The 60059-nt window shown below is 41.4% G+C and overlaps 1 protein-coding gene across 7 annotated transcripts; it reads left to right on the top strand.

Annotated features, from left to right (window-relative positions):
* The first annotated feature begins 14183 nt into the window (after positions 1-14183).
* On the top strand, positions 14184-36073 carry syt10 (synaptotagmin X). Of its 7 annotated transcripts, none has more exons than XM_042079366.1 (7): positions 14184-14461; positions 15782-16238; positions 21155-21716; positions 25094-25214; positions 25635-25806; positions 32256-32385; positions 33493-36073. In XM_042079366.1, exons 1-7 carry the CDS (start codon positions 14275-14277, stop codon positions 33562-33564), a joined length of 1701 nt encoding a protein of 566 aa, XP_041935300.1. In that variant the 5' UTR covers positions 14184-14274; the 3' UTR covers positions 33565-36073. The 7 variants fall into 7 exon arrangements, with proteins under 7 accessions (XP_041935300.1, XP_041935299.1, XP_041935303.1 ...); XM_042079365.1 differs by having other exon boundaries at positions 14184-14476; XM_042079369.1 differs by having other exon boundaries at positions 14184-14476; positions 32256-32412.
* Positions 36074-60059: the final 23986 nt, after the last annotated feature.

Raw genomic sequence — 60059 nt, 5'->3', positions numbered from 1 at the left:
AGTCTTAAGACATGTTATCATGTCCAGTCCTTAGGTTCATTATAATGTGCTTCAGAAATTATTTCTTTGGAACCATTACACATAGCTGTTGAATAGTCTTGGTGCAATCTACATGGAGACATATGGTGAGCCACTTGAGTCATCAGCATTTGTTGAGTCCATACATGTAATCCAAGAGATGCAAGGAGGTGGTGTGCATGTGAAGGGACTTATGGTGTAGACGAGCTACCCTTGAGATCAAGATCTTCATCCAGTGATGGCAGGATGAATTGGTGGTTTACCATATCAAAGGCTGCAGGCAAATATAGCATTGATCAGAACAGCATGTTGCGGGCAGTCCACTCCATAGGGAGTTGACAACCTAGAGGAGGCCAGTGTCAATGACCACTTCTAAAACTGGATTGGTTGTGATTATGGACATTTTTCTGTGCCACCAACTCATTATTTTATTTTACTCTGACTGCTTTCTTCACAGTATCTGTAGTCGTGTAGCTCTCAGTGGAGATGGCTTGAGTGGAAGGCATGAAAAGGCTTGTTATGGGCTGAAAATGAAAAAAGGTGCTTAGAAAACTTCAGAAGAGACATTTGGCTGCAACACTCCCAGAAATGGCTTTGGGTCGATAACAACTCAAATATTTTATCAACAGCATAAGATCTGATGGTGTTAAAGTAAACCAAATCAAATTGCCTGTGGAGTGATGAGCGATTCACACATATCGGTCGACGGATGCATCAAGCAACTGACATTTGTCACTGACAATTGACAGTGTTCAACTTGTCAAGCGGCAGTACAGACACCAGGAAAAGTTTAATGTGAATATTCTGTGGGAGACCATTCCATACGCACACAATGGAGAAACCTATCGCCATGGTTAATAGCTATTTCATGCTTTCAGCTTCAAATGTTTATACGTTAAAATTAGATAAAACAGATAAAGTAATATTAGCCAACACAAGCTAAGTAATCATTTGCAATAAAGTGACTTAAGTTTAGGTTTAACAGCAGTCACCAACTCACAGCAATGTGATTGGTTGCTGACCTGCCAATCTTGCTGATTGATGATTGCAGAGAATTCCAGGGTAGGAGCAGGCTTTACTCTTTTTTTGTTTTTAAGAGTGCTGGGACAAACTTAGAAGTAATCAGAAAAGGAGAGAAGTTGTGCTATATGTTATACTTATGCTATTATGGTAAATATACTACTATTACTATGTTATTACTGTATTACAATGGTCATATTACAGAAAACCGGATTGGAAGATTGGTCTTTATGATCTGTAATCTTGCCAGACGGACAACACTTGAATGAATCCACTGATGAACGTTGGAGCTGTGGTAAGCATTTTTAATGTATACACAATCATTTTACTATAATGCCCACTCTGATTTACTGGAATCATCAGAATGATACAAATTACATAGCAGCATGTAGCCTGGCCTCGGCCTGCCTACGTACTTCTGGTCGATTTCTTCTCCCTACAGTACTCCGTCTGGAATAGGTTGATTCACGCTCGTTTACTTCGGCAGTTGGGCAGCTGACCAACCAGCGAACAGAGGACGTCCCTGAGAGCGATTACGTACCCAGGCATGGTGTTTCAATTACTACGTCCCCGCCCCTGAAGCAGATCGCTTGGAATACATCAACGTAGCGAAAAGGACTTATGAAATCTTTGAGCAAATGTAAATAATAGTTTAGCCTATTAACAGGAGTGTCATGAACGAAGTCACAGTGGAGTAGGATGTTATATCGTCAGCTAAACTTAAGTCATAGATTTTTGTCACTTGAAATAGGCTACGAACGTATCCGAGTCAAACTGTAGAAAACGACAACGCATACAAGCTTAAAAGTGGCGCTTTGGACGTACTTATGCATTTATATGAAAGTTTGACTTGGGTACATTCACAAAACACTATATGATGCATTTTGGCGAGAGTTACGCAGATGAAACGTGTGATTGTTTGCTGATAAGATGCACCCATGCTTGTTATGGGCGTGCAGCAGAGAAACTTCTCTGTATGATGAAACGCCGGTTGTTAGTGATTGGTTCAAAGCGGTTCAAAGGAACTCCAATGATTTTAAACCTCAAACTGTGCCCTCCCACCCGGAAATAAACGAACGCCTATGGATCTAGGCAAGTCAGAGAGTCTGGTTTCCAGGCTAGGCAGCATGTAAAAGGACAACTAAATTCAAAATGTGTCAATGGGAAACGATGTATACTTTTGGAATGATAAGCTGTATGTTACATGTACATTTGCAGATGGCCAAACATGTGAGAGAAAGTAAAACCATGACAACGTTTTGGTTGCTTCTCAAGATCTCCAATTGTCTTACAGAACATGTCATTGCAGGTCGTATAAATGAACTCTGAGTGACAGCAGAATGAAAGATTGTTACATTGTACTCACTCCATCACATAATTAACTTACAGCAATGCGATATTTTATTGGGGACAATGCAAAGGTTTCAGATGTAGGCATCTATGCACCTAATGTGAACCTGTCTATGTTAAGCACGAGACTTACTCTAGCTAAGTATATACAAGGATACAAGGATACAAGGATACAAGGAAGTTTATTGTCACATGCATATAGTTACTGGAAGTAAGAAATGCAGTGAAATTATGTCTGGTGTCAGCCTATTTGTGCATTAATGGGGGGGGGGGGGTAAAAAGTGCAGTAGAAGAGGGGTAGAAGAGGGGTTTAGTAGATGTATATGGTATCATACCAAGTACATGCACAACCAATATCCACCCAGCGTTTCTTTAATGTGCATACTATGGAATATCTGTGATGTGCCTCACATTGAAGAGAGAAAGGAAGCCTCTAAATGTGACTTCTATCTTTCAAATTGAGAGAAAGTGGAATAGAACATTATGTCCAATATTCCAATATATGGTTTAATGTTCTGCATTATGTCCAATATTCCAATATGTGGTTTAATGTTCTGCATTTCTCATTAGTAGGTCACTTTGATACTAAAAGTATGATTCTATGTAATGACTGTATGATATCTGTACTGTCCCTGTGTATATCTCTGTGTGACTGTACAGTATTTAGAGATAAGCGGGAATATTATGACTTTGCAGTGTTTCACTGTTCTGCATGGCTGCGTCAGTAGCTATCTGCTCCGGATTGCCAGGCTGTCACTAATCAGGGTCTGATTCAGTGTAGTCCATGTGAGATAGGATGACCAACGCCATCTCCCGTCAGCCTGGAAGGATACTTAAACTAACTATTTCCTTGTCTGGTTAGAGCAGCTGATGGATCTTTAGGTAAAGTCATGCTGTCTCTCCCTTGATGCGCATCATTGTAAATAAACTCTGTTCCTGATTTTTCATACTATTGGTCTGACTGGGTCTCTATTAAATCTATGGTATCAAAATTACCATCAAAATTTACACCTGAGGCATAATGGATTTAAACAGGATCTGTTTTTAAATGAGAACAAGACTTTGTGTTTTGTTGACTCAGAATGGCTCGAAATTGTAGACAAAACTGGTATATCCTCTCACAGCTTTTTGTACACTTTCCAACAACACTTTGATCCAAACAACATACAAATCCACTCTCTCGAGGTGTCACATGAGATAAAAGAGGGACCATTTTGTTGCCTTGGTGTGATAGCTGTGGGTGACAAGCCAGGGCTTACACTGCTGTAGATTGTCCCATTTTGTCATGCGTGTGTCAACTGGGGCCTGGCAATAGGCAGCTGATAGCATCGGTAGGTGTGACCAGCAGGATAGAATTGACAGACCTGGGTATACAGTGGTAATTCAGTGGCTTCATTCAAAGGCGCAAGTCACCATGTTAATGGAGGTTTGTGTCACAGCACAATAGCTGCCTGGAATCTGGACTGAGATTTATCTTGAGGGAAGACAGGAACAAAATGGCATCTGATGCTGTTTAAGCACATGAAGGCATTCTGGTCGTTGTCTTTTGTGTCTGATCACATGTGGGGACATGGAAACATGGAAGATGGCTGTGAGGGGCTTTGATCTTGATGCATGAACATTTCACACATTTTAAAAAATGTTTTGGTTTGTTTTTCAATCTCCAATGAATTAAGCAGATGATTTTAACTGTGTTTCGCTGTAGAACACCAAGAAAAAGCATATCAAGCATTTAAGGGAATTTTTCACATCTAGTTGACCAGCACTATACTTTTTGAATGAATGGAGAGACATCCTTTTAAACAAAACCGGCTTATAGTGGATCTTCTCATCATTGTATTGCCTTTCATTTCTGAAGGAGCAAGGAAAATCCAGCCATTGTATGGTTATGTAACTCATGATGTGCAAATGCAGAATGAATGGATAATAGGATTGTAATTCCAGTGATTGCTTTATGGCACATGCCATTTGGAACAGATGAGCCAGTCCTGCCAAAAAATTAGTCTTTTTTTTTCTCTAGATTAGAAAGTCTTGGTTGTTACCTCTTGTGTCTTATATAAGACAGTGTTCATTACATAAGATGGTGCACCTGCTTATATAACATCAGAGAGGTTGGGGTGGTACCTTTTTAACAGCCACCTAGTTTACTCCATAAATAACCTCCACCCCCCACAGCTGACTATTCAACATCCCTAACACACACACACACGCACACACACACACACGCACGCACGCACACACACACACACACACACACACACACACACACACACACACACAGGCACACACTGATGGATAGATGGAGAGAGATGGGGTGGTTCTTTGTTTTGAGGCAGAACACATGAATAGATGGTGGATGTGTCGGCGGAGCTGCCTGAGTGAGTGGGTGGCCATACATTACTGAGGGAGGAGGATATAAATACATTCAGTATGTTTTTTTTCTGCCAAGAAGACCGAGTTAGAACACCCCCTCCCCTCTTTCGCTTTTCATTATATAGAAGTCTCAGTGGACGGAGGGATTATGTGTGCTGGGCTCAGCAAACATGCTCCTCTCCATCTCCCAACCTGTGGGGCTTATTATCTGCAGCGCCCGGGTGGAGAAGCCTTCTCTCTTTTATGAGAACTTAAAAGCAACAGGCTGGTGGGCCATTGCTATTTTCAGCGTATAGCATCAAGGAGCCATTCATGTCTCCCATTGCCTCCCCATTCATTATATAGTTTATATGTGAGGCGCCTGTCAGCTGGGGTTGTTGTCATTCACATAAATATTGTTAATGGCTTTCGGGTAGCTTCTTGTTATTGCATTCTGCCAACAGTAGAATGTCTAATTGTCTATGTCTTGTGGAGAAGTACGGTATTGTCAACATAGGTGCCATTAAAACCACCACAGCTTGTCCAGTGATAGGAGGCGATGACGAGGAGGTTGACATTAATCAGGTATTCCTGCATTTCATTTCACTATGCTTGTGCTGCAACTGAAGGCCGTATCAATCCAATAACAATAGACAGATGTGCATATAAACAACAATGTTTTCATAGTCAACATTTTTTCTATTTTATTATCACTAGTGTAGTTAGTGTAGACTAATGTGTAAAATAAGGCCAGACAATAAATAGCTTACCACTTATTTGATAAACATGTTCTGTTTACATGTTGTGTTCTGTTATATTTTTTGTGTAAGTGTGTTGTATGCTTTATACGTTACCTTTATGTGCTAGTGCATTATGGTGACGGATCCCATACCATGGCAACCAATAACTTGCCAACTTGCCAAACAGTAACATTCAAATCCATTATACAGGAGAATAAAGAAATTGTGCACTTTAAAATTAAGTGTCAGAACACTGTCAAATGGATGCACTTACATATTGTTACATAATCCTAAACACAAGACCAGACAAGCTCATACTATGTTCATACACATGCAACGCTGGGGGTAGTGAATCTGATTGAGGACCAGCCTGCATTGGCATGTACTCACCCACACAAAGCCATTGTTAGGATTAACAGCCCATAGTTCCACTAATTTGAGTTTAATTATAGCCCAACGTGCTGGCAGGCAAGTCTTCCACTGGTCCATCCCCATATTGACCGGCAGCGGGTTGCCATGACAACCCCTCAATCAAAGACCAAGGCTGGTGAATTGTGAGTGTCTGGCCCCTAAGCCAAGCTGAGGTTGACTGTGCATAGTCACACACTCACACACACACATGCATATTGAAACAAAAGGGTACTTTGATTTTTTACACAATCAAGAGATATTCACGTCTTCTCAGAATAATACATAAATTGTGGTGTGAACAATGTATATACTTTGTAAAGTACTGGTAAATGCATTAAAGCAACACCATGGACGAACTGACATTTATGCCCCTTGGCATCAACATTCAAATCCATTTAACGCTAAGACAGTAGCACCAGTAGCTAAGACAGTAGCAACAAAATGGGTCATGATCCTGGACAACATTACATAGTGCAATATCAAGCTTTCCAAGCATGCACTGGCAATGTCAGACACTTTATTATCCGTACTGTAAATGTAACACCGAAATCAGTAAAATATACATGCAATATAAGACATAGATTTTAAGAAAGGATTTTCATTTGTTGCATCCTCAGATCAATAGCATGCTATTTTTGTTATCCTTAGTCCTGTGATGGGGGTTGCGACACTCAAAGAAGCAATTATTGATTGGGACTCTGCCTTCAAACAGAATGCATTAATGAGCGAGTGCCTCTTGGACTGAGCTGCCCATAGTGGCATATCATGTCATCAGCAGTGACCATGACTCAGCTCCTGATGACCTCATCTAGAGTGTTCGGACACTAATCTGTGGGCCAGCCTCAAGGCTCTGTAGTTCATGCAACAAGAACACTTAAACAGGGGCATGAGTCGGGTAGTTCTGATGATTGAACAACTGGAGCCTAGACAATCTTTATTTTGTTATGACATACCGGTACATACATTATTTTCTTACAAATTCTGTATAGTGTCTGTTGAATGGCATGTCACAACAAATCTGAGAATTAATGGTGACTAACTGGACGCTCAGGCAAAGGGCCCTTATGTATGAGCAAGAGAGATGACATCCTGATTGCAGCCTTACAAGAAAGCATCCAATCTGTAAAGGAGTAATTATAGCCTGAAAACATTTCTTCTAGATGCTTCTTCATCCATCCACCCACCCACAGGAATGGAAACATATTTGGAGTGGACAGCAATGCCACAGACCCTCCAACAAATATGCTTCAAACTGTAATTGTATAGGGAATGAGTAATTTAGTTTTGGAATTTAATCTGATAGAAAAACAATTAATCACCTAAATACCTAAATACTTAATTGCTAATCTATTACTCTTGGGATCAGCTACTCCATTGCTTTGTCCTCTTCCTTTCGGTATATTTCAGTTCTTGTGGTAGTTGACCTATGACAGGTTAATCATCTGCTATAGTGATATGATTGCTCAATGTCCACAAGATCAATACCTCCATAACTTCTTTCCTGTGCATAGTTCTTAAGACCGATCAATAAAAACACTCAAAAGCAGTGCCTTTATTAAATCTGTTATTTCACTGAAGACGAGAGTGGGCATTCCTTTGACATGCCTCTACAGCTGTGTTCTGTCTCTGATGCACTGATGTGTGTAGTGAAAATTTCATTTCAGATGTCAGGAAAAGTTCAAATTTAAGATTAAGGTGATTTTTCTCTTTTGTCGGTTTTAAAAAAATCGCTCCAGTGTTGGCATCTAATATATAATCAACTGTGGATTTGCAGTGTTAGTTTTTATAATGATATTAATCAGCTCCTTTTTTGAGCCATAGGACCTTTGCTTTGAATAATGGCTTCACCCGGGGTGCCATAAGAGGAAGTCAAGCGAAGTTAATTGTTCAGAACATCCCAGTATGGGGCTTTCCGCATGATCTGAACTATGTGACTGTGTGTGTGTGTGTGTGTGCGTGTGCATGTGTGTGTGTGTGTGTGTGAGAGTGTGTGTGTGTATGTGTGTGTGCGGGCGTGCATGTGTGTGTGTGAGTGTGTGTGTGTGTGTGTTTGTGCGTGCGTGTACAGGCATAGGCACATGTCTTAAACTACCATCACTGAATTAGCCTCAAAGTAGCTCTTTCTAGGAAATTGTTAGGTGAAATAATGAGATGGGAAGTGTGTGTGTGGGGGGGGGGGGGGGGGGGGGGGGGAATAGGACAAAAAACTTTGACAAACACTTTTACTAGAAATGGCACAGCAGGCTCTGCCTCATACAAGCCACCATGTCAATCTGCTCCTCACTTTCAATATAGCATAAACCATTATTACTATCCACAAGTTTAAAAGCAGATCTGTTGAACCAATAAAGGCAGTCCTTAGTCTTTCTTGGATGCATTGCAAAACCCAATGGTGTTGCATCAGTGCCAGCAAGGGGGGCATTGGAGGGCCTAGGCCATACCACAGGTCACCTGTACCCGCCGTTGATGAGTTTGGCTACATCAAACAACCCCACCTCCTCTGGCCTACAGTTCTGCATAAGGGTCCATAATCCATGAGAAAAAATATGTTTGGACTCATTTTACTGTGTTTTATTAGTTTGTCAATATAGCGGATATCATCTGGTTGTGCATAAACTTTAGTCTGAGCTGCTGACCAAGACAGGATTGATCGGCTAGCAGGTATCTCCTATCCTAGTGTTATATTCTTATACTAATGTGGGCAGATTTGGGCCATATCTGTAGAATATTAACACTTTACGGTAAGGGTACATGAATTATCATGAGTTCATGCATGAATTAATTCATGATTCACATATTACTTCATTCCTTAATATCTCATGAATCATCAGGAATTTACATGAGTTCATAGTCTGTCATTCATGACCTCATACATGAACAACACATCAACAAAAGCATTAAAGGAACCATATGTAAGATTGTGGCCAAAACTGCTACTGCAATCACTTTTAAAATACTGTAGAGCAGTGTAGCCCATCTAAGCTGCCCCCTGACTCGAGGTTGCCAACCTGGGATGCCGAAACACGACTGACTTCATGATTTGTAGATAGGTAGAGGGTGGCGCATCAGGCCAAAACACAACATGACATGACAAAACACAACATCAACATCAGTTGAGGGCTGCAACTTCACTTTATAAAAGACAATATCCGGGCCGGACTACTGTTGTCAGTGATATAAGTATTTGAAGTGAACATGATTTCTTAATGTCTAGTGACATATCAGGGCCATTTTATGATTAATTGAAATACATTTCCTACATACGGTTCCTTTAAGTATGGTGAGCACATCATTATGATTTATGATTTATTTAGAATGATCATGATGATTATTTTTTCTGCCAAAAATGTAGTCATCACTACTCAAATTCTGATTTGAACACAACTTGCGCAGTTCTCTAAACACATGCCATTGTTCACACTTTAGTTGATGGGCCACAAACATGACTCATGAACTCATGAGTAATTAACCTGACATGCATGTAATCATGATCATGCTTAAGAAATCATAAATCATAAATGATGGACCCACCGTACCTAATGCTTTAGTTGATGTGTTGTTCATGCATGAGGTCATTAATGAGAGACTATAAACTCATGTAAATTCCTGATAATTCATAACATATAAAGGAATGAAGTAATGCATAAATCATGAATTAATTAATGCATGAATTCATGATAATTCATGTAACCTTACCGTAAAGTGTTACACTGCTCTCCACAAACTGCAAGGCAAGGCAAGAATGACTCTTTAGAATCATGTAACAGACTAAAATATGAATAACTTGGTAAAAAGTGTGTGTGTATGTGTGTGTGTGTGTGTGTGTGTGTGTGTGTGTGAGAATCTTGTTAATGTTTTTCAGACTAGCAGTTCTCTGAACAATTTTGAGTTATTAAGTGAGCCTCTTTTCATTTTGCCACCCATGCTCATTGGGAAATGAGGGTAAAAAGCATCTTCAGATATGCAGGTTGTACTGGTTGGCTGATATGTGGGACTCAAAGTAAACACTGGAGTCTGGTGGTGTCTCATGGCTTTCACCTCTAAAGGCTTTAGTGAATGATATGCATTAGTGTAGGCTACTATAAGATCCTATACAATATTGCATCTCTGTTTTTAATGTGTTATCAAAGAATCACAATAAACACACATCTTGTTAACATATAGTCATTTAACTTACCAAATATGAGCTTGACAGATTGTTTTAAGTAAATGTGTAATTCACCAGAACAATAAGATTGCCAGTACTCTGAATTTGAAAAAATTGGATTGGGCAGACAAGAGACAAAGACGTTTACACAGTGAAGCGATTTGATGAGATACAAAAAAACACTTGTACACTGTGAATGGTGTTTACTGAGGAAGTCTTAATTTGAGATTTTAAAAAATACATTAACGCCACTATGTGAAACTCTACGTGTATCTACCACTAATGTTGAGCTATTCCATGCTCTTTTGCAAGAAGAAACTTTTAAAAGCCACCCACCGAGACATCAATAAATTCCCCAGATAATGGCCTCTTATGCCTTTTATAAAGGCTACAAATGTTCCAGGAGTCCAGAATAATTTACAGGAAGAGCCATTTGGGCTCCTCTATAGAGAAATCCCTTGACTTGGCTTGCTAATGGGGTTTTTTGGGGGTAGGTCTGTGCCATGGTGAGCTGAAGAGCCATTACACTGTTTAGCAAACAAATTGATGTGGCCTTGTTCCTGAACTTAACTGCACCACAGTCTGAACAGCGGTACTGGCAGGAAGCACAACAGACTGGCAAGAGCTCAAAAAATCACAAGCACATTCATCAAGAGCTCACCTCTGGCTGAGAGGACCAGTCTACCCGTCAGCCCATTAGGAGACAACACAGACAGTTTTTTCACACTAAAAAAAAAACAAATGTATTGGGGGACTTGTCACTGTCAAGAGAGCGTTCATTACTTTGTATTCATGGTTGCACAGAGCCATCACAAGCCCTTCACTAATAAATATGCCCAAAAGAGCTATGGAATTCTGATTGTCCTATTTGCCAAGACATAATTGTTTGCCTCTAAGAGTAATTTTTGCCATTACTCACTTCCCGGCGCTACTGGTAGAAAGTTACTCATTCATTTTGATCTGCTGTTAGTTAAAGATTGCTATTCTGCAGGATTGCTAAAAGTTTGCTTCAACAGATATACTACTGTTCTCATGGCTTGATGTATTACCTATGCATTCTTCTACAGACTGAACACAGTAAAAAATCTGTCCTCATATGCAGTAGTCCATTTATCATGTGCTCCAAATACAGCAACTGAAACTAGACAACGTCTACACATCTAAAAAGGCACGTCCTCAGAAATAAACACACTGGCTCACTACGCTTCCTTTAAAAAAATGTTTTACATTTGTTGGTCTGCTGAAGAGCGTGTTGGCTTACAGTGTCTTCTTTCAGTGTGAATAAAACAATTTACTTAAAGGTGGAGCACTGTGCCAAATGTGTCAAACATGCTTAGAGGCATCACCCACCCACCAACCTCTTGAAGAGTGATTTCTGTCAACAATTAGGTTTAAAAAAACAAAAGGTTTCAGAAAAAAATTGTGTGAGGACTCTTCATTGAGAAGAAAGGTTGTGTCAATTACACCAGCACTATGCCACTGAGAGGCTGACATAATTCTATGAAAAACACTTTCATTTTTGACACATGAAATTATATGCTCACCTCATGTACTCTCAACAACTATACTCCAGTAACTGGTCTTACATTACATAGGCTAGTGACCATCATGGCCATCACAGAAGCTAAACTCACTTAGTGGTAGCCTACAGTATGTTCTCTAGCATTACCCTACTCCTGCAGCTCTTTGGAAGGACCAAGTCTTACATTTTTCCCCTTGGCAACTCAATCAGTGTTTAACAAGTCAAGAAAACAATATATAGGCCTACAGTCTGAGACTGTCTGACACTTCTTAAATTGCTTGAACATCAAGTTCAAGTGTGTGCGTGTGCGTGTGCATGTGTGTGTACGTGTGCACGTGCGCGCGCGTGTATGTGTGTGTGTGTGTGTGTGTGTGTGACTGACTTTTTGTGTGTCTATACAAACTTGTGTGCGTTGCTTCCATAAGATATGTCTGCAAGAGAGAAATGATTGGTGACATTTGGTGTGTGTGTGTGTGTGTGTGTGTGTGTGTGTGTGTGTGTGTCTGCACAAACTTGTCAATGTGCCTCTCTCTCTCTCTCTCTCTGTGTGTGTGAGGGAGAGAGAGAGAGAGAGAACGCATGGATGGATCGTGAAATCAAGCGCCCCTAGACACAAGAGCCTCCTGGCCCCCACCCCGACTCAAACAGCAGCAAGTGACACCAACTCTGTGTGCTTATTTATAGGACCTGGCACATTTCAGCCTTTCAACGTACAAATTCTCTCATAGAGCTAAACATTTCCTGTAGAGCCCCTGTCACTGTTGCAAACACTGTAAACATTCAAAGACCTTACACAAAATGCTTATGCTTACAATGATCAGACATTCAGGCTGTGAGCCCATGTGTACATTTGTGAGTTGCTAGAGGAGCCTTTTAGGGTCTCTCAATAGTCGAGGCCCCTGGCCCCCAGTTATCTCTGCAGAGCAAATGAAAATGTACTGACAAGTTCATCTGTGATCACTCAAGCTAGCCAAAACTGCCCAGGTTGCACAACTAACACAACCGGAAATGAAACATTATTAAGTAACGTCCTGATGACAGCAAGGAACAGGTGAGCTCAACACTTAAGTGCTATGGAGTCTAGACGGACCTGGAACATAATTATGCGAAGAGTACCGAATGCAGTACTGATCACTGCAAGAAGCCTGATAATACCAGTCATAATTATTTGTGAGCAATTGACAATACCGACAGCCTCATACCTGAGAAGTATCCAGTCCAAATGTAAAGTGTCCTTGTCTCAGCCCTTGTTATAGTCTTCCCTTGCTTTCCAGACAAACACCCTCCGAAATGACTGTCTTTGCATTTTTTTCTTTACCAATCACACATAAAAGTAAAGCTGTATAAGGGATAATGTATTGAACGCCGGTCATTATGGGGAAAATAAGTCCCGACAGGACGAACCGGACCCCGACGCGGCAGCGGTAAAAAGTAAAGCTGTATAAACACTGATATGACATCTGTTCTGGAAGCTACTTGGTATTAACGTCTGGTTGTCAAGGAGATTGTCTGTGTCTAGGAGCAGCTGTCATAGTTTTCAATGCACACTATTAGGTTCAGTGAGCTTGGAAAAGGCTATGCGTCAAAAAGGGCTATGTGTAATTTCTCCTTAAAAAAAAAAAAAAAGCTTGAATTGATGATGCTGGATGCAGGCTGCTTATAATTATTACATTACATTACTAAAAAGGACTCTAATGCATGAGAAGTTGTGATATACATAGGTCTGATTTCATGTTGCAGTACAAGGTCCGTACTACGGAACCCTGGAGGTGTCATTGCAAGATATTTTTGTGTATATCCAGAAAGTGTGCTCATTTTACTAAATTGTGCTCTCATTTTACTAAATTGTGGTGTTATTTTACTATATTGTGTTCTAAATTGAATAAATTGTGTGCACCTCTAGCTAAATAGTGTGCTCAGTTTACTAAATTGTGCTCTCGTTTTATTTTTTGTAAAATGAGCACACTATTTACTAAGACGTGTGCATGAATTAGTAAAACACAACATACTAAATTGTGCACAAAATCTAGTAAAATGAGACCACAATTTAGAAAATGGGCGCACATTCTTTCAAAATGCAAAAATATCTTGCAATGAAACTGTTGAAGACAGTGGCTCTGTAAAGTTCTAAATCTATGCATTGATTCTGTTAAACACTTTTGCAGTATTTTGCTACTTTGTGTGTAAGGACATGAGTGTGTAAGGATACAGTGCATCTGCAAGTCATCATGAACTGTATTCATGCTACTATTTCAAAATTAAGACATCTTAAAATCTGGTTTACTTGTTTACATTTTTTACATGGTTTGTATTATTAAAATGCAAAGTATGCCTTGATTTGAGTTATGTGTATTTTAAAACTAACGGAAGTCTGAGTTTAATATCAACTTCAGGTTGTCTCTTTTACTAAACCAAATAGGCTACATTTATATTTAAATCCATTCAATTACACAGACTGAGGGTCTCTCCTCCTTGTGCGTTGCTCTGCATTTCATGATGTCTCAGGTTCTCAGTTAAGACAACGCACTTCCAGCTCCGATTGGCCAATTGCAGAGTGCCACTAGGCGCTGAAGGTCCTTTGTTCAAACACACCCACCAGTTACTCCAGCGCTGGATGCTGCCTGTCATTTCATGCAGGATATGGACGTGGATGCCTCTCCCTCTCTTCTCTCCTCGGCACATTGGCTACAGTTGGCCGCTCTCATGCCGGCCCAATGAACCCCCAACCTCACGGCTCGTCTAGCATACAATGGATTAACAGGAAAGACATGAGTATCCGTTCTGAGGACAGCATAAGCCTGTGCCAGAGGGCTCTGCAGATAGTTACAGAGCTCTGCCTCGCTGGTCATGTTGACCGCGAGAAATGCTCTGACATATTCCCGTTGGAGAGCACCATACCAGGTAAAGGAAGTGCAGGTAAATTGGATTAAATTACTGTTATCCTTTCGCTCTGATCGGGGCGTTCTTTTACAGGGCTGCCTGCTTTACGGAACGATGGCAACTTGAAAAGTCGTAGTAAACTTATTTTGAACAACTTTCTCATGAATTCGTCTAAAGTGTGCGAAACCTCTGTAAAAAGGTTGGCTTTATTTTGCTAAATCTTCGTCTACTACTCTCCCTTCCGTGTGCTGTAGGCTACCCTACCAAATTCGCGCGCAGATGCGTCTTGCCACCTGTGGCTGTCAGGCATTTGGCAACAGGTTGCAGCATCCTGTGCTGCAAGGATTACTTCGACCAATGTAAACTGGGGTGCATTTCACGTTTCACATAGCGTCTCATGTTCGGTGATGTGATTCGTTTAAGCTGTAGGCTATTTTTACTGTGTGTAGAAGACGAGACATTTCCGAGGTTTTAGAATGAAAGCAATTGCTGAGTCAGCAAGTCATATAGTTTGAAATCAATCTTAATGAGTGCTGATGGTTATTCAATTGTATGCTGTAGCCTATAATGATTTCAATAAACGTTGTCAGGAAAGTGAAGGATGGATTAGTTTCGTTTTGTCGTTGTTTACACGGCATTGTGAATCGCATTAATTAACTCAGTAAGTTTTTGGTCTATAGATTTTGTCCTCAACTTCAACGACCCCTTTACCTATGATAGACGGCGGAAATGTTTAAGTAATTTCACGGATTCATTGTAGGAAAGCTATTCCGTAACATCCTCGGAACAGTAGGATTTTCCCAGCACGTTTCAGAAGACACGTATTCGTATCAAAATACTTATAGGCCTATGTCATTCCAGATCTTTCTAAACGTTTCACGATTGCTTAATTCAGCTGCCGCCTTTACTCCCATGATGTTAAAAGAGAATGCCTCATTATGAAAAACTAGAAAAGCTCTTGGATGAGGTTAACAATTCCTTAATAGCCCACTTATTTATTTTTAATTTACGGTATGTGTGTCCAGGAGTGGAATGAATGGCTACCTCTGCTTTGCTGAACTAATTTGTTTTCAGCCTCCCCTTTCTTATGCCTTGCTTCTCTGTTCTTTCTCCCTTCTCTATCTTTCATGTATGTTTGTCATGTCTGTTGATGATCGCATTTTCTGTTTCCTGTCCATTCTCTTGTCGGTGGTCTGTCTGTCTCTCCTTTTCTAAATTTGCCTGCGACTGCCATTTCACACATGCAATCTGTCCCCCCTGCTACACATCTCACCCAACCCCTTGGTGTGTGTCCCCTTCAATTCTCCTCCACTTTCGTCCCAACCCCCCCCCCCCCCCCAGACATCTCTGTCAGTCTCCTTGCTGTTGTCGTGGGTTTCTGTGGTCTCGCCCTGTTGGTAGTTTCTCTCTTTGTCTTTTGGAAGCTGTGCTGGCCCATCTGGAGGAGCAAGGCCCTGTCATCCCATGTGGACAACCGTGGCCAGGGTGCACTCCCTGAAGCGCCTCCGCACATGACCTCCTTGCCTCAGCCTCCCGCCGCCGAGACGAAGGTGGTGCTGGCAGGCAGGCAGCCATCGCCGCAGCCGCTGCAGAAACAGCATGACGAGGACGAGTGGAAGCGGAAAGTTCCAGAAGTGAAGGTCAACGGCCGGAGCTCGGTGAAGCTGCTCGAGGCGGCCATGAAGATCAGTCAGACCTCGCCGGACATTCCAGCGGAGGTGCAACAGGCTCTGCACGAGCACCTGACCAAGCAGGCTAAGATCCAGAGACAGACCACAGAGCCTACCTCCTCCTCCAGGTGCCCCTTTCTCTCCTTTGCCCCTACCCCAACCCCCACCTCATTTACTCTTTCTTATAGCCCTTTTGCCCATAACCAACCGCCAAAGGCCACTAGTAAGTTCTGGACTGTTTTGGTTTGTGTCACCATTTGTACAGTATGTTATAGAGAGAACATGGGGCTGATCACTCTTGCATTTATAGATGATCATGATGAAGATGTCTGTTAGTACGTATATTTCATTTCTAAGATATATAACAGAACTCTCTGAGCCACCCAGCCTCCTGTTTGAATAAGCCACTTTGGTTTGATCACACAAAGCTGCCTGAGGGAAGAAAATCCCTGTCACATATGATGAGGATTCCATCATATGTCTGGCCATGGCATATCTCCTTATAGCCTTCACTGTGATCTGAACTTCCAGCTTTCACTGCCTTGATTATCTCTTCTCCTCATTTATGGAGATTGAATTTCATTTTGATAAGTGTTGGCTCTTGGTGGGTAACAGGCTATAAGTGGGTGACACAGTAGGCTATAAGTGGTGCCTATTGGAATGCAAATGATTCCTTTTTATTACTTTTACATTAAATTCTAAGAAAACCATCTCAAAGCATGTTGTTTTTTCACATAGAAAAGGATTATGTGATGCTTTATACAGAACAATGGTACTAGGAGTGGATAGAAAATGAATGCTTATGTAACAAGAGCTTAACAGATCAATTTGCTCATTAGTAAGAATGTACATTCTCTCGAGCTTTGGCTCGAGTCTATCTGCTTATAGAAGTGTTTCTCCTAGTGGTTGGAGGAGAAAGAAATGGGAGTAACTGGACAGTGCAGGGCACTGGTCAAGACTGGTTGCCATTGATACTGGTGGAAGGGTGACCGCACACCCCCTCGCCCAGGCACTTCGGAGCCCTGCAATCAGTCGTGGCCCCACCCCCTTCACTAGGGGCGTGTGAGTCATGCTACCATGGCGACGGCTGTAAACGACCCCGACAATTAAACAATCAACTCCTCTTCTCTTTTGTCTCTGGTGGCACTGCTTTTTAAAGTGATTGTGCACCAGCTGCAATTAGCCCCAGCTCATTGTGGAGCTGGCAGGGGTTAGGGGACAGGGGACGGGGGACGGGGGGGGGCGGGGGGTGGTAGGAGGGACGCAGGCCCTGCTTAAGCCCTGCTTAAGCCACACGTGGCAGCTGCGCTCCATCTCCTGACTGTGGCCTGCTCCAACTGACTGGCTGCTGTGTTGTCATTAGCACTTTGACCATTTTAACGAATGAGGAGTCGAGATAAATTACATGGCGCTGAGGGACTTGAAAAGGGCGCCCATGGCTGCTAAAGGTCAGATCTAAAGAGCGGTTAGACTGGCCGTAGTGACTCCCCTCCTGCTGTCAGACGAGGTGGTTGTGCGCAGATTGGGGACGCCCATGCGCTCCTGGTTGGACACTCTTGCATCACTGTTTTTCAATAACCTGGCTTACTCATCCAACTTCATTCATGAGAAATGAATGTTGGTATTCATATATGCATGTCTTAGCCTACGTCGTGTCTTTTCAAAACTTCAAAACTTTGGAATCGGTCAGTCTTTTTTTGGAATGAATTAAAACATGCTTAATACAGAGACGGTTGATAAAGTTCTGAAGGATCTTTGCTTAACCCTTAAAGGAGTACCGTCACACCGGTGTGACGGGAATGTTGGGAAATTAACATTCTAAAGAATATCTGGGTTCATTGAATTCAACATAGAATTTTAGAACCTTCAATTGTTGCGGAACTTAGAACGTTCAAAAACCTACTCCTTTAAGGGTTAATCATTCAGTTAATCAGTGTTGCCTAGTAACGGGGACGCTGGTGTCTCCGTTTTTTTATATCGTCTTAGTCTAATAATATTTGCTTATGGTGGCTGATAATGCTGTAACTCCATTGGACTAAAGAGCTAAGTCTTGGGATAGCTCTGTGATCGAGCCATCTATTCGCTGACTGTCGCGCAAGCTGCAATTACAGCATCTGGTCAAAGAAATGGCTATGGTTGCGGTAGGCCTACTGTGTGGGAGATCCGTGTACCACAAGTCCACCAAGTTGCAGCTGACCCAACACTGAGTTGCCACGCTATAACTACTGCCTAGCGTCTGGATTGAGAGGTTGCTCATGAACTCTGGACTGGTAGCAAGCCATGAGAGATCTGGCACTGTTGGAGGTCCACCGAGCTGCTGATCTGCAAGTTGAATTTGCACCATCTGCTCAGAGAGGTCACTTCACGACTTCACTTCAGACTGATCTGTGCTTCCAGGGCTCTCCAGACGGCCAGCAAGGCTATGGGGGTGGTCTGTACAATGACATCATACAAAGCACTGTTCACACCAGTCACCACCATTGCCCATGGACATTTCAGCTGTTTTTTTAAACCAATTAACTAATTTAACTTATGTGTGTCCTGTCTTACCTTGTCAAGCACTGTGTGTGGCACGAAAACTGCACTATATAGATAAACACTTACTTGGGTAGCCTACTTACTTACTAATTTTAGTTCACATTTCCTGGACAGTCATCTCCCTATTTGACATGTTGAATTTCTTGGCAGCCCTGAAAAGATTGTTTGTATCTGTGCGGGACAAGCGAGTGAGCAGAATACTATTCTCTGTGTGAACAGCCTACACTGCTTGACTTGGCTCAGCAGAGGCAGTGGTTGTGGGTTGCCAGGATTGCCAGGATCAGTAAGGTGGTAGACATCCGTTCGGAGCATGTGTGTGGACCTGAGGAAGCCTGCTCTGATTTGAAAGAGCATTTGTGTATGGATTGCTGCTGTCATGTCTTTGAATTACTGTGGGTTGCGACGGCAATTTGTTGGGCTGCTCTGAGTAAGTGTTCATGGCTGCGGTGATGGGGTAATTAGGATCATGGCCTACACGCTGTGTGAGGGATTTTCCTGCTGCCTCTCCTTCCTACCAATGTCGCAGTCAGAGCACACCTTTCCCTGGTCACATTCAGTTGACTCCTTGTCTTCCTTCCTAACAGTTTTTGTTGCTGTTGTTGTTGAGTTGTTTTGCTTGTTTTTGTTTTTGTTTTTTTCTTAATTCACAAAAATGTCCCTAAATTGCCAAGAATAATGAACACAAAGCATGATGCCACTTTTAAAAAGCTGGCAAAGCAAAATTCCAAATGCTAACTGTCTACAAAATATTACGTCTGTCTGATGGGGCATGTAATGGTAATGAAGTTAATGGGCCACCAGTGTGAATTATAATAATTTTATGGCTTTTTGTTTTATATTGAGCTTTAATTGGGAGCAAAGACAGTTTAATTAGTGGCACATTAGGTGTACTGATGTGGGCAATGAAGATGGGGGGGAAAGCAAGTGATTCATGCATTCAGGTTTTTTTTTTACGATAGGCAGTGGGAGAGGAGATTAAGTATGGAACACCAACAGATCAATTCTGTTTGTATCGATTTTGCTGCACAGCTAGATTGACTACCACTGCTCACACGGTCAAAAATCTCTGCTTAATCCTCACTCGGGAGATTTTTTTATAGCCTCTGCTAAGACGATAACAGAATGTCTGTTGAACCAGTAACCCGTGGCAATTCTTTCAAGTAGAGAGGAAGATGTTTGCACACACAGAGACACTTTTATGCATAAACATTTGTCCTTTAGGCAGGGCAAGAAACTAGAAAGCTGGAGATTTTAAGCCTTAGCTGACGGGCATTAAAACATATGAATAATATTTAGGATCTTAAAACTCACACTTGTGGGGACGAGCTGAGGTGTCACGGTAGGTGTTTCATGACAAGTTAAGAGACATCTTAATCCACCATGCTGGCTGGCCCTTGAGCACACCCACTGTAAGCCTTTTAACATCATTATCATTTCAAATATATAAACAGCTTATAGCTCTACAAGGATACATTAGAGGTACTGTAGGCCATGTTGTGGTGTTAGTAAGTTTCACTTACAGTATATTAAACACGTGAAATTCTTTACAAACATTTTAAGGGTCCAGGTAAATTAAATTAGGTAATTTGCATGAGGCAAATTAGCCTGCACCTTAAACTACTAGACCAACTGTCTCGTATTAAGAACATTTTTTATGTCTACTTAGCAATTCAATTGGCAGAAGTGCACACACCAAATTAACTGCATTTCTTTTGAGTTAGTGAAAGTACACAAAACCTTTTCCCAGATTTTACTTGTTAAAGTATACAGATTATTTGAGAGCTACATTTCTTAGCTGCTGTATAGTGAAATGTAATGTACTGTTGTGAAGTGTAACAGGCAGTCCAAGGTGAGGAGTGAGAGGACTGTACAAACTAATCCTCTGGGCTTACAGGAAAGATAGTTGCCCAGAGTTACTCTACAGTGTTATGCAATTATACCCTCCACACATAAAATGTTCTGATTGTAAATTCATTGCATAACATACAAAAACATATTTTGTTTTGGTTCTGTATTTTGAATGTACAACCCCAATTGTATTGTTGCCGTGGATTTATCATTTGTACAATGAAGAATGCTGTCAGATTGTTGTGATCTTCTTCTTGGGAATAGGTGCTAGTTGCTAGGAGACACCAAGGAGAAGTAAAGAGCCATGGTCTGCTCAAAGGATGGAAGTCATTATCAGCTGTGGGAAATGGGCTGAGAAACTGTGATCCAGTCATAGCTGTGGTTTGTCTGAATAACACATGGCACAAGGCTGTCTGTAGGCCCACTCTTTTGGCAAGGTCAAACAAGTGCTGAGTCAAGTCAGTCAACTGACTGTATTTTATCCTATGAAGTGAGAGCTCATTGTCAGTTATTTTGCTACTGAATTGTTTATGTGGTCAATACTTTATATGGTGGCTAAATGACGCATGATCTGATGTTTCAGCCCACATGTTGATAAGCTCATTGTAGGCAAGGCATATCAGTCACTGAGAAATAAACTTCCTCTTCCATCTGACAGGCACAATTCCTTCCGCCGTCATCTTCCACGACAAATGAATGTGACTAGTGTTGACTTTAGTATGGACACTCTGCCCATGCGGCAGTCTTCAACCACAAGCATTGGCCGGATAAAGCCAGAGCTTTACAAGCAGAAGTCTGTGGACTCAGAAGAGGGTAACAAAGTGCCAGTGGAGACCTGCGGCAAGCTGAGCTTTGCCCTGCGCTACGACTACGAAGAACAGGCCTTGGAGGTGCGCATCCTTAAAGCCTTGGAGTTACCAGCAAAGGACTTCACAGGAACCTCGGACCCATACGTGAAGATCTACCTGCTGCCCGAGCGCAAGAAGAAGTTTCAGACCCGCGTCCACCGCAAGAACCTGAACCCCGTGTTCGACGAGACCTTCCGCTTCCCAGTCGAGTACGACCAGCTGTGCAACCGAAAGCTCCACTTCAGTGTGTATGACTTTGACCGTTTCACCAGTCACGACATGATCGGCGAAGTGGTGGTGGACAACCTCTTCGAGCTGTCAGACCTCTCCAGGGAGGCAGTGGTCTGGAAGGACATTCTTGCTGCCACTACAGTAAGTGTGACGGGATGTGTTTATTTGTGTGTGTGTGTGTGTGTGTGTGTGTGTGTACAGGTTTTTTTTAACATGTTTGTCTGTGTCTGGATTCCTTGAGCATCACCACATGAACCCTTAAGCTCAATGTGTTTGAATCACTGTGTTGGTTGTATTTGTTTTCTTCCTGAAGTCAAAAGGCACTTCTCAGGTACTCAGGGCTCATAAGTAAGAGTAATCAAACAAACGGGCCAAACTCTTTGAGGGCCCACCTGCAGGGCTCCACTGAGGTGTTTAGTCCTCTCACTAGTTGCGAGGGTGTACTGTACGTGCTTCCAAAGTGACTCACCCTAGAGTATCGAGGCACCCACACACCTTTCCAAAATCTGCATCAGCGAGGCTACGGTGCTAAAAAAGGCTGAAGGCTCAAGCATAGTGCTTCCCACATTTATCAAAAAACTGAATGGAGAATTTTGTGCAGCAGAAAAATGCCACCTGCAACAAATTGGTATAAATTCCTCACTTAGCTCTGTTACACCATAGCCTCATTTGTAGTCATTGCTCTTCCGCAGAGTTTATATAACAACTTACTGGATTTGATATATTCCAAATCTAAAGGTATTTTACACCTGTAAATGAGCTGCTCTTGTTTTGTCTTTTTCATCATCATGTAAGGTGTATTAAGTATGTTTCTTTTTTTGATTTACAGTAAGCTTGAACAACTGTCTGTTACGCTTTGTCTGTTAATGCTTTGTCCATTATGCTTTGTCTATTACGCTTTGTCTGTGGTGAGTGACTGGAGCGTGCAGACTCCAAAAAGTTCATCTGACACTTCTGTTGTCACCAAAGGCTGTCATTGTTATCATGTGTCCCATCTCGTTGTGTGTTTTGTCTCACTATTGTTATGGTGATGGTTATGGTGTGTATGTGCCTCCTTTCATCTTGTTCATGTGTCACTTGTGTCTGGGGCTTTGTTGCTGGAGGCTTTTTTGACTACTTTGAGTTTGAGTTGTATTGGGTTTCTAGCTGTGAGCCGAGTCAAGTCTAATTGAGGTGAATCAGTGAGACATTGAGCCTATATTGTACGTTTCACCACTGCTCTAATGCATTCAGAATGCATCCATACATCCTATTTCTTAGAATTTAAAATAACTAGTCCATTCAGTGGTGAAATAAAGAAACACATCACAGATGTCTTTAGTCATACTATTTACCAATCACACTTTACAACCATATTTTCTGTAAACATATAAGGTGCAAGGCACTGCGTGACCCTGGCGTTTAAATGTTTATCCCAGCTGTTGCTAGTCTCAAACTGCTTAATCACACTCCCCAAAATAAGTCTAATGGCTTCAGTTGATTACAGTCTAGCACTGCCATGCACGTCCAGCTGTGTCCTCCGCACAACCCTGTACTTATGCGTCGGGTTATTTTTATTCAGAAGGCCCAGTGTTGCCTCACGTCTCTTCACATCATTCAGCCTGTGCGATTTCAGCATGAATAATGGAAAAAAAAGAAGAAATCTCTGGCTTGCCCCATCTGGTTAGGACTATTTTGAGGTGGGGACTTGTGAGCATTCCCTTTGGCTCCGTGAGTCACAGGTTCATGCCATGGTTGAGACGAACGCTGACATGTGGAGAAGACTTGTGGTGGTTCGCAGAGGAAGGGTCGGGAGGAAGTGGACATTTTTTTTTGCTGTTATGTTTGTGACATGCTGGCTCGATGCATGAAACATGAATGGGGAGGCCACACGCTGATTCCATAATAATCCAAATAATTTATTAATTAAAGGTAAATTTAACAGAGACTAAATGATAACGTGGTGTGGCGCAAGTCAGTATAATGGAAGGAAACCAAAAGTGTCATGCAAAATCAGTCTAGGGGTTTAACAGCCAAAGAACAACGAAAACCAAATGCCAGAAGGAGGAAGCCACCCTGGCTGTTGTGGACGCAGGAGATTTATAGTCCTGCCAATCAGGCACACCTGAACACCAACACCTGCTCAACAGGAATAGAGAGAGAGAGTGGTAGAGAGCACAGGCACACCAAACAGGCCGGGGTCTAAGACCTGCCAATATCCGTCACATGTTGTTAGAAGAGGGGTCTGTCTAAAGCCAGTATCGATCATTCACAAGAAGGAGAATTCATGAATGTTAATGTGAAGGTGAATTCCCAGACTCACACCAAACAAAGTGTTGCTTTCAGTCCACATAAAGGATATTCAAATTCCCACCTTACATAACTGATTAAACAACTCAAGACATCTAACCTAATACTTGATTTAAGGGCAAATTTACAATGTGTCTGTTATTGCCAACACCTACTAATCAATATTGGTTTAAACATTATGAGCAATCTGGCTCTGAGCCAGTGCTCTCAACTGGTGCTCTGTGCTCTGTGTTGCCAGTATCAATCATACTGTGCACTGACTGAGTGCTTCTGGCAGTCAGTGGATTTTTATTTGCAATTGCACTGACGTTCAGTTTCTTCTTTGAGTTGAATTACCCCCCCCCCCTTCTCTCTCAGTGTGTGTGTGTGTGTGTGTGTGTGTGTGTGTGTGTGTGTGTGCCTCTGTGTGTGTGTGTGTGTGTGACATGGGTCAATATTTTCCTGCTATTCTATCACCTTCTTAGCCAGACAGAAAGTGTTGCCTATCAGTAGCAGGCTAATGCAGAGAGATGTTAAGAGTAGATCGACAAAATGCAATGTTTTTATTATTGTAGATCAGTTAAAGGTGCCATGTGTAAGAATTGAGGTAAAAATATCAAAAAATTAGCTACACGCATCAAAAGAATGAGAAGAAATAAGGGCGATGATGTCATTAAAAAAATGCCACAGCCACAGCCCGACAGGTGTCATAATACCAGTTTCGGCCATGGGAGGCGGTATGCGGGCAACATAACCACCAGCCAAACTGCAATACACGTTTCTCGGTTGTTACCAACCGAAGTTATCACTTTCTGGAGGTATACTGCCCCCATCTTTTATGGAATGTGGAGTATGAATTGACTTTTTGGCGGACATTACACATGGCACCTTTTAAGGGTTTTTCTCCCGTGTCACTTACAAAATTGCACTGCATCAATGATACCTGAACATGAAGCCACTGTGTGTGTGTCACTGGCAGAGTAAGAAACATGTTTGGTTTTCCCTCAGCAGGACCTATAGACCCTTTCATCAATAAAAACAAAAACAATGCTTGAACGTTCTATTTGGGCCCCAATCTACTTCCTCTGCATTAAGATAACATATGGAATGTTAAAACGGAAGTCTTGTGGGGCCAACTATGATGCTCTCTTTAAAGGGTCCATAACAAAGAGGACCAACCTTTCTCTGCAGACAGCTCTTTACATTGCAAGTGCAAGTCTGTTTCCAATAACCTTTATGTATCTTTGCAGGAAAGTGTGGACTTGGGAGAGATTATGTTCTCTCTCTGCTACCTACCCACAGCTGGCAGAGTGACCCTTACCGTCATCAAGTGCCGGAACCTGAAAGCCATGGACATTACTGGCTCCTCGGGTGAATATATTGCACCATAAACGTATAATGGCATTGTAATTATGGAATGTCTTTGCCTAATGGCTTGACAGAGGCTTAATCGCCATACCAGCAAAGAATCTCTTCTGAGAATTAAGTTTTAAAATACATCGAATTTCATTTTGTGAAGGCAATTGGGTGGCTGTTCCAAGATGCTATGTAGCTCTATAGAGACATGGATGGCGAAATCATTTGGCTGCAGCTTTGTTGAGGTTCCTTTGCATGATTGCACATACAGGATAATAGCCATGTGTTCCAAGATTTCCTATATTGGTGTCATTCATTCTGGTTGTACAGATGGCATCTTCTTTATGAAATATTTCCATTTGATATCCTGGTGGTATATCGTACTCTTTTCTGAAATATTCATTCATTCATTTTCTACGATTGGTTTATCTGCAGACCCTTATGTGAAAGTGTCCCTCATATGTGATGGCCGAAGGCTAAAGAAGAGGAAGACCACAACCAAGAAGAGCACCCTCAATCCAGTGTACAATGAAGCCATCATCTTTGACATCCCCCCTGAAAATGTGGAGCAAGTCAGCTTGTCAATCATGGTGATGGATTATGACCGGTGAGTCCTTTGGCTTGGGTTTTAGAGAGAAGATATATTGACAGAGGCAGGCGTCAGGTCTGGCAAAAATGGTATGACACTAAAAGCTACTGGAGATTGATATGATGCAAACAGTTTGGAGAATATCCTTAGCCTGGGTGCCAGTCCGAACGTAGTCCCGCCCACAACATTTGAGGTCGGGAAGTTCGGTCTGGCATTGCTCCATTGTGGAGCAAGTATGCTCGCCCTAGATCGGGCGGACCAATCAAATCGGGCTTTACGATGATGGACAGGTGAGCAACAGCGCCTGGTCTATCACTTCATCTGAGCATGCTTAGATTAGGCTTATGTTTGAAACAAAAACGCTGTGGCTAGAAGGATACATGGATTTTAAGACCCCATATGGAAAATGCATATTGAGGTTTTATCACTGAAAACGATTATTTCTGAAAACTTTGGCTAAAGTTGAGATGTGGGAAAACTCGTGGTTTCACTTTCATCAAGGGAAAACAGCGCTGTTGCATTGCGACATGTTCCATCAGTTTTTTCCTAATAGCCTACCCTACTAAGTATCTCTTAGATTTCGCTAATGAGTGTTGTAGGCTAGGAGTTATTGACGGCACTGACTTTTACAAAAGACCAGAAAACAATGTTAAGGCATTTGTGGAGAAGAAGGATGGTTTGTGTGTTTTCTTCCTACACCTCACGGTAAGCTATTTCGTTGCTCTGATTGGTTAGGTCTATCCAATTGAGTGCAGAGGCATTCCCCCCCTGTATCGTTTGAAACACGCCCTATAATTATGTCCCAATGGAGCAGTATCAGACTCATATTCTGACTAGAATTGAGTATGACTACGTCAGGCTAGAATATCCTACCAATTGTCAATCAACTAGATGTACCGCATAGCGGTACAAAATATGACCGCCGTTCAGTCCTGTACATCCGTTCCGCGAAAATAAATCACACTTCAATTTGTCTCCATATTTTACTCCATCCACCACTCTTGAAACTTTTGTGTGCTTGTTTGGCATGCCTGAGTGTGTGTGTGCGGCTGCACAAAAAGTAGCCTACTGGTGCTGAAAAGGTGAATACAAGGATACAAGGATACAAGGAAGTTTATTGTCACATGCATATAGTTACTGGAAGTAAGAAATGCAGTGAAATTATGTCTGGTGTCAGCCTATTTGTGCATTAATGGGGGGGGTGGGGGGGGGTAAAAAGTGCAGTAGAAGAGGGGTTTAGTAGATTAAGTGGCAAGGGCTGCATAAAAAAGGTGGGGGAGGAATGGGATTGGGTGGGGGGCACCAACAAGGAGCACCCAAGAGCAACAGGGGCAAGGAAAAACTCCCTTACCAAGGAAGAAACCTTGGGCAGATCCACGGCTCAAGGGGCTAACCCAACTGCCAGGGGTCTTGGTGTGTGTGTTGGGGGGATGACAGGGGAGATGGGATAGTGTGCTGTGTATGTGGGGAGAGGGCAGTGTGCAATATGTGTGTTGGAGAAGCTTCCTCATGAGACAATGTGCTGTGTATTGGGGGGGGGGGCATTGTTATAAAACCTTTAAAATCTCTAAACAATCACAAGTAGGGCATTTATTTATTTATTTATTTATTTATAAACAAAAACATCTCTGTCAGTTCCATGCCGTTTTCAACAGCTATCAAAAACAAAGGTAATTTTTGGATGGATGGATTTTTTGTGAATGTTTCTTCTTCTACATAAGATTTTAGTCATCTTTAGTTCATGTAATACTTTATTGTCAATGCACAAATTAAGTAACAGTAGTCTGAAACGAAATGCTGTTTTACATCTAACCAGTGGTGCAAATAACTGACATGTCCAAATGGGCCTTGATGAAATGCGTCGCTAGACTGTTCATACACATTTTAATGGGCCAAAGTTGAAGAGCTGTTGTCCGTTATTGTTCGTGCAAATATAGGGTGATTTATGTTCCCTTGCATTATGTAACTGAGGTCCATGGCTAGTCTGGCTTTCACCAGACCAAGCTCAATCTTTTAACAAATCAAAAAATAAATAGCGGGCAGATCAGGCTGGGTTCACCCAGCCTAGTCCATAGGCACCCGATATTGTTTAATTTTCCGATTTGAGATATCCACGCTCTGGCTATTCTAAATGCAAAAATGCATCAGGGAGTTATGACAAAACTGTAACTAACAAACTAGATCCTAATACAGTGGTCCCCAAACTTTTTCTTCCGAGGGCCAGCTCACTATGCCTGGCTCTAAGAGAGGGCCAGAGACTCGGAGTATATTAGTAACCATAAATAGCTTAGTGCTGTGAACAGCAGTCTACCTTAGTTGAATATTCCATTACATTTAATCATAGGCTACTGCAATTTAATACTATTGTTAGCTGTGTTTATATTGCAATCATGCCATATCAGTGCAAAATGTAGATCAAATGAAATAATGCTAATAAAAAAAATAGAATTCCCAAAAGTATTATACTAACACTTAATACAATATATAAAAATATACTAAAATACAAATTACAAAATTACACTTAATCTAAATCAATTCCATAGCAGGGAGTCCCAAAAGTATATTTTATTCAAAATGTGTGAACTCTGTGTCTTTGCATACACAGCTCAAGTTGTGAACAAGCAATATCCTACAAATATTTTGAAGTTCTCAAACTATGAGAGTTTTATGAAGTGCTGACAAAAACATCTGAAAAGACCACTTTCACTCACCTGATGAGAACTTTGTGAATTTGTATGAACATTTGAACGAGTGAATAAAAAATAGAAATAATCCCAGAAAGTCCCAGAAATATGACTTGAATAGAAGTTAGTTAGTTATTAAAACAATGAATTGATACACTTTTAGAATACTTTGAGCACTGATGCAGTCAGCATAGGCCTTTTACATTATTTGCAGGTAGGCCTACATTTCTTTCCGTTTTTGATGGCAAACGCAAAATAGCGCCAAAACAACCACCAGTGGACAAAAAGAGAATTACATGTGTACTGTTAAGACTCGCCATAGAGAATGAATGGGGGAAATTACGGAGGTTATAGTTTCACGATGTCGTACTCCCATGCGGGCCAGATGCTATATACCACGGACATGTTTTGGGGGCCACCCAAAATGAGTTGGCGGGCCGTAGTTTGGGGACCACTGTCCTAATAGAAAGCTGTTAGCTTCCCTAAGCTACAGGCTTATAAGGTAGGCCTATTTACAACATAAATTGTCAATAGGCTATGCTGGCGACACAAATAAAATCTCCTTTGGAAACCAATGGCTTACGCCTTACAGTATCAAGCGGACTTAAACTGCCATACCGTGGCGAAAAGTTGTAATAAAATTCACGCAGCTCCATGAGTCAAGGAAAGCGCGAATGAAGTAGCCACTTCTAGTGGGACCCACTACACAGTAGCTTAAGGTGTGTTGCTAAAGCAGCCATAATGAAATGAAGGTGTCATTGGATACTTCACACACACGTGCTTTTTAATTTCACAGACTACAACTACCAAGCTGGAATCAAAGCACATCGATTCCCCTCTCACACCCTGCACGCACTTAAAACAAAATAAACAGGCCTCTCAGTCTCACGCATGTATACACCAATCCGCCGCGAACTTTATTGGCGCTGCCATCTTGCCTGCCGCCATTACTGCGTGCCTGCGGAGTGTGACGGTGTGACACTCGCCAGTACCTTCTAATGGCTTTTCAATGAAAGCATCCTGTCAGAGAATATCAAATAGGAGATCCTGCTCATGAAAAAATGTCAGGTGAAAGGGAACATTGGGTAGATGTCAGGCAGTGGCCAAAACTTACCAATGAAGGTAATTTATTGACAACATAATGTATTAAGACGTGTATTAATTAATGACCACAATAAGCCGAATGCTATCATTAGTAGCTGTGTTGCTAATATCACAAGCTTCAGAAGTTGCAAATAACTATTAGCCACGACCACTTGTAGCAGTTAAATACATGTTCTTACAGGTATTCAGGATTATTTTATTAATCGTATGTATTTCATCCACTTTTAACGCACATCTTGGTCCTCCACTCGACAAGGAACTCTGTGTAATCCGTAAGCCTGTAAACATGGGCACTCAATGTGCAACAAAGGATTGTGAATTTCCCAAACGGTTTAATTCTAGGTCTATATATTCTTACTGTTGTTAAAACAGCCGACCACACAACACGCTTTTCCTGGCATCACTGGACAGCATACGTACTAAATAAAAATTAAGAAAAAGAAGAAGATTTCGCATCTACAGCTAACGTCTGCTACAGCCGCCTATAGAACCAACATGTTACTTCGCTACTTCCTTAGCAGCAAGGCAACGCAGTAATGGCGGCGCTGCTTTACTTCCGTGTTTCGCCGGATTTGTGTATAGGCAAAACTGTATCAGACCGGTGTAACGTTGGTAAATCTTCCATTGCACAGAATGATTTTTGTAGCACGTGCAACAAATGACAGTCGAAAGATACAATTACAGTGCTGCAATCAATTTGCTTGGTATAACCGCATTTATAGTTTTCTACAAATGCAATCAATCAAATTGGCCTCCATCACTCAACCAACGCTAACGGTAACATTACCTAGGTCCTTATTGATATTATAAGATTAACGTACCTTCAGTAAAAACCAAGCATGTCCGATAAACATCCTCAGATTTATTTCGGCTTCAAGAAGAAATGGAAATTACATTTCATGTGAACATCATCCTATCCTTATTAGACGTTCTCTGCGGTAAATTACACTCCTTGTATGAAGCGTCCATTGTTTTTCCAACCCACTTTTAACTTCCAACAAAATTACGTCTCACTGCAACGACGCGCCATCTAGTGGACAAACGACTACTTATCGCCAATACTGGAAATGCAGCCATGATGATGATGATGATGATGATGATGAATATTTATTTTGGCTTTCTTTTAATCCTACTGAATTTGTAATTATGTATTGGCCGTTCTAATACCGATAGTATGTGGGTGCCTGTGTGTGTGTGTGTGTGTGCATGTGTATATGTGTGCACCGCCATCTACAGGCCAATGAGTGTACAGTCACAGAGGGGCCGTTTATACAAGAACGACATATCATAAGTGCCTTTTGTTTACAGGGCGACCCCGCCATCGGGGCTTGAAGACGCAAAAATCTGAAGACTCCTTCCAGAGTGTAGAGTTTTGAAGACGACCCGGGTTGCGTCTCCGTCTAAACGGCTAAACCAAAGATCCTTGATTACCTCTCTGGCTAAACTGTCAAATTAGAATGTCTGCGCGTGACGTACCGGGGTTCTATCACACCACCACCCAGCGGTCTGGAATGCATATCCAATCGAATATCACATACTCTTGCGTCTTCATATAAACAAAGATTTCCCCCTGAGAATGCTCGTCTAAACGCAAATAAAAAAATGCCACTTCTGCGTCTTCTCTTTTCATCGTCACCATATAAACGTAGCCTAAATGTACACATAACCTAATTTTTTTTAACTTGGCATACCCCCAGAGAATGCCAGGTCAATCATACACAAACAATTTGGTGCAGTTCTGAACATCTTAACTGAAGATAGGGGCGATTAAAGCAGAATAATATTGCATTTTTATTTTTTACCGGGGGGGTGCAAATCACAAATGAGTGATTATGGGTCAGATTGATGTGGGCCCTTGAGACCAACATACCTTAAAAGATTCTTCATCCTCAGTGCCACGGTTCAGGTAGTTATTTAGGAAAAACTGCTTTTTTTGCAGTTCGGGGGGCCCAGCACGGGGGGGGGAGTGGCCCCCGGGGACAAAATGAAATTTTTCCGTAAAAGTCTAGTGGGGCTACATACCCACCAAATTTCATGTGCCCCGTTGGTTCGGTGTCCCGGGTATCGTTGACCAAAAATTCAGGAAGTAGATGACGGGGGGGGACTTTGACAATCCCTATATGACCGCTTCGCTAGCGGCGGTCATAATAAGTCAAATACTCATATTCAGTTGTTGTGGTTAACAAAACAGACAGAGCTTCTTATACTCACTCTTACAACATGTTTATAAATAAGCTAATACCAGGACAAATCCTTGAAGTGAAGTCACGATGAAAAGTTATAATCCTTTACTATTACATACTTGATTGAGAATGCTAATTTAGAGTTGATGCTGAGATTTTGTTGTTTTACTTTCTTCACAACTCCTATGCAAAAATCAGTTAATCTTGGCCACTTATGTAAATGTTTTTGAATGGCCCCATAATTGACTGCAGTTAGCGGCTTGGCATAATTATTTAATCACGCATTGAAAAAGTGCATAGGGGATGATTTAGTACTATGTGCACTCAGTCTGACTTTGTGAGGGTTGTGATTTTCTCATAGCCTTTTTCCTTCCATTAACTCCCTTGTCCTTCAGTTTATTCACAACAAAGTGCATCAGGGGTGATCACAATTTTGTGTAGACACTTGAAATCGAACAATTCTCAAAGTCACATCCTGTGTTGCCTCTCTGAACAGAGTGGGCCACAATGAAGTGATTGGCGTGTGCCGAACGGGGCCTGACGCAGAGGGTCTGGGCCGTGACCACTGGAATGAGATGCTCGCTTACCCACGCAAGCCCATCACACACTGGCATGCCCTGGGAGAGGTACCGGAGAGTTCCTTTTTCCTGAAAGTAAGGGGAGGTATATACCCAAATCGCAGAGGTCTTCCAGGGCTCTCACGATGCTTTGCTGCAAATACACATTGATTGGTGACACCTGCTACTCCACCTGCCAGCACTTTCACAGCTGCCTGAAGGCAATCAACAGGAAATCCTGTTAAAGCCATTGAACAAATAGCCTGACTGCGAGGTTGTATTTTTGTGAATATGAAACGGCGAACAGGAAATAAGGGAAGAATAACTGGAAAAATTAAGACAACAAGTGTTCTGTGAGCAGCTGATTATCATTTGAGGGTTTAGGGATAAGAAAGGTTTAGTTTAGTGAGAATTTAGTAATTTTATGCCAGTTTCACCAATATCAGTGGCATGTTGTAATTACTGAAAATGCCTTTGCATACATAAAAAATACATGTATACGTAAGTATATGTTTCACACAAGACAGAAAGATCATAGTAATGATGCCATCACAAGCAAGCACTGAAATACAAAGCAGGACTGAAAAGGAAAGCGTTTTGCAGCCAAACAGAGAGAACTGGAAAATCCCCTGATGATTTGAATGACAAAGTGGTGCTGCATGATCACATGCAGGGATTTTGTTGGTGCCAAACAAACCAGCCACTGAGAAATTGTGAGTATGAGATCACATAAGACCCTTCTTTGGGTTGTATTCTGTATTTTAACAGAAAGAGGAACAGTTTTCCCAAAAGATTCTGTCATTTCTAAATCAAATTCCAATTTCCAATTGGTATGAATACAAAAGATGAGATGCATCCCTCAAAGATGTGCACCACAATATCACTGTGCCTTGCATGCAAAATACGGCCAGAGTTTTAGCAAGGGACTCTGCTGCCAGCATTCCATGCATCACATGGAATTGCACTACAGTAATGCCTGATCAAATCAATATACTGATAGATAATCAATATACATATACCGTACATGAATATAGATTGTTGAACTGTCTGTGGCTATGCTCTATTTTAACATAATTAGACATCTGGGATGGGAAGAGAGAAGATAGCCTTGCAAACTGTCTTTCTAAATGAGCATGGTTTTAACTATGTTTTGTTTTGGTCTTTTTGGTCTTCCAGTGGCCAGGAAGAGCGACGAGCTTTGAAAGTCAGGGCTCCTGTCCTTCTCCCAAGCCTCCTCAAACTCCATAGGCTGTCTGACGTAATCACTGAGATCACCCAACTTGGTAGTTTGTGACTCACCGCTTGGCTCTGAGTCCACCCGGCTATGATGAAGGAGCCGCTCGCTTTCTCACCTTTCTCAGAAATCACGCTTTCATTTGTCCAGATGAGTCATGACATGTAAGGCTTTATCCACCTTATTCAGTCCTACCAATTCTCAGAGGTTCACCGTTGTTTTTGTCTTCTGACTTCCCGTTGACGCAATCACTTACACTGCATGAGTCAGTGGTGGGCCATGAGTCGGCTGGGTGACCAGCTCATAAAAAGCAAAGTGCCGTCTCAAGGAAACAGACCCACATTAACTAACGCATACACACGTTATAAGTGAAGCAAAGTCATAAAACCTTGAGGCCCACTGGGAAATTATACTTGGATGTGAATGTGGTTGGAAATACACTTGTCTTCTAGCAAGTTATCAACTAATAAGAAATCAGTGTGTTTATGGAAGAGTTTATGGGAAGATGTGGGTGTCAGACAAAGAGATGTACAAACAGTTCAAACAAACATTGCTAACCGGTTTAGAAACCGACTGTGGGATATATAGGTGATTTATTGAGACACCGTTGTTATCTGTGGCCTGTAAATTGTCTACATTTTGAATTACAAAATATTATGACTGAAACCATAAAAGTGCTTACTTTCCATGCTCATTGTGCTATGAGAGGTTTTACGATGATGGCAATGTTACTGTCACTAGAAAGAAGGTGAAAACAACTGGTCGATTGAGCACTCATAATAACCATATTATAACACTTTTCATATAACACTTTTCACAAATGCAAATAGCAAATTTCAGTAATTGTCATCCTTTTAAAGTAAATATCTCATTCACTCTGTGGGGGCAAATCTGTTTGGCATCACCAGCCAATACATCACTTAAAAGCACATACTTTAACAGTTTGGTGTTTTTTGGCACTTCAGTTTGTACTCATCTGAAGCATTTCTGCACTGAAAGCATTCTACTGACATGAGGCTGAGGGCTTCACATTAATATTACCATGCACTGCTAGAGGAAGCAGGAGGCAACTCGCAGATGGATCCCTGAGATCCAGATTTCTCCCTCCAAAGAGGTCCTGGCAAAGCTTCAAGCTCGGAAGCACACAGCACTTTGTCAATTGCTCTCAGCACACAATATCTCACAGCGACATGACTAATGACTAAGATACATTAATAAGTGCACGAGATGGTCGTAACCTTTTCGATAGAAAATGCTCAGGCTAGTGACTACATAGACAGACCGAGGAACATATGTCTGCATGTAGTAGCTTGCAATCAGTCAGCACAGAGTCAGACAAATAAGGTCTTTGGAAACCCAATCATGCCCAAATATATTCATCTGTTGTCGGATAAGCAAAACCAACCTGAAAAACATTGATACTATTACAATATCGATATGTGTGATGTGCTTCCTGTCTGGTTCTTGTGCAGTTTTGTTGGTTGATGGTGTAGCTTATATGAGCATCCCTGAGAGATAATGTATTGATGGATATGGTGACCCAGTATCACAAGTATTTAATCAGCAGTAAAGTTCTCTATTTTGACTTGACCTGTTCAAAGCAAGTAAGATAGATCTAACACTATACGTTTCATCAAATTTCCAGTGTTGCATGCAGAGTAGTTTAATATAGACATTTTTGAAAATAGACAAATGTAATTCTTCTAGAGACAATGGGTTGTGATTAAGGTTAGAAACAATTGAAGCATTACTGTGTATGACCATTACTGCATATTGTAATATGCATCATCACAAATAAAGCAGAATTTAAAATATTATTAATTGCCATAGATTGGCATTGTGACAGTATTAAAGTATTTCAGGATGGTGTTTGAACTTATGACAACTTTTATAAGTTTCCTCAGAAATGTTTCACTGGATGAATACTCAGGGTATGTGTGCTGCCCCTGTAGCAATTGGAGAGGACTCTCCTGGTAAGTGCAGAATAAATTACAACATGTTAGTGCCATTATTTGAGATGAAATACTACAATTTCATTTTCAAAACATTGTCTAGGCCCGTAATGGAGTTCACACAGAGTGGTTACAAGGAGAGATGTAGCCAGAAAATGTAGCAAGACATTTTTATTCCCATAACAGCCAAACCATCTCTATCACCCCAACAGCATATTGCAGGCATACGGCATGTGAAAGGGTTACATAATGCTCTCTGGAAGTGTGAATATGCACTGGGGCGCGTGCTGTGTTATGATGCAGCTTTATGTACACCATTCAGTTTTAGTCAATCATTAGTCCAACTTTTTAATGTGGATTTAGACCAATCAAATAAGAAATCCTGATCCTAACACTTGAAATGAGCATGAAGTCAAATAAGAAACCAATTCGCCGCTGGAGTAGAATGTGACTAACGTTGATGGAAATGAGTTTACCTGCATAACATTTGTTGAGATTTTATTTCTCGTTTCGGTTACCCTGACAACCTCAAATTTTAAAAACCCACAGCTGTTCACAACTCCGCCCTTGATCAGGAGGGTGTCCATTTTCCATTCAAATAAATGACTCCCATTTATTTTAGTGGGATTTTCATAAATATCCTTAAAATATGGCAAATGAGTTGGCTGGAAACCTAACCAGCGATAAAGTTACATTTTCTGTAATAACAATAAGGAATGAGCAAACAACAGAGCCTCCCGTTCTCATCCAAACATAGGCTAATTCTTTTGAGGGAGGCTGCAGAATCTTGCAGTCTTTTAATCAATACCTAAATCAAATGGCTATGTTACCACATAACTTATACATTTCATCACATTATTTATTGTAATTCAGCCATGATGACTGCATTTCTCCACACGATTGATATATATATTGACAGCACACACACACACACAATCTCGCAAGTCTCCAGGAACCAATAGAGCATTAAATAAATAAATAAATAAAACATTTCCAAGGTTGCAATATTGAAAAATACAACAATATTTTTAGATATTGAAATAGCGCCTGGGTTGGGAAACTGTTTACATTTTGTTTACAATAATATATAAGAGGACTATGTATCAAAATATGTGCCAATCTCACCAAGCTGATTTAATATTCGCTTTATCAGAACCATCTCCTTTTCATTTGTGAAGCCATATGGTCCACTACGACGAGTTAACAGAATCATTTTCACTTTTAAATGAGTGTGAGTAATAAGGACAACTCAAACTGTGGCAATTACTCAAAGGCTGTGAACTGTTACCTTTTATTTGCACATTTAAAAAAATGCTTCGATTCTCGTTCTGAACCCTTATTAGAGCAAAATTGACTATTTATTCTTGTAGCATGCACATTGTAGAATAGGTCAATATTCCAAAACTGAAAAAAGACCAGTGTCCTAAATTACATGCTATTTTGTATGGTGAACCATTGTGTTTGTATTGTATATAATATACTCTATTTATGCCAACGTGTGTAAATATTTGAAAATGAACCATCTGATATGGATGTACAAGTTTATGTATTTTTATGAATCATGTGGTGGACGTGTGACTTGTGATCTTTGGGTAAATTGATATGCAATTTGCATTTATGGTGAAACATCTGTTGTCAGACTGTAAGTGTATAAGCAGTATTATCACTCTTAGAAGCAGCTAGGGCTCTAAATTTGTTCTAGTAATTTAAATTTTCAGATTTATCGCTCAACTATATCATTCATCATGCTATTAAGTTTACATGGAAATTAAAAAGAAACTAGGTTAAATCATTTCTATTTTCTAATAGTTTTTTTTTCCCAGAAAGTGATTAAATATTGATTAGCCACTATACAATACAGCTTATCTAATTTTACATTTCAGCCACTGTATATGCTTAGTTGTACCACTGGTTCAAATTCAAAGCCCCCTGTGTTGATGCTTGAACATGCTTTTAAGTGACATAGTAGTGTGCAAACTTGCTGCATATTGGGGAACAAGAGCAATCGCAAATATTTGTCATGAAGTGTACAGTTTGTGATAATTTTTGTAACAATTTGCAGTAAAAAAAGAGAAATGGATAATTTTATGGTCGTGTTTCCTATGTATTTTAATTAAATAAACTTGTCTTACTGAATTTCAAAATGTCTTGTAATTCACTTGAGTAGTTTGAACTTTCTCTACTGTCCTAAACTGATGGTCAGTTGCACGGTAACAATATCAACCAAGCTTAGTGCACCATGAGAGACCCCAGCAGTTGTCATGGCGATGAAGGGAGGTAAGTACTACAACAAGTTAGTGAATTCTGTGAACAGGTCATGCTGGTAGTGATGCTAATGTCAAGGGTGGAGTTAGTTCACTTGGTCCAAAGCCTAGGAAGCAAAAGTGCTAAAACCAGAACATGTTTTTTAGATAGAGATAGATAGATAGATAGATAGATAGATAGATAGATAGATAGATAGATAGATAGATAGATAGATAGATTATTGATCCCCAAGGGGAAATTCATGTGAACAATTTACTGAACAAGGTATAGTCAGAGCATGTGGGGAAAACGTGGAAACTGAGTGGGATACAGCTTAATATGCCTGCAATCTTCACCACCTTTGCCTTTCACTTCATGGAAATCCACTTTTGAAGCTCTTTGACCACTGCGCTATTAAAGCAGGTGATCATATAGGTGATTATAAGATTATACTCCAGTTTGTTTTCCATAAGCGACGGCAAATATGTTCAAATGCTCCCACCTCTGGATTGCTGGATCCTACAGGGAACAGTGAAATAGAAATGAGCTCTTTTTTCTCTCTCTTTCCTCAGGTGAACCAGAGAGGCATTTTATGCTTCAGGGCCATTAGCTAATGGGCTTCTCATTGCTCCTGCATATAATTTAGCTCTTGTGAATGTCTGCAAATTAATTGAAAGGAGTGGTAGCCATGGTGCAGGAACACAAATGAGAACATGGAGAAGGGACCTCAGCCAGTGGTACATTGCCCTTCATAGCTATATGGAGATACTAGATATTGTTATATTTTATATTTTATTCATTTCATACATGTACTCCAGTATTTTATATTGCAAATGCAGTTAGGTTTCTATCTTTCTCTCACATTCCTTCCTTCATGACAAAATGAGACAGTTGAGTAAAATCAAGCTGGGTGCACCCCACACTAAAATAGCTCCCAGCCAGCAGTGCTGTCTTTGGCTCATGCAGGATTGAGATGTAAACGAGACTAAACAGTTCCGTTCAAAGGTAAATGAAGCACGAAATCTCTTTACTGAGCCTCCACACCTCTCCTCTTCTGAAACTCTCGCAAAAAAAAGAAAAAACAACCTCTTATCAAAGTGCAACAGCAATTGGTGTGCAGGTAACCTTTGATGTTAGGCATGGATGGGCAGTCAGAGCCTTCATCTTTTTTTTTTGTTCTCACTATCAAACAGCTGTATGAAGCTGGAGAATGACTGTCTAAACAACAAGAAAATTGTGACCAACTGAAAGTGGCTGTAAACATCAGCAGCAGTTATTTAAGCATCAGGATGGACTGTCCATATCAGGTTTGAACCACAGCAACGTTTGAGGACCACTTTCAGGCCTGCACACATACTGTACTTCTGCATCACTCACTTCACTAATGTGCATGAAGAGGCTGCTTGGTACACCTTCAAGAATAACACTTCTATGTGACCAAAAGGCTTACAGAAAAGGCTTATTAAGTGTTGTTTAGTCTCTATTTCATGGCGATATATATTTCTGATGTCATCACATACTGTAGATGATAATGGATGATCTCTTTTTCTCATCACATCCAGCTAATACCGCCATTAGAGGAAAGCTTTTACCATATCATTGCATGATCTTATGCAGCATAAAAACAACAGCAAAATGCATTCAGCGCTTTATCAAAGGAAGGAGGATCCTCACTAACAATGTGGTAGCACCAATCTGCGTGATACCCGGCAGCATAGACTAACTCCAGAAAATCAAAATTCTTAAAAATTCCTGTGTTGAATTTCTGTGTACTGAAATGTGTTTTGCGTGCTGAAAAATTCAGTACATATCTTCATGCTTTTCCTCCTGTCTTAGTGTCTCTCGCCATGTTCAGATAAGTCCATTTATCATTCGTTCCAGTGCCTGTTGTTTGAAGTCACTGTGTGAGATAATCCCTATTGCGCTGTAAACTGTTGCCCTGTCTGACAGATTGGAATGGCTGAGCAGAAAGAAAGCTGTGCAGAAATCAAACTGACGTGTGTGTGTGTGTGTGTGTGTGTGTGTGTGTGTGTGTGTGTGTGAGAGAGAGAGAGGCGTGGGTGGGTGGGTGTATTTGTGTGTGTGTGTGTGTGTGTGTAAATGTCTTCCTCTCCACTTGAAGGCATTGCCATGGTTGGTTCAGCAGACATTAATTTGCAGGGGTTTTTTTTTCAAATGCATAAGATAATAGGAAATATTGAACCAGTGCACATTTTCCATAAGCACTCTATTTTGATATCGTCATTCAAAATGTTCATATAATTACTGTTTTGCTCAATGATTTTCTTGCATGGTATCTAATTATCACAGCACAGCGACTTCAGTCAGGACAGAAATGGAAGTTGTTTCTGATGCTGAAAGCTAAAATAACTTCAGAACTAATTATAGTTGTTCTTCCTCATCAAAACAGACTTGAATGAAGTCCAAATATTCAAGAATCATTATGCATGGTTCAGCCAGTCAAGTCTCTGCTGGATGGAATCTATTTACTATAACAATGTTCTCGTTCTGCTTTGCAGTAAATTAAAGTTTCTGAGCGCAGCTTGTCTGTTTACAATTTTGTTATCGGTGGCACCTCGAATCAGACCTTTTCCACACAGTTACCTGAGCATAAAAAGTTTTCATACTGATCATATGTGAGAACACCTCCACAATGATGCAATGCAAATGGTAAACAGTGTCACTCACCTCTATCATCATTTTATTAAAAGTGAACTTCACAAGTAGACTCTCTGTCTATCCACTGTCTTCTTATGCTTTAACTGAGAGGCCATGAAAAAGTATTTCCTGTCACTATCAACACTGTGTTATGTAGACAATCTGCATTCGAATTCATGTTCTCTTCTATGTTTAAATCTGGACGGCATTTACTTTGAGTTACTTTTGCAGACCACTTTCGTCTGTGCATCTCAACGAAGGACAGCATCAGCATGGTAAGTATTGCCTGTCCCCTTTTTTAGTTTACCTTGGGCATCCAACCCCTTATTACTGCCTGTGTGAAAACTTCAAGACTTTTTTTTTTAATCTGGCGAGTCTCTCCAAAGTCAGTCATCCGTGCAATTAAAGCCCACCCAGACACCTCGGGTCGTGATGTCCGATTTCCCTGGAAGGCCCCTATGGAGAAAATGGCGAATGTTGAGTATGTCCACCTTGTCACTTTAATTGTAGCACTGTCATTCATGACTCGGGTGCCACATCGCCATTTACACTCCCTCCACTGTGTGCCTCTCCTAATGTTTGGCCCGCTCCATCACCGTCACCCACCCCGCCCCCCCTCGCCATCATCCGCAACCACCCACTGGCCATCTCAGGCCCTCGCCATCATCCGCAACCACCCACTGGCCATCTCAGGCCACACTAACGAAAGTTAGCAGAGTGAGAGGACGATAATAAATGACTCACACTCGTTCTCTCAGATTGTTAAAAGCAGAACAGAGTACAAGAACAGAGCAAACAGCTTTTTTTTCACAGACAACATGGGCTTTCTGGTGGTAAGAAAGATATTATCAAAGTAAGTAAGTAAAATGTATCTATAAGGCACATTTAAAATACAGTATACACTGACCAAAGTTTTGTACAAATGCAATTAAAAGACAGTAGTACATAACACATACACACATAACACATAACACATAAACACATAACTCATACACACATAACACAAACAAGTACATAAATGCAGATATCAATAACAGTCATAAAGGGCAGGAAACGCCATGGAAAAGAGGTCTGTTTTAAGTCAAGATTTTGGCCTTCACTTAGGCCTACCATGTTGGATAGATATCTTTATATGTGAGGACTCATTGCAAGTTTACGTCTAATCTCGTTCACATGAGACATTGTCTCCCTCTGTAAGGAATTTCTTACATTTGTTAGTTCTTCTTGTTGACTGTTTAGCACTATTTAGCACTCTTTTATCCAAAGCGAAATTTAATGTAGATTGTATTCAGACCTTGATTACTTAATGGGCCTATGAATTGGTTTTGTATAAAACTTTCAAAAATAACCGTTCTGACTTAAAGGAGAATTCCGGTGTGATATTGACCTAAAGTGTATTGAAACATGATACCGAGTGTGAACGTATGTCTCATAGCCCATCTCGACTTGTCCCCTGCACTCCAAAATCTGGCGCTAGTTAGCCGATGCTACCAACAACTTTTTCAGTAGTGGTGCTTCGGCATCGGGCTAGCCATGCAAATAAATCACTGTTTTACACCCATTTACGAGGCTCAATGTATCTCCACACTTCATTGGTAGACTTCCTAGGGCCCTGACATTTAAAACGAGACATTGAGAACTTTGAAAAAGCACTGGTAGTTTACTTACAAGACGATTTATACAGACAGTATCTTCACGAAGTTTAACGTTTGCAGCCATCTTGAATTTAGTCACGATAAGTCGAGCAACGAGTAAGAATGAACAGGTATGATAAGGGATCAGATTCCAAAAATAATTCAGTGGAAATGCATGGATTCCAGTTTCTTCCAGTAGCAGCAACTGGAATCCATGCATTTCCACTGAATTATTTTTGGAATCTGATCCCTTATCATAGCTGTTCATTCTTACTCGTTGCTCGACTTATCGTGACTAAATTCAAGATGGCTGCAAACGCTAAACTTCGTGAAGATACTGTCTGTATAAATCGTCTTGTAAGTAAACTACCAGTGCTTTTTCAAAGTTCTCAATGTCTCGTTTTAAATGTCAGGGCCCTAGGAAGTCTACCAATGAAGTGTGGAGATACATTGAGCCTCGTAAATGGGTGTAAAACAGTGATTTATTTGCATGGCTAGCCCGATGCCGAAGCACCACTATTGAAGAAGATGTTGGTAGCATCGGCTAACTAGCGCCAGATTTTGGAGTGCAGGGGACAAGCTGAGATGGGCTATGAGACATACGTTCACACTCGGTATCATGTTTCGATACACTTTAGGTCAATATCACACCGGAATTCTCCTTTAATGTGAAAAATGCCAATACTCTGTGTTGCCTTGACATCTATTCAAGTTAGCATGCAAACCAGCTAACATCGGGCAAGCTCTCTTGTAGTACCACTTTATATCTCAAGCAGAGCTGTATTGAATACAATTTAACTCAATGAAAGAGTGCTGTCATGAATGTAACATTACATTCGAGACAACTCAAATCCTACAGAATTACACAGCCCTTATAAGTGGTATATAGTACCAAAACCACTTCAAGGCCCTGGTGAAATAGCAATCATCAGCTCATGTGCATTTATGAACTAGAATGTTCTACCAGTAGAGAAGGGAGACTATATTAGGTAACACTTTACTTGACAGTATCGATATAAGAGTGACATGGCACTGTCATGAACACATGACACTGTCATGACACATGAACCCGAACCCTAACCTCTAACCCTAATCCTAACCCCTAACCCTAAACCTAACTTGTTATGACAAAACCGAATGTCACTTAATAACAGAAGCATTACAGTATGTCATAAACGTTTATGACACTTTCATGACAGTGTCATGTCACTCTTTTGTCGATACTGTCAAGTAAAGTGAAACCCTATATTACATTCTAGTCGAGGTCTCTTTGTTTACTTGTTGTTGTCTTTCAACAGGCATGACATGTGTCTTGCATCCTCCAGACAAGACAAGACTCTATTTAAACGGCAGTGCTATCTGCATTGTAGACCATTTTCTCAGAAGTATAGTTCAATGCCAATAATCTTTTTGGATATAGAAGAAAAGGATTTCAAGGGCATTGTGCATATCAGATTGCTTGACAAAGCCATCCACTTGCTCTTATAATAATAATAATAATAATAGCTGTTCTTTGTGCATTTAAGGCTATGGCATTCAAAGGAGTTTCAAAGTATATCAGTTATAAATCCATTCCATCTCTTTAGATAAACCTGTCTTCAATCTGAGGCTCTTAAGTGTGTCGATCAGATGAATCCAACCACACACATACCATCTTATTTAACCACAACCAGACATATGGTTGCAAAATGGTTACATCCCTTCTCTCCCTCAAAGGAAGAGGAACAGGTTTGAAAGGTCATGAACCCCAGTTAATAATCCCTCACCCACTTAAATCCTGGAACAACCCAAATACCAAACAATGCTGTCATCCTACTATCAACTTTTAGTGCACACATGAGCTAATAAAGCTGAACAGGTAGCCAAGAGGGGCATATTTTGGCGTCTCTGGTAGACGACACAAACAACAGTAGGAGAGCGCAAGCATCAGCTCTTGAGAATGCACATCAAAAACCCTACAGGGGAAAATTGCTCATGACATTGCAATTAGAGCTCTTGATGAAAATGCGACATTCCATCTGTGCTGTCAGCTGACAACCATTATATCCCTCCTGCAGGAGCAATTCATTTGTTGCCAGTACAGAAGCAGCGATGGGGGGTTTCCGCATGCTTCTGTTTCATAATGTCACAGAACTCAAATGAACTAAAATGAGTTCCCTGCATCTCTTTCTGTATTCATACACTGGCAAATACATATATAATATGTGCTGACTGCAAATTACACTCATGTTTTTTTCTCATGTTTGGTTATTTAAAGCAACACCAAATAACTTTCCTTCTGTCGCACGCACGCTATTTGTTTATCCAGCACAAGCTTTGCAAATAACGATGTCCACAGACAAGGTAGAATATTTTGCATGACTTATAAAAGTATGATGTATTGCAACATCAGATGCAAGTCAAATTTGTAGTTTCTTATGTCTCATTCCATCGAACTACAGATCCGCTACCCGATCTGGCAAACTTACATAGTGCGGTTATAGCCGATAGAGGGCCGCGAAGCGAATGCAGAATTACCGTTCACCCTGTTACGAGTTGATGAACCACTGAAACGATTTTGGAAACATTATTTTAAGGTATAAAAAACTCTTGTTTTGCTTGCTGTTCATTGCCATTTCTTTCACTGCTACTGACCCAGAAAGCCCTTTGAAGTAATTCAAAATTCTATGGATCTGTTTGAAATGGACCATCTTGATGTTACATGTGGTTGCATCATAAGCAGCCTTTTCAGATGGGTTTGGTCTCACCAGCTGGGCATGAAAGAGAGCTGGTGGGAAATTTTAGGCCTGGTGGCCGTACACCAGACTGTGGGCTAAAATAAGCTGTGTTGTTGCTAAGTCCATCATATGGAATGCATGCTCATTAACACGTGGACTCCGCTCAACAACGAGCAGGATGTGACACAAACAAATGCAGTCTCACCCAATTGAATCAGGGACCCCAATGCAAATTCTTGAGGAAAGGTTCCGCAGAAATGTACTGCATATGACGATTTGTTTGTGCATGCCTTCTATATAGGCTGGTTTAGCATTTTAGCATTTTAATTTCTATTTAAATATGATCATTATGTTTTTCATCATTAGTTATTACTGAGCTTGACAGGTATCTCTACACTGTAGTGTTATAGTGTTGTGGTATTGTGACTCTAGCCCTTTTCCAAATGCTTGTGAAGGCAAAAGTTGGCAGCGAACAGATCGGCTTGAGGATGCTCTCTGCTCGGAGAATCCTTTGCTGGATTGCGATGTGCAGGCGGGTCAGGAAGCATGTGTAATATTGATTTCACATTAGTGCTATGCTCATGTCTTTGGGCCCAGGCCTGCTTCCCTGATGAATGAGTGCTGCTGGGAAAAGGGCACTGAGGATTGGACGTCAGGCTCATCCAATAGAAGGTCGCCACTTTTTAGCCTCGAGTGCCTTTATTTACGGACATTCCAGTGTAGAGGTGTGCACTTGATGAGCAATCAAATCATAGTGGAGCAGAGAGATGGAAGTGAAAAGTGCAGAGGAGCAGCTGAGTGAGGAACACAAGCCACTTAATTCAACAGCATTATACTATGAAGGTCTTTATGCGATGATACTGCAGCATTTCTATACCAGCTAGTGGATTAGCTTTAGATAGATAGATAGATAGATACTTTATTGATCCCCAAGGGGAAATTCAAGATAACATATTAACCTTGTCCCCTGATGCTTGTGTAAGCCTTAATCCTGCATGCGTATATGGTTATTTACACATTTTAGATTATATGTATAGTACATGTGATCAAGCAAAGTCACTGCCAAATAGCACAAATGAAAGGTTGCCATGTAGTGGCGGTGCCAAATGTCACACAGAGGTGTTGCTGGTGGAGATGCATTGATAGGAGAGGCCAGAAATAGACATGTGTGCCCTGTGGACAGGACCAGTGAAATCAGCTTTCATTAGATGGCTCTGCACTTATTCACTTTGACAAAATCCACAAGCACACACACTTATGCACACAAAAATGATGCAAACATGCAAATACAAATGAACACACACACACACACACGCACATACACACACACACACAAATCAAACCTTTTTGAGTAATTCAAATCTATGTATTATTGTATAACTATTCATGCATAATTGTTGGTACACCATTGCCGCACAATGACATAGTGTGTTATGAAATTTGGAACAGTCATGTGATTTTTTGTCCATCTTCTGTATCAAAAGAAGGGTTCATTTCATTTCCCTTTTGAAGGACAATTATCAGGATGTAATTTGCAGGCAGCTATTCTGCATGAACAAAATCAACAGTAGCTAGAGAATAAAGAGATGGTGGAAACTGCATTTTGAGTGTGTGTGTGTGTGTGTGTGTGTGTGTGTGTGTGTGTGTGTGTGTGTGTGTGTGTGTGTGTGTGTGTGAGAGAGAGTGAGAGTGTTCGTATGTGTGTGTGTGCGTGAGAGAGAGAGAGAGAGAGAGAGAGAGAGAGAGAGAGAGAGAGAGAGAGAGAGAGTTTTATCTTTGACTTGAGAAGGAGAAAAGCTGGTGTGTCACTGTGAATCACTGTGGAGAGGAAACAGATGTGAGCATGAATTTCAATGCAGGTGTTCATCAGCGCGATCAATGACAAAAGACACACATCAACCTTGACCCTTTAGCCTTTTTATCTATCAGATGTATGCTTTACGCATTTCCAAACCCTGAAACACACAAACACACACACACACACACACACACACACACACACACACACACACACTAATGCATGCAAACACAAACCCAAAATGATACATGAGTTCTGACCCTCGTGCCAGTGGAAATTATATTCTGTTTTGTAGGCCTGTCACTGTCACGCCGAGCATAAAAGTACTGGAACATTCCATGGGGAATTGTGCTTCAGTATGCTTCAAGAGCTTGTTTCTTTGAATGAGATATCAGACTCCCACGCATCCCATGCACTGATTCACTGACCGGATCTTTGTGTCCCTACAGTCTGTGGGCACAGCCACAAGCTCTCTGTTAGATGATGGCAAACGTGTCAATTTAACCCACACTCAAACATACACACACACACATGTATACATACACACTCACTCACACACTCACACACAGACACACCCACTCACACACAGCAACAAAAGAAAAAAAGGACATTGATTCAGACGTGGTTATTTTATGAATAGTCTTATGTGCAGAAGCAGTGTGTTCCTACTATTCAATCAGTATTTTTATCTCCGCATATCAATACAGTAGCCTACACATCACAGAGAGATTTGAAGCTTCATCATCAATAGTGCAGGCTGGGGGACGCTGCTGATGGCTGTTGTTCAAAGCCCTCTTTTCTCCCCAATTCACTGTGATGGTCCTAGTGTGAGTGCCACACTGTCACCTTGTTTAGACGCCTCCTCCACATCCCCATCTGGGTCCGCACACTCAGCTCCATCCCCCCAGTCCAGACTATACTAAACTGTTTTCAAAGGGGATATCTGCTGCAAAGGCTAGGTGTTCCCACACTGCAGGAGTTGAAAGTGCATCATAAGGGTAAGATATGCTCCAACTGGTGGGTGCTATTTTTAGTTTCATTAGGCTCCATTTTTCTTCTGAGTCTCACTCAGGGTAAAGGAGGGCTCACCTTGTGTTACATAGATAGAGTACGGTCTGGAGTTCTTCATTGTGTGTGTGTGTGTGTGTGTGTGTGTGTGTGTGTGTGTGTGTGTGTGTGTGTGTGTGTGTGTGTGTGTGTGTGTGTGTGTGTCTAGAATATAAATATTTGATCTTATGAGCCTTATTCCGTTCTCAGCTCTGTAATAGTTCTTAAGGTATCCAACTAACATAATGGTATTTTAATTCTTAACATTTGAGTAACATTACACCAACATGTACATCACATTTGCCTTTACATTGCTGAGGGATCAGCCAGCTTATGCAGGGGAGTGTGGAGAATAAATGTGAAAAGCAGGCAGTGAAATCACACGTTGATATTTGCAAAAATGGATTTTCCCTGTTTCTAATCAAAAGGAGACTGCCATGTCACCCTAGTCTGACCATGGTCAGGAAGACCTGGCATAGCACCCTGGGCTATAAATACTTAGCAAACAGCATGAGCTGTTAGCAATTCTTTTTCCATTAAACCGTAAAATGAATCAAGTGCATTTATTACATTCAGAAATCTTGGGGGGGGGAGCTATAAAAAAAATGGGTCATTTTGACCTCACTAAAACCACAGGAGTTAAGAGAACTAATGAACGCATGAGGCGTTTGTCTCGATGACTCCGGTATCAGGCCGGTGGGTGCACTCCATTGGCTGAAGGGGATTGTGGGTCCCCAGGTGTCTGGCCGAATGGGCGAGGAGATTGATGTCCTGCCGGATGGCCCAAAGCTCTTTTATACCAGGGGCTGGCTACAGGTCCCACCTCAATTTGGTGAGCATCAGAGATAAGCCCGGCAGCACTGTGTCCAGAGTGAAGCAATTCATCCGAGAGACTGACAGAGAGAGAGAGAGAGAGAAATGTGTGGTACAGTACTTTTTTCAACCTGTCAGTTGTATGGATGTTAGTATTTTCTTGCAGAGGATTCTTGCAGAGCTTGGTAGCCAGCTGACACTGCTGATATGATGCCAAATATGCATGTCCCCTGTGTACAAATGCATTGATGTCTTGTTTGACTGGAGCAGGAACGGGGACTGGAGCCATGGGAGAAGGGAGGTCAGGAATAGGAAGGGCCCAGAAGTCGCAGGGAGTTGGCACAGGAGCAAGACGAGGAGCCGGAACTGGAGTGAGGCGAGGAGCCGGGACTGGAGCGAGGAGCCGAGGAGCCGGGAGGGCATCGAGGAGATGGGATTGGAGCTGGAATGGGAGAGGGACCCGGCCATTCCTCCCTGAGGCCCAGTCGTCCTCGTCGGAGGCCCAGTCGTCCTCCAAGGCACTGGGGAACCTTCTGGATGGCGAGCCGGGTTCCCCAAAAGGCTAACATCCCAAAACCACCAGAAAAATTAGCAACATACTTGCCTGCTGGGTCCTTGTTTTGGTCGGTCATTCGGTCACGGTAAGCTGTAAGGAGAGCTGGACCGAGGCGCAGGGCAAGTCGAGACAAGACAAGATCGAGGCACACTTAGTGAAAACAGGAATCTTTAATGTGAATGCACACTACAGCAAACCACGAAACAACATCAATGACCGACAGGGGACTGAGGGGAGACAGAGGGTTTAAATACACAGGGGTTAAACAAGGCTAACAAGGCACAAGTGGACAAGGAACAAAGAGACAGGTGAACACAGGGCTGGAAATCATAATTAAACTAGCAGACTAATAATGAGGAACAGGTGAGGGGCGGAGACACAGGGAACTGAGACATGGCAAGACAAACAAAGGAGCACATGGCTGACAGGAACTAAAACACAGGGACAGGAAGTAAACACAGGATCATTACAACAGTGGGGTATACTACGAAGCACGTTAGACATATCTAGGCTATGTAGACATATCGAGGCTTGACAAAGCCTTGACTCAGGGGTATACGTTAAGTGATACTACGATTGCAGTTATGTGATATATTTGTCAAACTAGGCTTTCAGCTCAGATCTGTGCGCGTTCTCGGTGTTGGGATGACTTTGGCCAATCGTGTGACGTGGAGACGCACAAGACCACCTCTATTTAAAAACAATTACTTCCGCATTCATGAGCGATAGCTTAATCTACACTGCGGTCATTTTTTGTGTCTAACCTATAACATCAAATAAATCAATTGCCATTAGTTGTTGTATGGTATGCACGTCCATAGTTGGATATTTGCACGCACAGCCCTATCAAAGCGCATTCGAGATCCAAAATGTTAGTAGAGGCGGAGCTCCGCCTGTAAGATATATGACAGAATCCTACACGTGAGATAACATCGTTTTTAAGACAATTGATTGGTCAGTGTGCGGTAGATTACACGATTTGAGCTATAACTTAGCACATAACCTCCTCCCGACCAGGTTTGGTTGACAGCATAAGATACCATGGTGATATAGCGACACTAAAACAGATCCACTTTCGTGTCACAGCATAGCCTGGCTTTGAGCGCAACATACCTCGCTAACTCACTAATCGAGATTCGTAGTACACCCCACAGGACTGTTGTCAACATCAGAACTGAAATGGAAGTTTAACCACAAGAAAAACACACTAATGCTACAACATTCTTTCATTCGTTTGTTATTTCATTCATTCATTCGTTCATCCATTTGTTTATTCATTCATCACTCATGACCAAAAGCCTGTCAACAACATTTTTAATGGACTCGCCTTATGTACCAACGAGATGGACCGACAAATTCAATTAATAAACATGTTGGAGTAATCCTGGGAGATCAGTATGACAATAATACTTCATATTTGAAGAGGGAAAGGTCAAAACAGCAATAGCTGGATAAAGCATTTTAAGAAGCACTTAGACGCGGGGCTCCAGCATCTGTACCACATTCAGGTCCATGTGCCTACGGGGTTTGAATCTGACCCGTGGTCATTTGTCGGTCCCACCCCATGTTTCTCTCACACTCACTTCCCGACATTCTTAACTGTCCTGTATGAATAAAGGAATAAAAAAATCCCAAAAATACACTTAAAAACAAATCCCAGACAAACACCATTCTGAAGTAACTCGCCACATAATTCAGGGAGTTAAATCATACACTCTAATAGAGCTAGATCTGAAGATAACCTTATTCAACCAGATTCAAACACTATGACAAACGCAAGGTCAACCAACGGCCTCTGGAAAATAAACAAATTATGTAAGCACATTTTACAGATATTCTTGGACACTCATCTCAGTGGCACCTTCTGTGAAACATATCCTGCAGTAACAAGATTACACGTCCGGGGAGCACTGGTGCACTTCTCCTCATGTAGCTGATATAAGTGACTGTGATTGGCTTGGCCAGAGATCAGACAGCCCCTTGGGCAAGGGCAGCAAGTCTCTGACTGACAGCTGTCAGTCAAGGCGAATCACGGGTGTGTCCTCTGCCCTCCACTGGAAATAAGAGGGTAGGTTTGGAGAGAGGGGTCACCCAGAGACTATATAGATGCCCTCACCCCTATGTCCTCTCCCCTGTCTCATCCGTACCCTTTTGAACCACTCCTCATATAGGTCATGTCACCCACACGCCCTCCTGCCCACGGCAGGGGAGATTTCAATTCAGCAGTCTGTATTTGTAGAGTTGTTATTGTCAATAAGGTTAGCAGGCTCACCACAACTAATCTGACAATATACACCATGGTGCAGTGCTCTAGCAGCCTTTATACCACATTTCATGCATGCAAAGTCACATAGACTCAGATAAAGGCTGTCCATCCAAATAAAGATCTTCCTAAACAGATCTTCACAGATGGCACAGCATAATAATTGCCATGGAACAGAAACAGGTGGTGGTATTTCCGGTAGTTGAAATAGACTTACACCTGCACAGCCCAGACACCTAAAACAAGAGGATGCCATCAATAATGCAGCATCAGTATAGTGCCATGAATATAGATCAGTCATACATTATTCAGGGTAATTACTTATGAATCAGTGGCTTCCTTGTGCTTTAAAGAATGCTTGTTAAGATGGGAAGACTCCGAGGGCTTTTCCCTGTCCCAGTGAAACTTGTCTGTGTGGCTGGCATGGAGGTTGGATAAAATCAGGCACCCTTGTTGCACTAAGGGTGATGACGAGCACGTTCTGCCACAACACTATTAAGTCAAATAGAGAGTAATCTCCTGTCCCTGCATGATATTTCAGCTTTTCCCCTGTCTAGACAATCCAGCATGGACACACCTACAACCGCTTCTTATCATGTGAGGGGGGTGGGGGGAGAGAGTGTGGTGGTGGGGGTTAGGTGCCGAGTTGGCCTCCCACAGTCTCTATGGAAACAGTCTGTAAACGGTACTTTCTGGGAGCATTAAATAGGTTCCCACGGCTGCGCCATTTTGACTGCGCAAATGCCAGTGGCAATCAGTGTGGCGTTGCAAAGTAGGATGCATCCTCCATTATTGCTCACGCTTGCTCAATTATTTGCTCAATTTGGCAGTGCATGGGTTTGCAAAAAACTTGAAATCAGGATATTATATATATATATATATATATAATATATATAATATATATATATATTATATATATATATATATATATATATATATATATATATATATTATATATAATTAGGTGTACAAGAACACAGTACACAGTATGTGTAATTTTCTTGAACATCCTTTTACAGTACACTACTAACATCAGAATTTGAGAATAGCTTCATGGTTGGGATACATCGAAAACTTGGTTATCCAGCAAAAATTAAACCGATTTACTGAATTCATGATGAGAGTGCCTGTGACAGACACTGTCACATACCTGTCTTGCTCCCAGCCCAGTATGACTTGTCAAATGATTGATCCATGGCTCTTTAGAATTTCCTGCATCTGTAAGGAACTCTTGGGGAGATGTTTTATTCAATTCAATTAAATTCAATTATTCAAATTTGGCTGGAACTTCATAACGAAGTAAACTTCATTTAGCCGAAAGTTGTGTAACTCTTAGGTGGCATATTTTGGTTGGTAATTACATAATATTGTTGATAATGTCGTCAAACCCTCTTATTGCTCCTTGGTGCCTCAGGTATAAGATGGACAATCTGGTTCTTTTATAGAGAGAAGTAGGAACATGCCCAAGTGCCTCCTCTGCTCAGTTGTGGCCCTCACGGGCCTCAGCCCCTCTGTAATGCTGCCACCTTGTGGTGTTTTGTTGAATAGCGAGATGCCAGTTGTAACTGTTAACAAGACACAGAAAGACAAACACATAGCATGCACAGAAAAACACTGAATTATTCACCTCAACTCTATACTTTATATATACTATAGATTTTATCAGTGAGGTTATTGTCATGGTATAGTACCTTATATAAATGGATCAGTTTCATTTTATTCTGGCAAAAATAACCTGCAGTAGGACACAGTTGACAATATCGACTTCAGCATACACATGCAACATGTCTAAAAACATTTCACACTGTTGTCAACAGTAATCCCCCATAAAGCTCAACTGGCTTGCAAACCCTCCACCCCCACAGAAGATGGTCCTTCGAGTGGGAGGGTGCTAAGCTGAAGACTGAAAGTAAAAAGGAGAAGGATAATAACAGCTTAAAGTCTATGGACCACCAAGGGGGGTGGGAGGGACGACTGAGGAGGAAACAGAAACAGTGCCCCATCTAGAGGACCGTGCCTCGGAGACAGAGACAGCTTCAGCAGCTGCTGAAGAACCAGGTCAATGGTCATGGATATGACAAGAAAGGATGACAGGAGTCAAAATTCAGAATATTTTTGTTTTGTTTTGTTTGACTTTTGGGTGCTATGACTACAGATCAAAGAGCACAGTGAGAAGCAAAGATTCTAGAGCTCTGTTCTAGAATCTTTGGTGAGAAGCTCTATAGTTGTATTACAGTCTTGAAGAACAATGTAAACCACATTTCATGGCCAGATTTATAGATGTATAACTTAATTTCACACAACAACAGCTTTAAAAGTCATCCTTTGCACTTTACTTGTTGCTAGAGCAATATGTCTTTCTTTTCTCAGGTTAGTTTGCAGGTGGAATGGGCAAGACCATTTTTCTATGACAAATGCGGCACATAAAGGAGTCTTGTGAAGGAGACCGATTTTTAAACTTATTTCATTAAATCTAAATGCCTCTGAAGATTACTTAATAGAAGCTGACACTTTCTCAAGAGGCAATGCATGGAAATGAAGACTGTAGAAAATTATAAAATTGTTGGATAATAATATCTTGCCAATTTTCCTCCAAGTCACAGACATGGAATTAGAAAACTTTCTGATACTATTCTAAATATATCCACACCCTGGAAGCACGCTCATAGTTCATATTTTAGAACTATACACCTACTTTGTGAGTTTGTCAATGTGTTTTGGTTCTGAAACAAAAAGTAGCACTGCACCTCAGTTCTTTGGGGGCAGCAGATGTCTGTGCTAGAGAGAGAGAGAGAGAAACTCATGATTAATGTGACATAATGCCTGAGCATTATGAGATTTTCTGTGTGAGGATAGGTCAAGAGTGTTGCTCTCCCTTGCTGTTATGTAATATTCTTCATTTTGTGCTAACGGCTTTCTTCTACGGATGACATGGCAAATGAATCGGAATCGGAATCGGAAACACTGACTCCCCAATAACCAAGAAAGACTTGATTTATGTTCATAGGTCCAAGAAAGAGGGCTTTCATTCAGGAACACTCGATGTGAGGTTGGGTGCAGCATATAGTATGACCCTCTATATTAATAACAGAGAGGAGATTCATTAGCTGACAAAAAATGTGGTTTGTTAGAGGGACATTGAAGAGCCAAAGCCTGGGCTCACTCATTTCTAAAAAAGGAAGAAGACAGAGGCCAAACTGCATCTCAGTGCACATACCATTTCTGAGATGGAAGTAGATAAAATAGACAGACATATTTCTAAGCAAAAGTCTGAGGCACTCATGAGGACTAAATAAAAAGCCTTTATTCTCACATGGCTAGATAGTATAGCTGACTGACATGCCCTTGATACTGAATAATAGCTGTAACTGTTGAATAGCTCTATAAAGTACAACCCTCTTAGTCTTGTTATTTTTCCTCACACCAAGCCATAAATATGTTCATTTTCACTGTCATCATTCATTGTCATCATTCAACATGTGCTTCGTTTTTCCTTTCTAAAACATAATTGAATGGTTCGTATAGGGTGTCATTGTAGCCAGAAAGTGTCTGGTAGCACTACAGGTCTCCAAGCAACCTTGAGATACATGTAATTAGATCCTCAGAAGGCAACAGACAGAAGTGCTGCACAAGTGCAGTGGAATTCACGTGAAAGACTGCCCTTAAGTCGAGCATTTCTAAAGCTAAGTGTTTACTGAAGAGGCTGCTTTCTGCTGGGAAATCTATTTGAGCGTGTTAATGACAGTTAATGAGTCATAAAGCTTCAGAGGATTTTGGCAGAGTTTATTCAGACAATAGGACTCGGGGAAAAAAGCTTTCATCTCAAAAGCTCATTTGGAAGACAGAATGGGGTCATTGTCTGAGACTCTCATCATTGTACTTCTGTTGCCTTGATCACGGGGAAGGTATGGTTGATTTGATGAAGAAGGAGTAAGTCTCATGCCCCCAAACTGGCACATCGCTCTCCTGCTTCTTATCCTCTCCATCATGGGCGTCCTGTTTCTGGGCTATGAGCTTCAGGACCAGGTGACACTAAAACACTGCCCTCCGCCTGATCAGCAGCATGGACACACTGAACACTTTGTCTTCACTGGCGTTGTCTTCAGTTTTCAGCTACCTACAAACAACCACGAAACTAATTTAGTCAAGGTTATTTATTTCACTATCATTTTCAAGTACACAATTGCTTGCTCAAATGCTACATCCTTCACATTATACCAGCCACGGAGTGCTGCTGTTTATGGTGTTTTGATAAGTCTTTAACTCTGACCTCTGGGTATTTCACAGGTGTCAAAAGGAAATGAACAGGGACCTCTCCCCAAATGGATTGCATACAGAACCGACACAAACACACTGTTTGGCCTGGCACTCAGTGAGGAGATTGGTAAACATTTCTTGGAAGTGCAATTTATCCAAGGACAATGCCTGAGATATGTTTTAAAACTTCAAATACATGTTACCAAAAGAAGTGTGACACCTACAAGGACAAAGTAAGAGCACTGCTCTTTCTAATCTTTCTAATATCCTCCTCAGGACTTTCATAATCTTTCTAATACCCTACACTCCTGATCTTCATAATTGTTCTAATATTCCACACTCATTCTCCTAATTATGTTTGTTAAGTGTTTCTGCATTGTAAGTCAAGTAAAGACTTAACAATATGAAGTGTGAAGGGTATGATCTGAAATTACATGTATTTTAGGATGCGACTGAAGAAAGATTTTATTTCAGCTAGATTTTAAAAACCAAAACCTGCTTTTGCCTTCTTGACAAATTTGAACTCTGGATTTCCTCTGTTTCAATCCACATACAAGCATAAACATGTCAATAGAAATGTAGACATCGGTGACTGCAAATACTATCATTCATGAAATAGAAAAGGGATCAATAAAAATGCTCTTGTGTCATATTTTTTGACAGGGGTACTCTAATGTGTCAAGAGGAGACCATCATTTGGGCAGATCTCCTTCTGCAGATGAGAGCTCTGAGTCTGCATGCACAGGGGCGTGTGAAGCTGGTCCATACACTGTCTGAGTACCTGCGCCTCACCCCAGCATCAGTCAAGCTACTATCATACATGAACGTGTCCATACTACTAACAGAAAACATCACAGTCTTTGTTGCTAAGGGAGATGGTAAACATGGGGCCGAAGGAAAAGAGGCTCCCTCATCTGAACTCCTCTGGCCAGTGGGTTGTGGAGATTTAGACCAACTGTCCGATCTCGCCCAGGTGCTGGAGCACAGTGTGACTACTGGGCGTCTGGACACCTTGCTGGGCACACCCGTGCTGGGGTGGAGGGTGCTAGGCAACAAGTATCCATCACGCACGAGCAGGAGTACCCAGCAACAACGCCAAACCCCTACACCAACACTCAGCCTGCCCCCTCCAACCCGGGTGGCTGAGATGCAGGACTATCATACATCTGCTAAACTGACAACAACCATGATAGACATTCAAAAACGTCCATTGCCATTGGAGACTACACCTGTTCTTGTCTCAACCTCTAGCATGAAAGTAACACAAACCCAAAGAACTTCGTCTTGGGATGTTATTCCACATACACAGACATACAGACAGACAACGATCCAGGAGCTGATTTCCTCAAAGAAAGTCAATCAGATCTTAACCAGTGGCTTAAACTATGTTGAATCCATAGATACAAGTCAGCCAGGTCACCTGCCAAGATCAGAGCCAATTCTCAAGGAAATCCATACAAATTTATATCTAAAAACTATTGATTTTTTATCAGAGATCAAACATCTGCCAAGCTCAAGCTCTCCATCTATATTGGAGCAAGTGACTCAAAGTCGGGTTCATAATTTCAACCAAGACCTAATTTCTCAACCAACTCTCAAGCCTTGTCTTAAAGTCAAACACACACCTATACACTCTTTAACATCAACAAATTCTTTGTCTCCCACCGACTCTACTCACATACTTGAACCAGGTCACTCATTTGGGGGGAGCACTATTTTCAAAACTCATCACGCTTCTATGATTTCCGAGTCATTAGCCTCTTCTGGGACCTACAACGTAGCTCAGGTACAGACGGCTGTAGAACTGTCAGAAATGTACATTTCGAAAACAAATGTGAAACTCAAGGAGTCAAAACCTGTGCAACCTCAGTGGTCCAGTTTAAGGACTACTCCCTTGATTGCATCCACTCCTTTTCTAACAGCACAATTCCATTCCAACAAGGCATTTCTTATAGATCCTGAGACACGCTTTACCAGCACTGAAGTCCCTAGGTCAGACCTGAGTCCTGACAATGAGATTATCGACCAGGAACTTCTGACCTCCTCAGAAAAAGGGTTTGTTGCCACAACAGCTATAGGCACTGTGGATGTGGGAAGAGCGAATTTTATGAGTTCAGTGGATAGCTCTTCAGATGGAAAGGCATCACAGACTCAAAATGCATCTCCATGGATACCGTTCAATGATTCCTGGTCTGTTCTGGAGCCATCTCAGCATCCTCTGTACATTGAATCTTCAGTGTTTGGATGGGAACCCATGATTTCGGAGGAGCAGACAAGCCAGTATATGAAAAGCTCTGATTTGTCAAGTAGAGACTTGGACAGGAAAGCCTTGCAGAGTGCAAGCCTTGAGGATTACAATCAAAAGATTACAATAATGTATACACCAACTACTGTAATATCGCTGACTTCTTTTAGCACTAAAGATGAACCAAAGGAATCCACATCTGTTCTCCATACAATCCCAACTGACTCTCCGTTGATTTTTTCTCATATGCACTCGGAGATCAGCCATCATTTTATTCATCCTTCATTATTATTGATGACTTACCCTCCCTATATCGACTCATCTGCGGTCTTCACAAGCCAGGGAGAAACTACTGGGGTTTCTACAACTCCTATTTCAACAAAATCACTGACACCCCATATTCATTATTCTGTGTTAAACCAGGCTCAAAAATATCAGTCAGCATCTTTCATAGAGCTACCAACCACCATGCCAATTTTAGTATTTACTGAAACACAAACTATTATTTCAAGTTCTTCGCACTTGTCTGAAAAGCCAATGGGAGAAGTGTTATCTACAGTTTGGATGGGACAGTCACAGGCTAGAGTGTCTTTGTATCAAGCATCAGATACAGCAGGTATGTGAAAAATTGTATTATGTCATATGGAGTGCGTATAGTGTAATTCATTTTCAAAAACCATTCATTTTGTTTTCGAAACATTACACCATGATGAGACTTTTCATTCCCCCTCTTCTCTCTTTCAGAATCCTTTAGTGTCAGTGAAGAGAATAGACTGACATTGAAGACACTCTTTCATGAAATAAAACCAACATCAACCACATATAGCACTTTTGAATATTTGCAGTCACCATTTGCTGTGGAAAATTTGAGTGTGCTGTTTGAGCTGACGCAATCACTGGGGCAATCAGTGACCAAGCCTCTAGAGGCTAAGCAAGGATCAAGATCAGGAAAGTCCACAGATGTAACTCAGGAATCTATTTTCCTCTCTATCAAATCTACTTTAGATATGGTCTCAACAGTTTTCAATCCAGTCCTTCAAACTTCACTGACCTTTTCAAACATGAACTTTCCCAAGCAGACCCCACCTAACAGTCTGACATTAACCATGGGCTTCTTGGAGTCTGCTTGGGTCTTCTCAACCACTCTCCTTTCTGAGGCATCAGGAACTTTAGAAACAGAGATCACAGCTACTTTTGATTTAGGAAGAACAATGACAGCATTAAGCTTTGAAACAAAAACACCTTCTCTCACTGTAAATGAAGATGTGATCCAGAGCATTTCAATACCCTCAATAGCGGATTCTGTTTTTTCAGCTGACCAAATGCCACCACAATCAGTGGGTATAGAAGGCACAAGTATGCAGGAAAACTTGGATCCCTCAGAACCTCAGGGTCCTGTAGAACTATCCCCTCTGTGGATGAACAATCTGAAGTCCCACCAGCCTTGCTATCTCACCTCAGCCACCCATGGTATAGGCCAAAGTATTCACAGGACACAAAAGACTTCAGAAAAGGCCTTCAGTACTCAAAAGGAAACTGTGACATACCTCACAAGTCAGCACATTTCAAAGGTTTCTATTCAAGAAACCCAACTTTCTACACAAAGCAGTAACCATGACATGCAAAGCACGATAAATACTGAATGGATAACTACTCAATTTTCTGCCACCAGTGAGCTTTTGGAAATATCAAAAACGTTCAGTTCTACCACTGTTATGACTATGAAACCAGCGTCACTCAGTGGAACCTATTCTGAAGGTGTCTTCTGGGATGGATCTATCTATACAATACACACCTCAGGCGTCCATCTGCCCTACACCCCACACCTCTCTTCTCTGAGTGCAATAGCAACATCTAGAGAGCCAAAGGATTGTGCTCTCACCTCAAAGTTGTCATGGAGTCCTGACCTTTCAGTAGAGCAAAGGTCATCTATTCAGCCGACAGCTTCATCCACAGTTTTCTTTGGTAAGATGAATCCCAGTTGTGTGTAGGATACTGAGATGATTGTGATGATGTGCTGTTTTTAGGGTAAACTTAATGTTGACACTCTCTACATGTTTGCAGGACTAACTAACAATCCTCCAAGAGTGATGGAACATCTTCCTATTCTCCAGGCCATCATTGGATTCCCATTCCATTTCACAATACCATCCGGAACCTTCCAGGACCCAGAGGATGGTGGAGCAGGATCTCTCTCTCTGCAGCTTCTGTTTATCAATGGACCTCCTCCACCTGAGCAGTCTTGGTTATCACTGACCGGAGTGAAACTGCATGGTCTACCCCTGGAAGTAGACCTGAAGTTCTCTCCCCAGCATCTGGTGTTGG

Source organism: Alosa sapidissima, chromosome 22, assembly GCF_018492685.1.
Source record: "Alosa sapidissima isolate fAloSap1 chromosome 22, fAloSap1.pri, whole genome shotgun sequence".
Taxonomy (NCBI): Eukaryota; Metazoa; Chordata; class Actinopteri; order Clupeiformes; family Clupeidae; genus Alosa; species Alosa sapidissima.
Note: the sequence above shows the minus strand (reverse complement) of the source record. Positions and strands in the feature narration are given on the sequence as shown.

Excerpts from the sequence above, each read along its gene's own strand:
- syt10 (XM_042079363.1), top strand. The coding sequence starts at position 14,275 with ATGAACCCCCAACCTCACGGCTCGTCTAGCATACAATGGATTAACAGG. Across the intron at positions 21,717-25,093 it reads ACATTCTTGCTGCCACTACA|GAAAGTGTGGACTTGGGAGA; the intron begins GTAAGTGTGACG and ends GTATCTTTGCAG. Across the intron at positions 25,807-32,255 it reads ATGGTGATGGATTATGACCG|AGTGGGCCACAATGAAGTGA; the intron begins GTGAGTCCTTTG and ends CTCTCTGAACAG.